The 72,089-nt window shown below is 37.7% G+C and overlaps 2 protein-coding genes across 2 annotated transcripts; both read right to left on the bottom strand.

The window, feature by feature from the left end:
- Nucleotides 1-33,929: 33,929 nt before the first annotated feature.
- Nucleotides 33,930-48,085, bottom strand: LOC110737795. The gene is made up of 10 exons (XM_021918142.1): nt 47,520-48,085; nt 43,242-43,311; nt 40,056-40,180; nt 39,835-39,943; nt 39,662-39,725; nt 39,525-39,580; nt 37,187-37,294; nt 35,145-35,294; nt 34,523-34,693; nt 33,930-34,392 (listed from the first exon to the last, which is right to left on the bottom strand). Exons 1-10 carry the CDS (start codon nt 47,801-47,803, stop codon nt 34,162-34,164), a joined length of 1,368 nt encoding a protein of 455 aa, XP_021773834.1. The 5' UTR covers nt 47,804-48,085; the 3' UTR covers nt 33,930-34,161.
- Nucleotides 48,086-50,596: 2,511 nt separating this feature from the next.
- Nucleotides 50,597-56,335, bottom strand: LOC110737793. The gene is made up of 5 exons (XM_021918141.1): nt 55,273-56,335; nt 52,542-52,724; nt 51,953-52,135; nt 51,769-51,859; nt 50,597-50,998 (listed from the first exon to the last, which is right to left on the bottom strand). Exons 1-4 carry the CDS (start codon nt 56,170-56,172, stop codon nt 51,830-51,832), a joined length of 1,296 nt encoding a protein of 431 aa, XP_021773833.1. The 5' UTR covers nt 56,173-56,335; the 3' UTR covers nt 50,597-50,998; nt 51,769-51,829.
- Between the last annotated feature and the right edge of the window lie 15,754 nt (nt 56,336-72,089).

The raw sequence follows: 72,089 nt of genomic DNA, 5'->3' as shown, positions 1-72,089 counted from the left end.
TATTGGTGATCACTTGAATTAAAATCATATTAACCTAAAAACAAGTTATTAATTATCTTATTAGGCGTGATTTCAAGTATAATTTCCCTTTAAACCTGCAAAAAGTGGTGTGATCAAGCAATAACAATAAACCATGAATAATCAAGCAACATATGATTAATATAACAATCATCATCATAACAACATCATCAAAATATCGTTAATAGTAAGATCCTAGGCATGATACTAAACGGATTAGTAACAAATCTTAGCATGTCACTAATAACAAAATTAAAGTGTTATCCTAAACACATGATACTAGAAATCAAAATAAGCATCCTAAACATGATACTAGGAATTAAAATAACATTATAAATATGATACTAGAGATCAAAATAACATTGTAAACATGATTTCTACTCCAAAATCAAAAAAAAAGTACAAAGGGTATTTGAATTACTCACTTTGATGCTTTAACCTTCTTGCTATTAAAACAATACACACGTTATTAAACTTCAGGCAAATTAAATCAATAAAGTAAATAAATCAAATATGAATTGAAATAGAGATTTGAGACCAAACCCTCAGAACTATTAACCTTTCACGTCGAGGTCGAAGGCAACGTCGAGTTTGGCTTGGAGTATTCGAATCTCGTGAATGAGGTATTGTGAGAATTTTGATGGTTGTTGATGATAATTGTTGGAGCTAGGTGGTTATAGCTTATGATTGATGGTTCTAGCTGATTTGAAAACGGGGAATACGACCTCTATTTATAAGGAAAAAAAAGAGTCGAACCGATCAGAAAAAATATTAGAATTCAAAAAGAAATAAAATTCTATTTGTCGCGGGGCGACAGTTATATCACGGCGCGATGAAGCTAGCGTGTCGCGTTGCAAAGATAATAAAGCCGTAAGGAGTTTGACTTTTAATAGAATTAGATTTTTGAAATATATTCGGACGTCTATTAATTTGAACAGGAAAAGGATTATTAAAAAGAGAAGTTTTATTCGATCTCAAACTCTTTGATCTTATCTTTTCGAGAAGGATAAATTAGAACCTTCTAGAAACATCTAAAAGAATTCTAAGTAGCTTAATTAGGAATGAGATATTTGGACACTCATATAATCATTGGGTCGTAGGTAACGTGGACCTAGACTCGGTTTGGGCTCAGTTTTGTATTTTGGCCATAACTTATTCGTTTTAAGTCGGATTTGGGCTTATAATAAATTGCGGGAAAGCTCTTTTCAAGCCCCATCCAAATAAATAATAATTGGACTGAGATAATGGATCACAATAATCAGATTTGGACGTTTTTATGAGTTGGACACGAAATGAATGATTATGAGGACACAAAATGAATGATTTTGGGTTTGAGGACACGAAATGAATGATTTTGGATTGAAACATTTTAGGAAATGTTAGAAATATGGTCAAGTCTTAAGGAAACTTCAAGAGACTCTTTAACTCTTTACCGAACTCGTTAATCAAAGACATGAAAGGTACTCATCACTAGGTTTGGTTTTTATGGAGACACAATCTAGGTGTCTATAGCCGCATCCTCTGAAGTTTCATTCGTACACTAATGTTCGAGTGCTCAAATGCTTTTTGACTATCAGCTGGAAGGGGCGGACTTTAACGTCCGTTTGAAATCAAGAAGCGCTTTTTTAGGCTAGTCGCCTTTGGCTTTTCGACTGATCTCCACTTGAGCTCAAGCTTTGGAATTAGCCGGACAAGTGGTGTCGCCTGATATCATGTAAGACACTTGTCTTCCTTATTTTTCAGGCCAACGGTTTAAATGCGCTGACCTGGCCGTTTCTTTTACCTGACCGTTATATTAATCGTATGCCTTCTCCGTCTTTATTGACGGAACGGTTTAATACCCGTTTGGGCTTCTTAGGTTAATAACCATTTTGCCCCCATAAATTAGCCTATGTATAGGACTTGTTTGAATTCACAAAAATACTTTGGATTTTTGTGTTTTCTAGAGAGAAGTCAGAGCTTTTAGAGAGAGAAAGTGATTTTCTTCCCTAATCTTCGAGAGCTCCGCCATGTGATTTGAAGATTCTGTCCGTTTGCTCGAATTTTCCAGTCTAGTTCTTGGTGTTGACGATTTGACCTTTCAAGACCTTCAATCTTCAAATTTTTCTCCATTTTTTTTACTCGTACAAAGGTAACCGCATGTTTTTCTTTTACTTCTTTCCTTTTTCTTTTCATATACTTGATTTATTTTTTAAACACGAACTGGCACAACATTCAGATTTGTCAGGGATGAGTCTAGAGTGGACGGGGCCGACCTCTCTTCTCTTTGGAGTGGGTCCATTTCTAGTGCGTACCAACTCACCCCCACCTATTCTTCTCTATCCCCGCAGTTGCACATAGCACATACACGGGCTACGTACGACCGAAATACGGTGAGAAACCGGGATGGAAACCTAGTTGACCCCTTAGTTCCCTTGAATCTAAATGACACGGACATTGATGACACGGACGTGGACTTTAGTGGGAGCGGTTACTCGGTGGTGGAGGTAATTGCCTCCTCATCCGGGAAAAACATACAACAGAACCCCTCCCCTCAGTCTTCCACCAGAGAGACTAGGAAAAGAGAAGTTAGGACATTTTACCGAAATCCAAAACAACGCCCTCCGTGACATACCAACTCGGCCAGAACACCATCCGAGCTGCTATCTTAAGAGAGATCTAATTCCGCAATTCGGGCAGACTCTGGGTCTGGCCGGGGAAGGTCATCCGGCCAGTATCCAAGGCAACACTCAACCCAACACACCAGCTCGGTCAGGCCGTCCAGGCTGTGTATCTCTCACCAACTTTCTTTTGACAATCGAGCGGACGCTGCTGCTAATACGGCTGCCCAAAACATTAATGGAGGGTCCTCCCTTCATACCAGTTCGGCAGCTGCGGTCATCCTGCTTTCTCGTGATGGTTCTTCTTCGGGAATTCAGGCGGACCCAAAGACGAGAAGAAAAAAGAAGGGAAAGGGACTCTTGGTGCAAGAAGGCACCGTGCTTGCTGAGCCATGCAAAGGCTCAAAGAGAGGTAGTTCTGCCGAAGCTGCTGAGCTCGATACTATTCTTTCTTCCGAGTTTGGCTCGGCTAGGAACCTTGAGCCAAAAGATGTCGAGGAGGTGGCAGATGCTATGGATGTAATACTCCGTATTTTTTTTAATATTTTGTATACATAAATTAATTATTTTATTTATAAATTAAAATGATCTATTTCATTTTAGATGAATTAATTATTTAAACATAAAATAAGTGTGTATAAAATAAAATGAGCTAATAATTGGGGCAATAAAGTGTTTTAAATTGGGTCAACATCAATAAAAGTGTTGGACTAACTTGTTGGGAGTAAAAGATTTTTAAAGGGCCCAACAAGTTAGGCCCAAAGGAGAATTCAATGAGGAATAGGATTAGTAATGACAGTTTTGTAAATAAGTATTTTTGTTTTTAAAAGGGGGATATTAATATCCCAAAAACTCAAGAATTTCACACTTAGGAATAAAATTGTCGTATTTAAAAAAACCCCAAACTTTTCCTCTTATTTTTCTTTTTCCTTTTTCCTCTCTTTTTCTCCTCTCTTTCTCACGCCTCTCTCTCATTCTCCCATGCGCCACCGGCGATCACCGCCGGTAACCAGGTCACATCGACGACCAGCAGTAGCCACCGGCTACCGGCCACTGGCCGTCCTCCCTCCTCTCTCCTCTCTTTTTGGTTTTGGTATAAAAGAAAAAAAAAACTCTTTTATCCTAATTTAATTTCTAAGCTTGTTTCAATTCAAGGCAAGATTTTAATTATATTTTGATGTTGTTTTTGGATAGTTGATGTTGTGTATTTGTTCTTATAATTTTCAGATTTTCATTTGATTATGTTGAAGCTTAAGAGTTTTGATGATGATGAATAAAAGCAAACTTCAACTAATGTGATTTCTCTAAGTGTTTGATTAGAATAGGGGAATTTGACTTTGGAAGTGGAAGAGTAACTTATCTAGGAAGACTCAAGGAGATCTAAAGAAAAGTTAAAAAAAAGTGGAAGAAGAGTTCCTCATTGGAACTAGCTATGATCCCTAACAGGAACACGAAGAAAAGTTCCCTAACAGGATCTTGACAGCAAGCTGAGAAGATTAGGTTGGACTGCGTTGCAAACAGCAAGTTCCATAAGAACTTGACCGGCGAGTTCCAGCAAGGAGCTGGAGAATGGAAGGCAGCATGAACTTAGTCCTGGTCTGCATGAAGCCCAAGTATCCTTACGTTACAGCAATTGATGAAACAATACAGTTTTAGAATAAAAGTGTTTTGTTAAGTTTATTCTTCTAAGGATTGTTGTAAATATGTTAAGGTTAGTTTACGCATGGAATCTATTAGAGGCGTGGCAAAGCTTGGTAAGCAATTAGATATGGAAAGTTTATAAAAAAAATAATTTTAATTTTATGAAAAGATTTTCAAGAGATTTTATCTTATATAAATCCGATTTTATGAAATATTATTCTTTTCTAAAATTATATCTTTGTTAAGATTTCCAAAAGATTTTCTTCTAAAAGATTTACTTAAGTGTTGTGATTACGAAAATGGTAGTTTATTAATTTCTATCTTTTGAAAACCCTACTTTACATACAAGTAAAACTTGTATATAAAGGAGATTTCATAATTTGCACAACTTGTGAGTTTATGCGTAAAAAAACTAAAGAGTGCGAAAAGTGTAAGTTTTCCAAGTCTAAGCTTTGTCATATTAGTCTCGGATTTCATGTGTAGCTTTCCTATCACATATTAGAGTTAAAGGTTTGTATTGTTCTAGTATTGGGGTGAGTGTTTAGCATATTGCATACAGATTGTAAGCTTCGAGGTTGAAGCTGAGTGCGTGAGTACTCCGAAGTGCCCTATGAAGTGAATCTAAGTTATGGACTTAGGTTGGGTAGAATAGGGTTCTACTGTGTAGCAAGTTCAGTCTAGAACTTGTGAGTAAAGGTCTGTGTTTAATAGGTTGTAAGTATGTGTGTTGCCCTATTATAGTGGATTGATTTTGTGTGAAATCCCTTGGTGGGTCGAGGTTTTACTTCCAGTTGGGTCCTGGAAGGTTTCCTCGTAAAATTGTGTGTGCATTGCATGTTCCTTTATTATTCTGTTTTAATTCCGCAAAAGTAGTTACTAGAAACTCACTTACAATTCACTCCCCCCCCTCTTGTAGAGTTCGTCTCAACTAACAATTGGTATCAGAGCATAGGTTCTCGTGTATAAACAAATAACTTGTTTGAGTAAGTTCCTGATGAGAGATGAATTATCGAGAGAAGCTTGAAGAAGGGTACTTTACCCTACTTTACCCAACGTTCACCTATGTTCAACGGTAAGTTCTACACCTACTGGAAGATTAGGATGGAGATTTTCATCAAGGCTGAAAATTACCAGGTTTGGCATGTCATTGAGTCTGGTGATTTTGAGGTAATCAAAACTAATGAGAAAAACGAGGTAGTTCCTAACCCTTTATCTGATTTTGAAAAAGAAGATTTTCAAAAATATGAATTGAATGCTTTAGCTATTAAATTGTTGTACTGTGGACTTGGACCCTATGAGCATAACAGAATCATAGGATGCAAGTCTGCTAAGAAAATATGGGATCTACTTGAAGTTACTCATGAAGGTACAAACGAGGTAAAATGTTCCAAAATTTATTTTTTGATGTCTAAATATGAAAGATTTGAAATGCTACCTAAGGAAACCATAGAAGAAATGTTTACTAGATACAATGATATAATTAATGAATTGGGTTCTCTTGGCAGACATAATCCTATAGATGAACAGGCAAGAAAGGTACTAAGGAGTCTTCCTCAAGATGAATGCTGGAGATCCAAGGTGACTGCATTGTAGGAAACCAAGGACTTCACAAAGCTCAACATGGAACAACTGGCTAGATCTTTGATGACGCATGAACTTCACTTAGGAACTAATGCTAAAAGTTCCAAGAATAAGAGCCTGGCGTTGAAAGCTCAGGACACTGATGAATTAGAAGCTGATGTAGATGAGATGACCATGCTAGTGAGAAGATTCAAGAAGATGCTTAGTAACAGGAAGTATGATAGGAACAAGAAATTTTCAAGTTCCAAATAAACTATCTGTTTCAAGTGTGGTTCAAAAGATCACTTCATTAGAGACTGTCCTCAAAAGGAAAATGATAGAGCAAAGTTCAATGGAAAGGATCAAACTGAAGAGTCCAAAGCCTACATGTCCTCTTTCTCAAAGGTGGATGTAAGGAAGGCTATGATTGCTACCTAGGGAGACTTGGGGTCAGAAGAAGAAGAAGAAGAAGAAGAAGAAGAAGAAGAAGAAGAAGAAGAAGAAGAAGAAGAAGAAGAAGAAGAAGAAGAAGAAGAAGAAGAAGAAGAAGAAGAAGAAGAAGAAGAAGAAGAAGAAGAAGAAGAAGAAGAAGAAGAAGAAGAAGAAGAAGAAGAAGAAGAAGAAGAAGAAGAAGAAGAAGAAGAAGAAGAAGAAGGAGAACAGTCCTCAGAAGAATCAGCACACTTGTGTCTGATGGCCAAAACAGATGAAAAAGCTAAACTAGAGGCACTAGAGGCTGATGTATGGTTTCCTTCTGATGAATTAAACCATATCTCTAAAGAAAGTTTGATTGACGCTGTTTTGGAAGTTAAAGGTGATTTAATGGACTTACATGTAGGAATAGCACAAAGTGACAAGGATCTTAAAACTTACAAAGAATACAGTGAATGGATTGATAATATGAGACTTAAGATTCAATAGAGATTTTTTGATTTGTTTGATGATAATGTGAAGTTAAAAGAAACTGTTGAAAGGTTGAAACATGATAATGTACTTATGAATGTGGAACTTTCTTTGTTGAAACTTAGTGGTGCCACTCCTACCTCGGAAGTTCCTCTTCTTGATCAATATCCGAATTTCGAAAAATTGAAATCTGATTTAGAAGAGTTAAAATTGGATAAAGGAAAACTTGAGGGGGAACTTGAAAGAGCTAGGAAGGGCAAGCAACCTATAAAGTAAACTATACCAGAATGGATTACTAATGATCAAACCAAAAGAACTGAAGGTTTAGGATATATGAAGAAGTTCTAGAAAGAAAAGAAGTATGTTGATTTGCCTAGTAGTATTATCTGCTATTTCTGTGGTAAGACAGGACATAAGCAAAACAAATATCCTTAAGAAAGATAAGAGCACTCTCAAGAACAAGAATCATGTTATACAGATATGGGTCAAGAAATCTGAGTCTACATTTGTTACACAGGAACCCAAGGAGAGCTAGGATCCTAACACTAACGTTTGATTTTTTATGCAGGTTCCAGTGAGGAGGAACAATAACACGCGGTACCCCGACAACAGTTGTTCTAAGCATATGATTGGAGATAAATTCTCTCACTGGACTCTTAATATGGTGGGACTGTGACCTTTGGTGACAACATGAAAGGTAAAATCATTTCCATTGGAAAAGTAGAAAGGTCAAGTTCCCATGTTATTGATAATGTATTTTTGGTCGAGGGTTTAAAACACAACTTATTAAGTATTTTGCAATTCTGTGACAAAGGTAACTCTGTTAGCTTTACTTCTAATTCGTGCGGAATCATTAACAATGACACTGAGAACATTATACTGGAAGGAACTCATAAAGGGAACACTTATACATTGGATCTCAACAAGGTTCCAAATAGTAGTTTGACATGTATTAGTGTCATTGTGGATGAACCTCTGCTATGGCATAAGAGATTTGGCCATACTAGTTTTTCTTTACTTGATAAGCTTAGATCTAAGGAACTTGTGGAAGGTCTTCCATTTATCAAGTTCCTAAATGATAAAGTTTGTCATGCCTGTGTTAGAGGAAAATAGACTCGTGTTTCTTTTAAATCTAAAAATATGGTAAGCACCAAAAGACCTTTGGAACTCATTCATATGGATCTCTGTGGTCCAATAAAAATCCAAAACAAAAGTGGTAAGAGGTATGTTATGGTTATAGTTGATGATTTCTCAAGGTTGACATGGGTTTTCTTTCTTGTTAGCAAAGATGAAACGTTTGATGAATATGTTACCTTTGTGAAGAAAGTACAGAGAAGAACAGGTAACCAACTAGTGCATCTCAGATCAGATCATGGAACAGAATTTGAAAACTATAAGTTTGATGAATTCTGTAAAGAACATGGAATGGACCACAACTTCTCTGCTCCCAGGATTCCACATCAAAATGGAGTGGTTGAACATAAGAATAGAAGCCTTGAGGATATGGCCAGAACAATGCTAACTTCTAATGGTTTACCTAGAAACTTCTGGGCAGAAGCACTAAACACAGCATGCTACATACTAAATAGAGTCACTGTTAGAGCCATCACCAACAAGACACCATATGAGCTTATCAAAGGGAGAAAGCCTAATATTTCATACTTTAGATCTTTTGATTGTAGATGTTTTGTTCATAATAATGGTAAAAGAAACTTGGGAAAGTTTGATGAGCAAAGTGATGAGGCTAAATTCTTAGGATATGCCTTAAATAGTAAAGCTTACAGAGTCTATAATATAAGAACAATGTGTGTTGAAGAGTTTGTACATGTAATATTTGATGAAATTGAACAATCAATTGATGTACAGGAAGGTGATGATGATTTTGAAATTGGACTTGTACGAAAGTATGATTTAGATGAAGAATAAACATCATTGCAGAAGTAGCATTCTAAAAAGGAAGGTGAAATGAATGATGAAGAAAATAAGGAGCAAGCAATAATAGAAGCACAAGGAACTTCACATCAGAATCAAGAACAAGAACGAGTGGAAGTTCCTAGAGGAGTTCTAAATGAAGCTCAATAAGGAGTTCCAACAAAAGTACCGGTCAACAATGCAACTCAAGAAAGGTTGTATCCCATCAAAGACTTTCAACCTAAGTCTTGGAAGTATCAAAAATCACATCCATTGGATACAATAATAAGTGATATTGCTAAAGGAACTCAGACTAGAGCTCAGCTTAGAAACTTCTGTGCATTCTATGCGTCCCTATCCTCTATGGAACCCAAAAATCATTTAGAAGCTTTGACTAATGCTATGCAAGCTAAGTTGAACAAATTTGAAAGAAACAAAGGTTGGCTTCTAGAACCTAGACCTTGCCATCAAAAGATTATAGGTCTGAAATGGGTATACAGAAACAAACTTGATGAACATGGTATCATTGTCAGAAATAAAGATAGACTAGTGGTTCAAGGGTTAAATCAACAGGAAGGATTTGACTATGATGAAACATTTGCTCTAGTTGCAAAATTAGAAGCCATTCATTTGCTTATAGCTTTTGCTGCTTACATGGGATTTAGGTTGTACCAGATGGACGTCAAGTGTGCATTTCTAAATGGATTTCTTAAGGAAGACGTTTATGTGGAACAACCTCCTGGATTCGAAAATCAAGAGTTCCCAAACCATGTCTACAAGCTTGACAAAGCCCTTTATGGATTGAAGCAAGCTCCTAGAGCATGGTATGAAAAGATGTCTAAGTTCCTTTTGAAAAATGATTTTAAACGTGGTAAAATAGGTAAAACTTTGTTTTTAAGATCAAATGGAACTGACATCTTAGTTGTACATATTTATGTTGATGATATATTATTTGGTACAACTAACAAATCTTTATGTAAGTATTGTGCTGACCTCATGGGTGGAGAATTTGAAATGAACATGATTGGTGAGTTAAGTTTCTTTCTTGGTTTGCAAATTAAACAAACTGAAGAAGGAATTTTGATTCATCAACAGAAGTATATTAAGGAACTGATTAAGATATATAAGCTTGAGAATGTTAAAACCAATAGAACTCCTATGGGGGTTGCAACTAAACTTGATGAAGACCTATCTGGAACATGTGTAGATCAGACCATGTACCGAGGTATGATTGGCTCTCTACTTTACTTAACTGCTAGCAGACCTGACATATCTTTTAGTGTAGGTTTGTGTGCAAGGTTCCAAGCAAATTAAACCCAAAGGAGTCACACTTGATAGCAGTGAAAAGACTCCTTCATTACTTGAAAGGAACTGATGATTTGGGCCTTTTCTATCCTAGAAGTGACTCATTTGAGTTAAATGGTTTTACTGAAGCTAACTATGCAGGTGACTTGTTTAGTACAAAAAGAACTTCTGGTATGGCACAGTTTTTAGGACCGTATTTAGTATCTTAGGGTACCAAGAAACAAAACACAGTTCCATTATCTACAGCTGAAGCTGAATATGTAACTACAGCACCATGTTGTTCTTAAATTTTATGGATAAACCAACATATTAGAGATTTTGGTATTATTTTTTAATGTATTCCTATTTATTGTGATAATACAAGTGCTATATGTATTTTTAAAGATCCAGTTCAACACTCAAAGGTTAAGCACATCCACATTAGGCATCACTTCCTAAAGAATAATGTGGAACAAGGGAATATTAAGTTAGAATTTTGTCAAACTGACAATCAAATTGTAGATTTTCTAACCAAGCCCTTGAATAGAGAAAGATTTGAGAAATTGAGATTGGAACTTGGGATGATCAAGCTGACTTTATTGCTTCTAAAGTTCCAAGATATGGTAAAATCAGAAATAATGTAAAAAGAGGAAAAAGGACATCTAGCACAACCTTGGTGTGCTAAACATAGTTGAAGTGTCACCGTTGGTGAATTCCTAGAGGTTAGTTCACTAATACTTGAATGCATGTATAATTAGTATTGTACATTGTATGTGTGTAGAAAGCGTGTTCCAATTACATCTGATTTTTGGAAAAATCTTATTTTTGGAAATTAATTGAATTTGGAAAGAAAAGATTTTGTTACAAAATTCATCCTGATTAATTTTTGTAAACTAAATTAGAGTTGTTCAATTTAATGACTGAACAGTACCCCATTCATATCCCTTGCACCGCTTCATAAAATATAAAAGGAATCTTCCACCCACCTTATCTTGTCACTGTCAAATCACAAAAACTACTCTCAGTAAAACCATCAAACTCTCCTAAAACCCTTAAACCTTCAACCATGGCAATTGAAACCAGCAAGAATTCCAGTGAGAAAAAACCAACCCCAGAACATCCGAACCAGAAGAAACATCACCTTTTGCTATGGTGGTTTACGAATCACCTAAAAAGGACGAAGAAAATCCAGAAGAAGTTCCTACAGCAAACACCCCACAACTTCTACCACTAAGAAAAACCCAATGGAAAAAGAGAAGGCTTCAGCAAGTGTAGAGGCCTCGTCTTCAGATGTACTCAAAAGATTACAAGAGTGGAAAGAGAAGAAAGCAAAGGCAAAATCCCTAGAAGAGCACATCAAAGAAGTGGAGGATTTTGCTGAGGGGGAATTGGAATATGGAGATGAGAACGATCCAATTGAAGAAGATGATGATCAATCTGAGTTGGAAAATAGTGCTGGAATGTTGTTGGTCATAGACTCGATTTAACTTGGTGTAGAAAATCTAGGTTTTTGGAATTTCTTGATTTGTTGCGATTTCAAGGTTGGGAGCATATGTTATCTAAGTCCTCAAATAATTGCATGTATCCACTTGCAATGAATGAATTTTGTAAGATTTTTAAGGTGAAGCAGGGAGTTATATCTAGTGAAATTAGCAAAAATGCAATAGATTATGTTGAACAGTTGGTAACTATTCTGAAAGTTCCAATTGTGGGTTATGAGATTAAAGGAAAATCTGGTGTGAATGTGGGTAGTTTTCTAGGTGGTGATATTGTTGAGTATTTAGGAGGAAAAAGGAGAGTTAATATAATGAATCACAATGATTTGAGTCCCATGAACAAGTTGTTATTTAAGTTGGTGAAGAAAACAATCCTACCACGTATTCAAAAGAAAAATGAAGCATGTTTGTTTGATATGGCTGTAATTTTCTATTTGGCTAAAAAGATCAAAATCAATCTTCCTTCATTGATGTATCAACATCTATCCCACTGTGTTCCTAACAAGAACAAAGTAGGCTATGACACTACAAGAAAACAGCTTGATTCCGACGGAAAAAATCCGTCGGAAACATCTGTCGCAAACACCTTTGTAGGAAATGGGACCTGTTCCGATGGAATTTCCGACGGATTTATTTCTGTCGGCGGTGTTTTTGACTTTAAGTGAAATTTCGTCGCAATTTTCCGACGGAAAATTCCGTCGGAGTTAGAGAGGTTTCCGACGGAATTTTCAGTCGAAAGTGGAATATTCCGACGGAAAATTCCGTCGGAAGAGGTAGATTCCGACGGAATTTTCCGTTGAAAAAGTTAATAAAATAAATATAAAAAAAAGCAGCCCCACCCAACCCCACCCCCGCCACCAGCCCAGACCACCCACCACCACCACGTCCAACCCATTTTCCCACCCCACACCACCCATCCCACCTACCCGTCCCACCTACCCGGACCACCACCCAACCCCCCCCCCACACAAACCCCCCTATACACCCAAACCACCACCCACCCCACACCACCACCCACACAGACCTCACCCACCCACCCCACACCACCCACACCCTACAAAACAGCCCCACCTACCCCTATCCACTGCCCATAACCCACACCCATCTACCCCTAACCCCACCGCCACTCCGTAACCCGCCACCCCCACCCCACCACCACCCAAAAAAACGCAAAAAAAAAAAAATCGAATAACCTAAAAAAATCCAAACAAAAACAATTTCAACCAAATAAATGCAAAAAAACAAGCGAATTAATCGGAAAGTAAACAACGAAAATCAAAAATTAAACATCCGAAAAAAAACCCAAATAAACAAAATTATATCAACACAATTTAGAAATTCAAAACATCGAAAATTAAACAACGAAAATCAAAAAAATTATATAATTACACAATTACAATTACATACAAAATTAACTACATCTATACTCAAACCAAAATTAAAAGATCTACAAAAACCTAAGATCTACACTCAAACCTAAGTTGTTTTGGCTAGTACGTGCGGTTGCCGGCGATATTGATTGTCGGTGACGTGCGGCCGGCCGTTGATTGTTGTTGTTGTTGTAGAAGAGATCGATCTAGAAGTGGGGAAACGAAAACGAAAGAAAACGAAAAAGAAAAGAAAGAGGGGAAGAGGAAAGAAGAGAGGAGAGAGAAAGAGAAGGGAGGCGGGGAGAGAAGAGGAGAGGAGAGAGAATAGGGTTTTTTTAGGTTTTTTTTAGGTTTTAAAGGGTTTGTTTTTTTTTTATTATTTAATTATTTTCCGACGGAATATAGTTCTGTCGGAAATTTAATGTTTCGACAGAATATTCTGTCGGAAACTTCCGACGGATTTTATTCCATAGGAAATCCGTCGGAAATTTCCGACGGAATATAAATCCGCCAAAATATATAGGAATTCCAACGGAAGATGTCCGTCGGAATCTGGCCTTTTTCTTGTAGTGTGAGGCTTTGCGGTCTACTGTCTTTGAGAATCTTAGAGTGAAACTCAAAGGAGTTTTTGGTGGATTGAAGGAAAAGGCAGAAAATGTGATTAATGAGGAGACTCTGCTGGGGATAAGTTTGGCTGTTGTAGATGGGAAGATTTAGAAGGTTGAGGAAAAGAAATCTGCAGCCAGTGGGAAGAAAAGTGAAGGAGCAACATCTGGTGAGCCTGTGAGGAAGAGCAGCAAGTTTACAGTTGGTTCCCTTCCTCAAACCAGCATGGAGAATCCTCTAGAACTAGATGGGGATGACAAGGTTTTAGAAGGGAAGGTTGCTAAGCTTACTAAACAGGCTGAAATTGCAGAGAAGCAGCTAAAAGAAGCAAAAGGGAAGGTTCAGAAGCTAGAAAAGAGTGTGCAGGGTCTTGAGAAGAATCTTAAAGGAAAAAAGTTGGAGTTCCAGTAGATTATCAAGAAACTGGAAGAAAAGCTGGATGCTAGCATTGAAGCATACAAGGAGGACAACAAGAAGATTCTTGAAATCCTTGAAGCCTAAACCATCTTACTTCTTACAGCCTACCCTAGCCTAGCCTAATCTTAGCCCTTTTCATCTTTTCTATTTATGTCATGAACAATTTTAATTTCATTTTGGTATTTTGGAAAACTTTGGTCTGTAATCACTAAAACAGGATGATCTTTTGGTTTTAATGTTAATTTGGAACTTTACCTGTACATGTGTGCTTTGTATGTTATGAAAGTATGTGCTAGATTGTGTGAAGGGACTAGCTAAAGGGAGCTAGTCAGCATTGCCTTCAGTTTCCCACACTCGATGAATTGCTTGTGGGGTTGTGGCTAGATGTTTAATAACTTAGCTTGTAGGACCTTTTGATAATTCCAAAGGGGATAAGAAGAAGCAAACTTGAAAGTGGAAGTTGTTTTGGGTTCCAGTTGAAAAAGTATCAAAGATTTCTATGATATTGTGTATATAATAGCTTAGTTTTTGTTTTGTTTGTTTTTTTGTTTTATTTTTGCTAAGTTCTTTTTCTTGCTTTAGTTTCTTTGTGTGTTTATTTCTTGTTAAAAAAATCAAAAATACAAAAATACGTCCTTCTATTCTATTTAACTTTCCTGCTCAAAGTTTGCTAACTTTGTCATCATCAAAAAGGGGGAAATTGTTGAAGCTTAAGAGTTTTGATGATGATAAATAAAAGCAAACTTCAACTAATGCGATTTCTCTAAGTGTTTGATTAGAATAGGTGAAGTTGACTTTGGAAGTGTAAGAGTAATCTATCTAGGAAGACTCAAGGAGATCTAAAGGAAAGTTAAAGAAAGTGGAAGAAGAGTTCCTCATTGGAACTAGCTGTGATCTCTAACAGGAACACAAAGAGAAGCTCCCTAACAGGAGCTTGACAGCAAACTGAGAAGATTAGCTGGGACTGCGTTGAGGACAACAAGTTCCATAAGAACTTGGCCTGCGAGTTCCAGCATGGAGCTGGAGAATGAAAGACAGCTAGATCTGGTCTACATGAAGCCCAAGTATCCTTACGTTACAGCGATTGATGAAACAATCCAGCTTTAGAATAAAGTGTTTTGTTAAGTTTATTCTTCTAAGGATTATTGTAAATATGTTAAGGTTAGTTTATGCATGGAATCTATTAGAGGCGTAACAAAGTTTGGCAAGCTATTAAATATGGAAAGTTTATAAAAGATAAGTTTTAATTTTATGAAAAGATTTTCAAGAGACTTTATCGTATAAAATTCAGTTTTACAAAATATTATTCTTTTCTAAAATTATATCTTTGTTAAGTTTTCCAAAATATTTTCTTCTAATGATTTACTTAAGTGTTTTGATTATGAAAACGGTAGTTTATTAATTTCTATCTTCTGAAAACCCTACTTTACAAACGAGTACAACTTGTATATAAAGGAGATTTCATAATTTGCATAACTTGTGATTTTATGCGTGAAAAATCTGAAGAGTGTGAAAAGTGTAAGTTTTCCAAGTCTAAACTTTGTCATATTAGTCTAAAATTTCATGCGTAGCTTTCCTATCACATATTAGAGTCAAAAGTTTGTATTGTTTTGGTATTGGGGTGAGTGTTTAGCATATTGCATACAGATTGTAAGCTTCAAGGTTGAAGTTGAGTGTGTGAGTACTCTGAGAGTACTTAGTGAATCTAAGTCAAGGACATAGGTTGGGTAGAATAGGGTTCTAGTATGTAGCATGTTCAGTCTGGAACTTGTGAGTAAAGGTCTGTGTTTAATAGGTTGTAACTAGGTGCGTTACCCTATTATAGTGGATTGTTTTTGTGTGAAATCCCTTGGAGGGTCGAGGTTTTACTTCCAGTTGGGCCCTGGAAGATTTCCTCATAAAATCGTGTGTGCGTTGCAAGTTCCTTTATTATTATGTTTTAATTCCGCAAAAGTAGTCACTAGGAAATCACTTACAATTCACCCCCCTCCCCTTGTAGAGTTCGTCTCAACTAACAGATTAAAACCCCCAATTTACAAACCCTAGAATTTGAGAATTTAATGTTTATGATCAGGGTTTGATTCTAGGTTGTTGTGGTTGTTAAATTAATGATTAGAACATGTTTTTAATGAGTTTTAAGCTCTCAATTAAGGCTGGAATTTAATTATACACACTACTTTTTAATTATTATGTTAGGGTTTGATTACCCATAAAAGGAAAAAAAAAGTTCTTGATGATTTAAATATGATTTCCTAGTTTATTAGTGATGTTTTATATTAAATAAGTACGCTAGAATTTTATTTAACTCATGAAAACTAAGTCTTTTTGAAGGAGTTTTAAGTACCCACTTAAAGAAAAGGTTTTAAGGCTTTTTAACCATTAAATAGGGTTAATTAATGAGGTTTAAAGTATATTATAGTTGCTGGAAATTTGTGAGAATAGTGGATTAATTATGGTTATGTATTTTTATTTGTAGGAAGCTTTGAGTTAGGTGATTTCATGAACTATAAGGTAAGATTTATCGTCATCCTTATTACGTCCAGAAGTGTTTCACGAAATCTCGAGTTCGACTGTCAAGTATAGATGATTTCTATAATCTATCTGAGCATGGTCATGCATTTTTCACAGTCTTGCTCTTCGAGAGGCCTTGTAAACAACAAAGACATGTTTCCTATCGTTTATAGGAGGACATTCCCATTCTTTCATTGTCAAGCTTCCCTTACTAAGAAGCCTAGCCGCCTGAGTGGTACCTATATAATTCTCTTATACGGCAGACGTTTGACAACATCAAAATGGACTAGTACTCAAACAAAAGAACTTACAATACTCATGGTCGAGGAAAGACGTACTAATAGCCATAATGAGTAATATACTTATGACAATTGTTAAATCTCTTAAAGTATTCTCATAGGCCGATCCGGTATAGTTCTAAACTTATACTTGTGCAAATGATTTATGACATTCATCACGTCCTTGTAGCACAAGAAATGGTGCTATAAAACATACTACACACTAATCTCGCGCGGTCATTAGTTGTCCGACTTTCAAATGACCTTGATTAGGGATGATTTCGATATGATATTCAATGTTCATTTAATAGGTGTTTCTTTATCCAAGACATTGTCTTGTTACCCTATTTTAAATATCTTCAAATCGAATGGACTCATTATTTAGTTCTAAACCACAATTAAATAGAAATGGAATATGTGAGGAGGATAGCCCGTTGTTAGGGATCCTACTTCCTCTATACCCATGGCCCTTTAAAAGCCTAGGACTTTACACTTTTGAAGGTGTTTAGGATTTGAATTCCTGACTGTTTGGGAGACTTTGAATTAGAATTGATTCTATCTTTACGCTTTTTTGTAAGAAATTAATCGGGAGTCGCCAATGAGTTTTAGGAAAACTCATAAACCTTGTTCATGCCTTTCTCCCAAGTAGAGTTCAATGGATATTTAGCACGAATCATAAGTTTACCCATGCCCAAATTGGTCTACTTGTACCAGAAATGAATTCGGGAGCGAGGGTACTAAAATAACGTTTCCTTTAGGGGGGAATCGCTATCCTAGCCCAAGTGCGGCCAATACTAGCTCTTCCTTTTTCACAATTTCATCACCAATCAATATATGCAACGTGATACCTAATACTAAGTTAGTTAATTTTATTTACACGCGTCAATCACATAAAGATTACATTACAACGAATGTCGTTAGTCTTATTTATTCCAAATTCGTGAAAGAACAATAATAAACAAGATTCGCCTTGGCTTGAGTGAGAAAACAATCAATTAATTTGTCCATCTAGTCTTATTTAACGAAAGAATACTATGTCAAGTTAATTAATTAAATGTTTATTTTAGCGTGATCAAACAACACTAATTAATTAATTTAAGTGATTTAGTATAAGAAAAGTAATGTGATTTATCTAAGCGCTCGGGAATTACCACTTTTCCTTGCTAGATTTTCGTTTAGAATGCTTATGGACACCTTCTTGTTAGGGAACCTCCACCGTAAGAACAAAACAATTAATGGGTAAGTGTTTAGGATAAGAGGGTTGATTATTGCATAAGTTCACAAAGATGTTACTGCTAACTTTGAAGCTATTTTTCTATGTGTTTAAAGCTCTTATTGAACCTCTATTTATAGGGAATGGGTGAGATTAGGGTTTCGGAGATTCTGCCGCAATAGGTGACGCACGCAAACCTTCGTAGTTGCTTGCGGCTGCTCCACGCAAGTGATTTGGTTGCGCTGCTCAAGGCAGCGCGACTTCCAGTCTTACGCGGGGTTATATCGTAAGATTCGATTTAGTATAATTTTGAAATTTTGAATCATCTGCAAGCACATCTCTGAAGGTTGCGCTGGGCGCCGCTGATAAGTCTATTTTACATATATTTATTCCCCGTCCCAATGGTCATAATTGTGTTTATTTGATCTCTACGGAGCTAATTTTGTTACTAATATGCGTTTTCTAGTGTTTTCGTAGATTTGGTATTGTTTTATAGGAAATTACGGATTTGGATCATTTTCGTAGATTTATTGGAGCCACTGCGAGCATTGGAGTAAGGTCGCATTCATATGACCACATTCCGAAGCCCAAGACCGGTTGGAGTCATCAAATCGATGATTAAGGGCTCGGTGAAGAAGAAGAGTCCGGGGCAATGGACCATGTATTCAGAACCCAAAGAGGAAATGCAAATTGGGCTAAGAAACGGCCAATTGAAGAAGTCCAAGTTCGCAAGGGGGCTCTCCCGGCCAGGCAAGCCCTTGCCCGAAGGCGCGCCTGGCAGGGCGAGGAAGAAGGAAGAAAGTTGCTGCTCGCCCGAAGGCGCGCCCGGCAGGGCGAGATGGTGCCCGACCGGGCGCGTGTTTCTGAGATCTTTTAGCGACTTTTAATCTTCGTTTTAGCTTAGGTTTTCTTGTTAAGTATAAATACGCTTTTGTTAAGGAGGTTTAGACTCTCTTGGACGTTTTTCCCATCAGTTAATTTCTAGATTTTAGTTTTAGCTTTTAGACAATATTCTTGTTTTTCTCTTTACGCTTTTGATTTATACATCATTTCCGTTTATTTTGATAACGATTTCTTCCCCCTTTATTTTCAGTAATTTAATTGCTTTGATTTAATATGCTTTGTTTAATTGCTTTGCTTAGTTTAGATTTAATCATGCGTGAGTAGTTTCATACTAGGGTTTGTGGGGATCCATAAATAATATGAAAGGGTAATTTATTATTGTGATTGTTAATGCTTTGGTTAATTTCCTATTGATTGATTTAATGCTCTATATGCAATTAGATTAGCGCTGGTTTAATTGTATGAGTTATGCAATATTGATTCGAGATTCGAGAGACGAGAATTGATGTTTAGGCTTAGTTTTAATAGGCAGGTTAATTTATAAATGGTTAAGTCAAGATTCGAGAGATGCGATTTAATACCGGTAGATTAATTCTGTGATTGTAATACGTAGCGAAAGCCCTTTATGATCTGATTAATTCCTGCATTGATAATTGATTGTTATGTTTTACCCTGGAATATTATTTATTAGTGAACCTATACCTTAGGCCTTTTATTATTGTTTTCCTCCCTTAATCAATTTGCTTTAGCTTAATTATTAGTTTAATTCTCATTAAAAACAATTTGGTTACTTGATAATTTAGATTATTTTAATTAATAAGGAATAGAAAGACTTGTTTCCCTGTGGATTCGACCCTACTTCCCTATCTACTTTAGTTAGAGGACTTAGGTAATTTTTTTGATTAGGTGATACGACTTTAGCCTGTCAGCCGCACGCAACCTTATGAGTTGCGCGCGCCAGGCCAACGCGACTTCATGAGTTGCGCGCGTATTTTCCTGCGGCAGCCTTAGATTTTAACCTAGGCGCTCTAAATCAGTCCGAAATTAGGTTTAATCTCGTGATTAGGCCTAATTTCTGATCAGGCTTAGTGTTAATGAGATTTAATATATTCGTTTGGGTCAAGCTAGCTAGTTTTATATGTTTAGGCCTAAATCAGTAGTCCATAAGCATTCCTTACTCCAAACCAGCATAAAGATGGAATTAATTATCGTCATAGCACTTCCGGTCGGGACAGGTGACTAAAAGTAGATGTCTACAGAATAATAGTTTGCAAAAATTAAAATTACTCCATAAATGAATGGTTAACTTAGTGTTTTACATTAAGATCTCCAAAAACTCAATTAAAACACATGAATAGGGAAATTAGAGCCATTCTCCGACGTGTCTAATTCTCATTGCCTCAACGTGCTTGTTGTGCTTCACTTGAGGTAAAGGTTTAGTAAGTGGATCGGCTACATTGTCGTCCATTCCAACATTGCAAATCTTGATTTCACCTCCGGTAGTCCACTCCCTGATCATGTGAAATCGCCTCATGACATGTTTGACCTTCTGATGTTCCCTAAGCTCTCTGGCCTTAGCAATAGCCCCATTGTTGTCAAAATATAGGTTTATTGGTCCCTTGATTGAGGGCATAACACCAAGTTCATTGACGAACTTACGAATCCAAACTGCCTCTTTCGCTGCCTCTGAAGCTACTAAGTATTCGGCTTCAGTTGTAGAATCTGCAGTCATGCTTTTCTTAGCACTCTTCCAACTAAACGCTCCTCCATTTAGACAGAATATGTATCCTGATTGCGACTTGAAGTCGTCTCTGTCAGTCTGCAAGCTCGCGATGGTATAACCTTCAACAACCAAGTCCTTACTTCCACCATAGACCAGAAATTTATCCTTGTTCCTTTTTGGGTACTTCAGGATATTCTTGACCGCGGCCCAATGCGCCTCTCCTGGGTCTGATTGGTATCAGTTCGTAGCACTCAAGGCGTACGACATATCAGGCCTTGTACATATAATGGCGTACCTGATCGATGCAATAAGTGAAGCATATGGAATCTAATTCATTCTGCCTCGCTCATCAGGTGTCTTCGGACACCATTTCTTTAAGAGTTATGCCATGAGACATGGGTAGGTGTAGGGAATTTTTCAAACTCAACCTTTTGAGCCTCACTGTGTTCATGCTTTTAGGCATGGTGACGCTCCAAGGGAAGGAAGCTAGAGATAGAAGAGTCGCCAACAAGTTTTAGGAACTTGTAAACCGTTCAACGGTGCGAAGGTTACACCCCATTCACGATCACGGAGATCGCTAACTCCATATTGGTCCGGAACCATGACTGGATATTCGGGGATGATGGTACGAATCCAACCTAAAAGAGATTGAACCCACCCTAAATCAACCTCTACTTAATTCTTATGATATTCATGTGCGCTTTCCGATCAACATACATACATCAAGTTAATCCAGTTTAATCTACGTTGGTTGATTATTAATGCACAATCAAATCTAATATTGGTGATCACTTGAATTAAAATCATATTAAGCTAAATCAAATTATTAATTATCTTATTAGGCGTAATTCCAAGTACAAATTCCCTTTAAACCTGCAAAAAGGGGCGTGATCAAGCAATAACAATCAATCACGAATAATCAAGCAACATATAATTGACACAACAATCATCATCATAATCAAAATCATCAAAACATCATTAGTAAGATCCTAGGTATGATACTAATTGGATTAATAACAAACACTAGCATATCCCTAATAAAAATCATAATCAAAGCATTATCCTAAGCATGATACTAGAAATCATAATCAACATCCTAACATGATACTAGAAATCATAAAAACATCCTTACATGATACTAGGAATTAAAATAATATTCTAAACATGATTTCTACTCCAAAACCAAAGATTAAGTTATTGAATTACTTACGTTGATGTTCCTCCCTTCTTGCTATTAAAACAATAAACACGTTAGTATTCATGAAAGATTAAATCAACAAATTAAATAAATCAAATAATAATTGAAATATAGATTTGGGACCAAACCCTCAAAACTATCAACCTTTCCCGTCGAGGTCGAAGAAAACGTCGAGAAGGGCAAGGAGTATTCGAATCTCGTAAAGGAAGTATTGTGACTAATTGGGGAGAGTATCAAGGATGTGTTTAGGCTAGGCTAAGAATATGAGAAATCAAGAGAGAGAGAGAATATTAGAAAGGGTATTGATGATTGTTGGTGATCGTAAACGTGGTGATAAGACCTCTATTTATAAGGGAAAAAAGAGGGTCAAAGGATCGTAAAAACGTGGTGATAAGACCTCTATTTATACGGAGTTTGATTCCCAATCAGATTGGGTTAACCAAATATCCCTACTGATTTAATAAGGTTTCTTGCTACTAGATAAAAGATTCTTATCTATTGTGGCGACAGGTTTGTCGAGGCGCAATGGGACTATCCCGGCGCGATGGTTCTGTCGTTCGGCGATGGTTTTGGAAAGATAAGAATCCATACGGAGTTTGATTCCCAATCAGATTGGGTTAACCAAATATCCCTACTTATTCTATTTTGACCGGGATTAGGATCATCAAAAAAGAGATGTTTTATTCAATATCAAATTCTTAAACCTTTATCTTTCGAAAACAAGATAAATTAGAACCTTCTAGAGGATTCTAGAAGCTTGTAATAAATCCTTATTGGCTTAGGAATGGGATTAAGGTAAGTGGACCCTCCACATGGTCATTGGGTCGTAGGTAAGGTGGACATAAATCCGGTTTGAGCTCGGTTTAGTATTTTGGCCATAACTTATTCGTTATAAGTCGGATTTGGGCTTATAATATATCGTTAGAAAGCTCTTTTCAAGCCCCATCCAACTATACAATAATTGGACTGAGATCATGGACCAAAATGGACTAGTTTGGATGTTTTTATAAGTTGGACACGAAATAAATGATTTTGAATGACACGAAATGAATGTTTTTGGGTTAAAAGACACAAAATAAATTATTTTTTGTTAAAACATTTTAGAAAAGGTTAGAGACATAGTCAGGCTTAAGAAAACTGCACGAGACTCTTCAACTTTTCACCGAGCTCGATAATCAAAGACGTGAAAGGTACTCATCACTGGGTTTGGTTTTTGGGGAGACACAATCAGGTGTCTACACGTGTCCTCAAAATCATTAATTTCATGCCCAATTTATAAAAATGTCAAAACCTGATTATTTTGGTCCATGTTCCAGTTCAATTATTGTTTAGTTAAATTGGGCTTGAAAAGATCTTTCCAACGATATATTATAAGCCCGAATCCGACTTAAAACGAATAAGTTATGGCCAAAATACTAAATCAAGCCCAAACCGAGCCTAGGTCCACCTTAGCTACGACCCAATGATTATATGGAGTCCAAATACTTTATTTAGGCCCTATATAATCATACTCCTAATCCTAAATCAGTTAGGAACTTCTAGAATCCTCTAGAAGATTCTAATCTATCCTTTTCGAAAAGATAAAGATCGAAGAAGTTCGAGATTGATTAAAACTTCTCAAATCATAATCGTTGTTCTATTCGAATACAAAGACGCCCGGATATCTTCTACAAACATAATTCCATTAGAAATCAAAGTCTGTAAGGCTTTACTATCTTTTAGAACCAACGCGCAACGTCAGGACCATCGCACTGCGACAGTCCTGACGCGGCGCGATAATCCTATCGCATCGCATCAAAAGTTGTAATATTTTATTTAGAACTTTTGACCTTTTCTGATCGTCAGACTCTCTTTTTTTCCTTATAAATAGAGGTCGTTTTCCCCGTTTTTAAATCATCAACATCCATCATCAACAATCATCAAAAATCAGTCACAATTAGCCTCAAAAATCCCCCAATCCCAGAATTCTCTAGAATTCGTAAAACCAATGCTCTTTGCCTAAACACCCCAAAACAAACACAATACTTCTTTTGTGCGATTCGAATACTCCAAACCATACTCGACGTTGCCTTCGACCTCGACGTGAAAGGTTGATAGTTTAGAGGGTTTGGTCCCAAATCTATATTTCACTTCATATTTGATTTATTTACTTTGTTGATTTAACTTTCTTGAAGTTTACTAACGTGTGTATTGTTTTAATAGCAAGAAGGTTGACGCATCAAAGTGAGTAATTTAATCACCCTTCTTATTTTTCTTTTGATTTTGGAGTTGAAATCATGTTTAGGAGGTTATTTTGATTATTAGTATCATGTTTAGGATAAAGTATTGATCTTGTTATTAGTGACATGCTAGGAGCTGTTACATCTCTGTTTAGTATCATGCCTAGGATCTTACTACTAACGATGTTTTGATGATGATTGTAATCATATGTTGCTTGATTATTCATGATTTATTGCTATTGCTTGATCACACCCTTTCTTGCAGGTTTAAAGGGAATTTGTACTTAAAATCATGCCTAATAAGATAATTAATAATCCGATTTAGGTTTAATATGATTTTAATTGAAGTGATCACCAATATTAGATTTGATTGTGCATTAATAATCAACCAACATAGATTAAACATGTTTAGGGCTAATTTGATGTATGTATGTTGATCAAAAGCGCGCATGAATATCAATAAGAATCAAGTAGAGGCCTATTTAGGGCGGGTTTGGCTTCTCTTAGATCAAATTCGTACCATCATCCCCGAACATCCAGTCATGATTCTGGACCACTATGGAATTAGCAGTCTCTGTGATTATGAATGGGGTGTAACCTTCACAATCGTGAACGGTTTACAAATTCCTAAAACTTGTTGGCGACTCTTTTTCTCTAGCTTCTTTTCCTTGGAGCACCGCCCCGCTTAAAAAACATGACCCATACGTAGGGCGCAGAGGTGAAAAATTTCCTACAACACCATTGGATCATCATGGGGGGTTTTGATCTTGCCTCTGTCCACCTCGCAGACAATCACTTCAAGAAAGGGCTCAACCTTGATGTTTTCCGTGTGCATTACCTTTCCCAGCTGCCTAGCATCTTCCTTATTTCCTTTCATGGTTAGGCCGCCTGCAGCGAAGCCACCTAAAATAACGGCCACAAACCCTAAGTTTGTACTATTTCCATCCTCATCATCTTTATTCTTCTCCTTCTTCTTCTCGGATTTATTGTCCGTCCAAAAGTAAGTGAACTTAGACTTCAATACGTACGAGTTCAGCATGCCCTTCTCGGCCATCTTGTCCAACAATTGTTTCAGGTTATTGCAATCATTCGTATCATGCCCCACATCCTTATGGTAGTGGCAATACTTGTTCTTGTTTTTGTACTGGGCTGGCCCCCTTAAAGGTTGTGGCTTCTCAAACTCGAACTAGTCCTAATCTCCACCAAGATCGAGTAACAATCTCTGTTAAACTCATATCGTGGTTCGTACGTCTTAGTTTTCTTGCATTTGGTCTGCTAGCAGTCAGCCACCCAAACCTCTTTTAACTTGTTGTTTGATTCCTTCTTTTTGCCGGCCGAGTCTTGCTGAGAAGAGGGTTTCTTCTCGGCGCCCTTGGTCGGCTCTTCCGCTTTTGTTAGAGAATAGAAATTTGATGCCTCAATGTATGACTCAGCCTCTCGCAAAATGCATGCGTATGTACAAATCTTTCTTTTTATCAGATCAAACTTAAAGCCATTGTTCCTTAATCGTCGAAGGAACTCCGAGTAGACCATTTCATCCGGCAGATTTTGAATTTGTGCTTTCTCCATGTTAAATCTCTAGACGTACGAATGCAGCCCCTCTTTCTTTTCCTTGGAAAATAGTCGCCAAGTTAAGACTAGTCTTCCGGGGTGGTATATTGTAGGAGAAGTTTCTAACGAACATCAAGCTTAGAGTTGTGAAACAATTTATGACCCGGCCGGCAGACTGATGGACCAATCTTGGGCCACGCCCTTAAGAGAGACCAAGTGGCATCATCCACATTTTGCAAGTACATCAAGTTCCCGTACGAGGAGATATGCTCTTCAGGGTTGCCCGTACCATCATAGGCACCCACAAGTACACTTTTCACTTTCACCGGACACGGAGAATTGAGAATTTCTTGAAAAACGGAGGGGACTTGTCACCGAGATTCAACAAGCGCATTTTCCAATTAATAGGCGGGGATGAGCGGCCAGTCCGGCCAGGTAAGCTACCTGGTCGTACAATTGGCCATACTGCCCGTACTTTCCATACACTGGGGGAGTAGGCGGCAAAATTGCACCATACTTATGGAGCACTTCAACTGAGTTGGTTTAGATAAAGGAATTGGAGTTTGAGTGTAATGGGCTTGACTTTTGCCAGTCTTGACCGAGCTGGTATGCTTGGAGGGAATATGGTTTGACAATTCATCCGGCATAGAGGAGTGGAAGCCGTGTCCGAGTAGTAGGACTGGACGGCTCGCTCCTGCCGCTTCTGCTTGAGATATTCCCTAGCATACCTAAAGCACTGGGATGGCTTGTTCGACTGCCTGAGTGGCTGCCTGGTTTGCCCCCCAGCCGACTTCGATTTCTCAAGGAGTCTCGACCAGTTCGCCCGAGGCACCCTAAGGGACCTCTGTTGCCTCCTAAACGCGGTAGCTTCTACATCCTCAGTAATAGCTACCTTTCCATGGGGTTTCTTCTTGGTTCCCTCTCCTTTTTTTCTAGGCGGCTGCCTAGAAGTAGAGGGTAACCTACCCTCAAGTTCTTTTCGAACTTGGCTAGAGCAGCCTACAAGGATCCAGCCGTTACAAGGGAATCCTCGGCCTCATGGAGTAAAGCGGTCAGAGGATCGTTGTTGTTGATAGTAACCTCAATATTCTCTACATGTCCGTCCTGACCAAGACCGGGTGTCTGACCATCTTTAGCCATTTCAGACGTGTATCCCCACATACAGCGCCAAATGTTTTGAGGTTTTTGGAATCCCTCGGGATATAGGTCGTGAATATGTCCAGATGGCGCAGACACCTATAAAACAACGAATATTCGCCTCCGACGGTCAAGTTAGTAACCGAAAAACAAAGATGTTTAGAGAGAGAAGTTAGAGCACTTCGTATGCCTTTTTATGATATGTCTCAATAAACCCCTCCCGTCATTAATGATTGGCGTATTTATAAGGGTGGGAATATGTGCATTCTAAGGTTGGTGCCCTAAAAAGAGTGCACTGATTGGCGGCGCAATCATGTGAGGACACGTGTCCTTTGGGGGTGTTTTTTTGGCGCGTCTTTCGGGAATTGGGCTTCATGATGTAATGGAGACCTTTTCTCATTCAAGTGCTCTCATGTTTATCACGTGTCATCTTTCTATTAGGACATGTGTCGCCTTTTCATTGGGCCACGTGTCACCATAGGATTGGACTGCGTGGCGGGGTATTTTTACCCTAAAAAAACCCCTTTTTGTGTTTATTTTGAATGCACTATAGGCTCCAAATGTGATATATCAGGTTGATATGTTTTACAAGAGGGTAATCAAACCAGTAGATCGAACCAGGAAGGAGGAAGTAAAGTTGATGGGTTTTAGAGGGCTGTTGCAGCTGAAGTTAAATTATTTGCCAAGGAAATTATGTTATTGGATAATGTCAAGGATTCAAAGAGGCGGTTCGATTGAATTTGGTGATGAAAAGGTAATGTTTTTTGCCCCGACACAACTTTAATGTATTTTGGGGTTGCAAATGGAAGATAAAAGAAGTTCTTTGGGAGCTAGATAGGGATGATCCTGTGATGATGAAGAAGTTAGGTGATATTATAAAGGATTATAGGGCTGAAGGGAAAGACGGTGATTCACTATCTTTGGAGAAGGCAATAGGGGTTGTTTCTCAGGTGTTGGATGAGGATGGGAATGAACTGCCTCTTGTAAATGATGCACAGAAGATGCAGTTCAGGACTGCCTTTAATTTCTTGTTATTGTTTTGGGTGCCATATTATGTCCCACAACTAAATGGGGCCTCTTGGCAAATAATCTTTCACCAGCTATTACAGTTGCTCGACATGCTGCCAAGTATGATTGGTGCACCTTAGTATATAATTGGTTCATGGAGTGTGTTAAGGCGTTTGCCAATAAGTTTGATGAGAATGGCTTTGTTGCAGGTTGTGGAGGCTACTCGCTGTTTTTATTGGTTAGTAAATTTTGTTAATTTACTACCTAATGATGTTTAATTTTTAATCATATGGTTTATACTTTTGATGTTTATGTTTATTTTAGGTCTTCTACCTTGACCATCTACACCAACCTCCTGTCAGGTGGGTGTTTTACCAAGAATAAAGGTGTGGACGCCGGCTGAAATGTCCAAGGCTATGAAAGAAGACAAATAGAGGACGTCTGATGACTACAGAAAGCTGAAGGTTTATATTTTTGCATTTTAGGTTTTTTTTTTATTACATTTGGGTTTAGTTTTATTTTAGAACTTAAAAATGAATTGTTGCTTCAGTTTGTCCTAGTTGCATATGGAGAGAAGGATCATCCATGTGCAGTCCGAGACTCGTCTAGGACATTAGTGCAGAAGGTGGCTGCTGAGGTAACACAGCAATATATGTGCTGTTTCATTGTTTGTTTAGTTTATAGGTTATATTGCAAGTAGTTATTATATTTTTTCTGATTCATTTCTCTTATTTTTGTAATTGTAATTGCAGGTAGTGAAGCCGTGAACACCGCAACTGGAGAGGATGGTCACTGTTGCAGTGAGGAATCAGGTCGAATCTTCAAGGTATGAGTCTAGACGAAGCAAGTCAAGACTGCTTATTCGACTTTATATCTAATGATGAAGAGGTTCAATTCTAGTCACTTAGTCAAGGGGAGGTGTTTCAATTCTAGAACCTACTTGGACCTCTTGAGGAGGAGGACCACCCTAAGTACCATCCGGAGAAGGAGAAATCTCAAGAGTAGGAGAAATCTAAGGAGAAATCTCAGGATAAATCCCAAGAGCTTGTTCGTGAAGAAACGTCGCCTCAAGTGGATAATGTACCGAGTGAGGGGTCGTCTATTCATGCACCTCTTGCAAACCGTAAAACGAGGGAGAAGAGACCTTTGAAGCCCAAAGAGGCCAGTTTGATTTCTGGAGTCCCACATAGGCATACATGAAAAAGTGTTTTACGCCAACTAAACCACGCATACTTGACCTATAACAAGGGTAGTAAACCTAGAGGTGACAAAGGAGCTAGAAGTTCACATCAACCTATGCCATATGCTACAACACAAGTTGCACAAGCACTGTAATACCTATATATTTTACGATTTGATAAAAGATAAAATTCGAGTTGTACTTTTTAATTATTTATTTTCTTATTTGATAAAATTTTATAAAACTATTAAATCCTATTTTTATTTGGTTAGAATTTTTGTGTGAGAAATTTGATTTTTATATATATCTTGAACTTTATAAAAAATAAAAAAATAAATAAAAAAAAGAGAGAGAGAGAGAGAGCTGTCGTTTGCTTTTGTTGTGCGTGAATTTCACAAATCAATCCCAAATTGATTCTCTTATTAAAAGTTTTATTTCTTTCCCCAATCTCCATCACTATAGAACCTCCACGATATGTTTGTATTATGAAAGCCGGCAAATTGCAAGGTGCTCGATCTGTTCCTTTTCTTGAGTATTGTGGCTTGATGTTGTGGTTTGATGGTAATTTATCATAAGGTTATCACACTATCGATCCTTTGGAGTTGTTTGATTATAATTTAATTGTATTATTATTATTTGTAAATTTCTTGGAGTTGTTTTATTACGTGTAAATTTTATAATTGTTATTCATGTGATCAAGATTATATGTATGATTAGTGTGTGGTATTACATGATTTAATTGTCGTATTGATTGATTATGTTAGTATCCTAGTGTTTTTAATGTTGTTACTATTTGGAGTATTATATTAAGGTTCTAGGATTACTAATATTATTATTTTTGGGTTGTGAGTTAATTATATTTGGGAATTACAACTGTTAAGATATTTTATGAATTAAGTACGTTATGTCATATTATATGGGATCATGTGTCATTATTGAGATGCTATTTACTAGCTTGTGAATGATTATTTGATCAAGTTTGAGATCAAAAGGTTGAGAGTTATTATTTTTGTTATTGGTTTTAGGCTCGACGTTATATACCAATGAGGTACAATCTTTATTTATATTTTTCTATGGTCCCCTATAGTGGGATTTGACCCATATATATGTTGGTCATGGTTCAAGTTGTTTTTCTGGTTATTGAGAGTATTCAAGTTTTTATACTTGTTGGTTTACTTATTCGAATTACCCATGTCCAAAGGTATGTATAAAACAAAGAGTGTGGCACACTTACTAGTTAGATGAGTTAATTGAGTAAAGGATTGTATTATTATTTGAGGTTGAGTATTACAAAGGTTATTTTCAGAGTACGGAGTTATTTTACCCTTGAGGTTTATATGTGTAATGTAGTTTCAGACTACATTGTTTAAGTGGTAAAGTAATATTGTAATTCTGTGCGAACTTTATATATTTGATAAGTTGTGATTACTGAGCTTTTTGTTGACGTGTGTGCGTTATTTTGTTGTGTTACTGGTGCTTGTGGCCGTCTTTTTCTTATGGTGGCCCTGAGACGATTTATTTTGGAATTTGTCCTTAATAGTGAGCAGTCAAGATTATTTAAACAGGTTGATCAAGTGATCGTAGTTAAAGGAGCTCAAGTGTTTCGATTAATTTGCTATAACGAGTTTGTAAAGTTGTATAAATAGCTCACTTAGATTTATTGTTTTATTGGAATTTTATAAGCCTTATCACTTGATATATTGTCAAGTGTAACAGTGATTGTTTTTCCTTTATTTATTATTTATTATTAGCTAGTAATCGGGGGTGTTACAAGCACATGCCCAAGCTGCATCATCACATGTCCAAGTTGCACCAACTACTGCATCTAAATTAAAATCTACAAATTAACCTGCTTCAACTTCAAAGAACAAGAAGAAAAAGACAATATGTGTTAATGTTTTCTAAGGATCACAACCGTCTCGACAAAGTTATTTTTATGATAATGCATCACGATACTAAAGAATGATTTATTTAAATTCCCTTTGCTAGTTTTGCTGAACAATGTTTGTAACATAAACAAGTCAATTTTTCAATTTGCTTCTTTTAGAATTGAATTATGAATGCCAATGTTGTTTGCCTTAAAGCCAAGAATTCTTAGTAATTTTGTACACAAATTATGAATATATAACCAATTGCAAAATTGATTTTACAAGTATTGAACAATAAATCACAAATGAATATGTTACAAACAGGTCTTTATTCTTTACACCAACCACATTGTTATTTATTACATTATTACTCACTCCGTTTTTTAATACTTGCTCCATTTCTACTTTTTGCACTATTCATTTGTCCTACTTTGACTAATGTTTGTGATTTATACATAAGAATAAATATAGTCTTGTGGGTACTTGTTGGAATCGTTTCAATAAATTGATTATTAATTTTCAATTGTTAGAATTTGTACTTATTGATAATTAAAGATATTATTGGTCAAAGATTAGCATCGGCACACGTGCCCAGGAGAAATGGAGCAAGTATTTAAAAATGGAGGGAGTATTACATAAGCTGGTACTTCACAATTAATTTCCCTAAAACTAGAGAAATACAATTGATCACCTACAATCAAATCAACAACAAACTTTCACCACAATGACACTGACCACAGTTCAAATTGTTAGGAAATAAACTAAACACACCAAATACCAACGAGATTTGCTTTGAGAAAAATATATTGTATCTTTTATTTATTTCTATCTTCTATGCTTTCTTAGTTAGATGAGGTTTGCAATTAAAAAAACTAGGTATATTTTAGGTATATAATCAATTTAGGATTATTTAGGCTTGGGGAGCGAGTAAAATATCCTAATTGATGTGCATTTCTAGCGGTTAGCCTATATAAGAGACTTTAGGCTTACTAGAAAATTCAATGATGGTTTATCGATGGTTTATTGAGGAGGAAAATCATCAATGACGATTTATTGAGGAGGAAAATCATCACTTGATTGAGGTGGAAAATCATCAAGAGGGTTATTGTCTTATTTAATAGAAACTTAATAAAATAATATTTTTTAACATTGTCTCTTTTATTATCGTGTTTTGATATTTATTTTATTTTGTGTTTGAGGGTGAGTTCCCAAATCGTTTCATTGCAAACATCCGTTATAACATATTCAATTGTACAAAATACAAATACAATCACCAGGTAGTCATTTTCAATCTCATTATGTTGTCCACCACAATTAACCAACTTTCTCCTCATCCTCTTATGCTCCTCATTTAGCCTCTTCTTCTTATGTTTTATACAAGCGATCCTAACCCTCATAAGATTCATATCGGTAACCTCAGACACCAAACCGTTTGTCACATCCTTTTGCCATTCCAAAATATCATCGTCAATAATGCATTCAAAGAAATCACAAATAAACCCTTTGCCCTAGTTCATAATTGTAGAATTTACATGCTCTAACCCTGGGTTTTCATGGGTTTATGATATCCTTTACACCACAGAATTCCCACAATTGCACTTTGTCTTCTTTCAATGAAGGAAATATATGCTAGAAAAGTAGCAATTCATAACAAAATCAAGGAAAAAAATTGCTTACAACTTCAGATTTTTTAGAAAATAACACCACAAATATCACACAAATTTGATTATAACACCACAAATTTTGAAACTTTTATTATAACACCACCAAAAAACCCAAAAATATGATTTCACCACCACTTCACTTTTTCATCTAAAAAACCGTTAGCGGGTCCCGCAATGTACATGTGTCAATTATTTGTTGGATTAAAAAAAATGAAAAACAAAAAAAAAATTAAAAAAAAAAGGGAAAAACCCTAAAATCTTAACCCAGCCTCCATCGGCGCCGGTTCCTACCGCCGTTACCCCAACCCAGCCCCTACCACCATCACCCAATCCCAACCGACCAACCTCGACCCACAAACCAGCTCAGCCGACCACCCTCGACCGTCGAAAGCAGCCCAACCGTACCCCAACCTCAGGCACAATTTGGTTTCAAGGTACGAGTTTGGTTTCAAGTGAGGATGAGGGTGAGGGTGAGAGGAGTAAGGCGGTTTGTGGGTTTGGGTATGGGTGTGGGTGTGGGTTGGGGTTTCGACGGTTCGGCGACGGTTTTGAGTAGGGAAGAGGAGTTCAGCGACGGTGGTAGGTTGATGTGCTGCTGTCGGCTACTCGAGGAGACGACGATGGGGGTTGGGCTGGTTTGGGTTGGGCTTGGGTAGTTCGGCAATGGTTTTGGGTCGGGGAAACAGCGATGGGGGCTGGTTGGGGTGAAGGCCATGGTAGGATAGGGGTGACAGTGGTGGGAACCGGCGCCGGTGGTGGGGGTGGTGGCTAGGTTAGGATTTTAGGTTTTTTTATTTCTTTTTATTTTTCTTTTTTTTTAATCCAATAGTTGATTAACATGTGTCCAGTGTGGGGCCCACTTAACGGTTTTTTTGGATGGCAAAGTTAAGTGGTGGTGAAACCAATTTTTGTGTTTTCCTGTGGTGTTATAATAAAAGTTTTTTTTGTGGTGTTATAATCAAAATCGTGACAATTTTGTGGTAATATTTTCTAAAAAAAATCCTAAAACTTCTTGCAAATTTGAACAGGTAGGACTAAGATAGAGAGTCAATAGGCTATGTTACCTTGTGCAACTTAAACTTTAATTGAAATGGGGAAACCTTATTTGATTTTTGAATCCACTAGCTATGTCATTTTTTGGGGTTAAAAGAAATTTCAAGGTTTGTTGAAAGAGGAGAAAGAGAAAAGAAGGGAAAGTTTTAAAGAGGAAAGTTAGAATTGGAGGGAAACATGGAACAAATCGGAAGAGGGTGGGTGTTTTTTTTAAATATGGATTACCGTCTAAAGATTGAAGCCAACTCGCGAAATCCAATATAAGGTCCCACTTCACAATCAAAAACACATAACATGTTTGTCTTTGCCAACATTTTTAAAAATGTCATTTCTTACAAAATGGGCCACATAAAAGGTCCCGTTATTTTAACAATTTTTCCTTGTATATATTACTCCCTCAGTCCCATTACCTCATACTCATATTCCTTATTTTGTGACCCAAAAAATTGTGCTTCGTTTGGACAATTATATACCCTTCTTTTTTGTTGAAAAATAACCAACATTGAGCAAAAGATGATAATGACATTCTATTGAAATATTTACTTCCGATTTTTTTTTATTTCACTAAATAACGTAATAGAATACACCCACACATGCGCTTTTGTACTTTTAATTATTGGAATTAAGGAACCACCTAATTTCTTAACTGCGGTGAAAAATTAGATTCAAGCACGAGATAAAGGGACGGAGGCAACATTATTTTTTAGTATTTTTTAGAGCTTAAAGTAGTATTTGAATTAATTTACATAGATAATTAACATACCAATAAATCAGATAAAAAGATACTCAAACCTTGCACCAGTTTTATGCTGTGCACTAGAAGATTTTATCTTTACAATAATTACATCTTAACCGCGGTCCTTCGTATAATATCTAATGCCCATTACTCGCTAGCATCCTATACTGCCGTCACCTCAAAAGCTTTGGGCCAATATTGGAAGACATCCAAAAATTGAGCACATCAATAAGGTGCTCCAGGTCCTTGGAGGTTTCTGCGCGAAGGATCTGAGATTCCACTCCTAGTGAAGTGCTGACATCCTTAGCCACCGTCTCCCACGGAGTCCCTGCAATCAAATTCGACAATAGCTCACTTCCACGATTAACTGCATCAGCCATTGCAGGAGGAACATCAGGTAGAGCCTGCCCAACAAAAGGTAAATGGATCAGTCATATTTCGGCGCTGAAAAGTACACTGACACAGTAGGAAGACCAGTCTTAAGCAATCATAGTACATGAGAAATTTTAGGCCTAATGCTTAGACAAAATTCACCTGCTGCAAAGGTGTACCATGGTTGCCCGGCACTGCACGAATGGACATATCCAGCTCAGAACTAATAGCAGAATCAACACTCAACACTTGTGCCAGTGTTGACGTCTCGTCTATAATATCATCTTTGAACTTTATCAGAAGATTCCTGCTTATGCCATAGTATGTTTTAATCTGGAACACTCAATAGAAGGACAAATCAGGTAAATTTGTATAAATATAGACATATAGTACACAAAAAAATTTAGTACACAAGTGAACTGTCAGCACTTTCAGCAACGACAGCAAGTTATCATGTTTCAAGGCACAAGTCAAAAAGGGCATACTTTAGGTTAATTACATCACGTAGAAGTGAAACAAAACCTATTACTTCCATTATATCTCCAAAAGGTTAGTAGTTACACCCAATACTAGATAACTAATGTCAGAATGGAGGTTATCTGTTCAAGAACTGCTCAAAGATTTAAAATTACTTTGACATCGCATCTGAATTAAAGCAGAAAATGGATCATAATTATCCCCATGCTGAAGGTGAGGGAGGAGGGCAAAAGGAAAGAGAGTACTTTAGAAACACAAATCAGATGAAGGCAGAAATAGATTAATTAAAAGAGGAGGTTCCACATACAAGGCGTCGAGTTTCTTCAGGTTTTGGACTGAAGTTTTCTCTTCCTTTAGCCAAGTCCATGTACAAGGGTGGAAGTTGCTCAAACAAGGGAAGAACCTGCTTCATGATAGGAGGGCTAAGGTTCTCCAACTGCTTCAAAGTTGTCTCTGCCTATATAAAAACACCTGTTATTCAGCAGTCAATCTTGAAAATATTCAATTATAGCAAGAAGAGTAAATTTGCCATAGAAGAAAAGCACACACATAAACCACCTGATCCCTTTCTCAAAAAAGAATAAAAAAAAATTAAAAAAAGGGATGAGAAAAGACATTGAGCTGGCAAATGTTGTGTATTCCTAAAATTGGCTAAGTGAATACAGTTGATTTACTAACCATAGTCACTTGTGTTACAAGGAAAAAAGTCCACACTTTAATCAGACTTTCTCAAGTGATGGTGGCTTAGTTATCCCATCTGAGCGCCTGAGTTCATCACTAGTCAAATTATTGTTGACACTGGACAATATCATTCTTAGCCATGAACTTATTAACAAGTTCACCCTTTATTCAAACATCCAAAAAGCTCATGGTTCCATCTCTACCACCTTCATTTGCTAAATTATGACTTGCATGAGTTGCATCCCTATGGTTATCTGCTTTATTCTCAGAACAACAGGAGTAAAACAAAGCTTAGAGAAAGGGATACTGCATCCCTTCATTAAGTTCACGAAACCAAATGCCTAATTAGATGTTTAGATGTGCTTAAAGCAACCTCTAATTCTTTTTTCGAATGTTCAATGGACCAGGTACAAGGGCAGCTGGCAGATTGGAGACCAAGCCCATTAGGGTTCCATCCTAAAACGTGAAGTATTCCACTAGGATTATATATGAAGTATTAAACATCCACTATCTTTTTCTTCAATGTTAAACAATAGTTCTAACTCAAATGTGGGTTGTATCTTTACAATTTTTCAACCTTAATTTAATAGGTAGGGAATAATGCCTCTTTCTTTTGTGGATAAATTTTTCACAATAATTATTTCCTAAGTACTTTCAGTCTCCTGTTATTGCTAAATGTTTTTTATTTTGGATAAATTCTAGTTAATTCTTTGCGATAAAAGAATGATTTTTTATGTGGATCTTTTGAAAACATCTCTGAACCAACAATCACACCATCTGACCTGTACCTGAACAAACTAGTGACCCATTCCTGAACAAAACCCAACCCATTATTAACCGACAACCGAATTGACCTGATAATCTGTCCTGAACCCAAACCCACACTCGACTCAATATTGACAAACAACTGATTTTTTAATCCAACAATACTAGCAGCCGATACGATTAAAACCTGAAACTGATTAAACTAGACACAAACCTATTATTGAACAACTCATGGTAACATGTAAACCAATTTTTAGCCAACCTATGATTTATCCAACAAGCCATTGACCCAACCCAAAATGAACATGAAATTGATAGTCAACCTAAATTGTTTTTTTCCAGCCTAAAACAAGTGAAACAAATTCAACTATACTTAACCTTGAGCTTGATTTGTTTACAATACCTAGCCATGATAGTTATCTGATGCAATCCAAACTTGAATGACCTAACATGATTGTGATGTGATTCGATTCAAACTCTAGCATACCCAATATTGATCTGACCTGAACTTAAACTGAGCTTAAGAGCTTAAGAAATTGATCTGATTCGATAATTATTCAACCCAAACCAAACCCAGCCTTAAATTTACCTGCCATTAACCCGCCGTAAACCCAACACGACACACCCATATCCTGAAAATGAACTCGACCTGAATCTGACTCGAATCAAACTCGATTTGTTACCACAATTCTGTTTCTAAAAGGAGTATAAAATGTTTTGAAATCCAATCTTCTTTGATGAAGATGGGTTGTTAACCAAGCTAGCCTGCTAATATGGTACAGTGATGCTCCATCAACATAAATATTTATTTGATGAATGTAGCAGAGGAGTAACAGACCTCAAGTATACAGAAAATATTCATTTATGTGTGCATTGCTACAAAAGCTCTGAAGTACTACTTACTCCAAGCCGCATTGTCTCTGATGATGCTATCTGTGATAAAAGTGGCCCCATACTTTGAGTCATTGGGAGAAAAACAGGTGAAAACAGTGGAATAGCTTGGCTTGGATCCTGTCAGCTCAGAAACAAGCAATAAAATTTCTCAGTGATAAGAAGCAGAGGGAGGATAGAAATAGCACATCTTTTCAATTCTGTCTCTAGTGTAAAGTTGGTTTGGTCAGACACAACCAACAGGATAATAAAATGAATGACTGACATAATTTAAATTCAACCCCAAAATAATAATAAATAATAGGTAGATGTAGCCAATGTAAAAAGCAGACAACAAAAAATTCATGAGTACATACATAACAACAAAAACATAAACCTCACTAGTATAATATTGAAGTGGAAAACAATTTTTTTCAACCAAGTGGGGAGGGAAGGAAGAGACCTACAATGAACAAGACTATGGAAAGGACCTCAAGCTAAGAATAGAATTCAGTTTCAACGAGTAGTCTAAAACTCACTTTTTCTATGAGCCAAAATTCCTATGGCATATCAAAATCAGCATCTTTTAAATTGATACATTTAATTAGGCTTACCAACCAAATGACAGATGTGGAATAAAATTGAAACTTTCAAGTACAACATCATGTCCATTTCCCGGAGACAAGCATTTAGAAGTGAAGTAGGGTCCCTAAGGAGTGACGCTAGATGATTTGAGAATCTAAGCCTTCAGTGCTATTACATTTGCAGGTAAATTATGTTAGATTTGGGACTTTGGGCTTGGGAGACACTAGGGGTGGATGGCTTTAATTGGGCATGATTTGGGTTCTGTGGTTAGAGAGAAGTAACATGGAATTGTCAATGTCCAAAGCACGACTACTGAGGTACAACACAATGATAAGAAGACAAGCAAAGTCATTCAACAACGCACATCGTGTTATGTAACATATTACTATCAACATTTTGGCAAAAATATTTAACAAGCAAATTAGCAGATTCTATTCCAACATAACTGCATGGTGACAATGGGAAAATCTATCTCCAGCTTGATCCAAAAAGATCCTTGTTGCAAAATTCTTTTGGCATATATAACCCACCTACTTAGTCCCATTAACATATGCCAACAAAATGAAACCATAAAACGAGTATATGATACTTTGAACTCAAAAGATGTAACATGGTTTTCTGATAGAATTTCCACAAATTAATACAGAAGGAACCCCCAGTGGATATGTCAGTCAGTGGTTGGAACCTTTTGTCAACTAAGAGCTTAGTGATGTTGTTATAGACTAAGTTTGCTGCTGTAAATATTGTAATTTGATTGTAAGATTAATAAGAAAGCTAGAGTCTTTTTGATTGAAACTAGCAAAAGGTTACAAAGATAAATATAGCTTTAGGCTATAACTCTCAATGGTAGCTTGAGGCTACTAATCTCACATTCAAAATATCACTCAATTTCTGCCTAACTTCCTACAGCTATCCTACTTCTCTTTATACTCAAGCACTACCATAACCCTAACATTAATGTATTTTGGCCCCATTCTATTGGAGTATCTCAGGTCTGCTATTTCATGTTGCCTCCTCTCCTAGTGGAATGTTAATTGCATATGTCTCCTAGTGCATAGCTGTCCCCTCCTTTTTCTGAGTCTGTAAATTATCTCTCATTGTTGGTTCATCACAGATGTATCCTGAGGTCTTGTTAGACTTTTGGCTTTCTATCAAATTAAAACAAGTTGCGCGAGAATTTTCAATTAATGCTAATGGACTTATTACATAATACAAAATTGTGAACACTTACTATATTATATAATTAGTTAGATTCTATAAAAATGGAACCCCCACATACTACTAATACATAAGGAATCAAACGAAGATAAGTAAGATATTAGCTGCTGCATACATAGGTTATGTATAAATGTCCAAGAAACTTATTGATGCTACCGGCATCGTATGAATCCTATCAGATTTGTAGAATATTTCCAATTTCAAAGTAGTTGCATCTGCTTTTGTATTACTTGTTCAAAAAAGTAGTCAAATTTGAAACCAGTTACTAAGCCAGTTTAAACTGATTGATGGTTAAGGGGAAGGACATGCACTAATATACTTCCTCCTGAAACCCAAAGCACATATTATTGACAATCACCCATTTGCAGTACCGCCACCCCCCCCCCCCCCCACCCAACACACACACACCCCTGCGGGAAGTTTTAAAGAAAGATAGTCTAAACCTAAAAGAATTTGAGCTACATAAAATTGACTATCAACAATGGATGCATACAAGCATTTCATCTGTGTACCGATGAAATATATAGACATTAAATAACAACTTCAAAAAGCCTAAGGAGAAAGGCACCTTGTTATTGAATGCCATCAATACATTCCCATTTCGTTGCACAGCATACCTTGACCCTGAGAACCACATCAATCTAATAAAACAGTTGGACAAGGAAATTAATCAGAGATAGTGGTTAGGTATACATAGTGAAATACCAATTAATAGATGGAGGACAGAGCCCAGTGAATGCCCAATGCCAAAAGTAGGAAGTTCATCAACCTACACAAAAAAATATGTATATATATATATATATATATATATAAATGTACGGGCAAAATTACATAGCAACAAGAGAAAGAGAAACACAATAATATTGGAAACTCCTCACTGTTTCTTGTAGAGATCGACGACAACGGTCGAACTTAAATTGCACCTCATCTGCAATGGAAAAATGATCAAATCCACTAGCATATGGTGTTGCAATCACCAATATACCCCTGTGACATTGAAAATGTTCTGTCATGCCCTAAGTGTTATATACATATAACAGAATTAATATTTTTACAAGATGATAAATATTATCAGTCTTACAATAAAAAGTACCCTTACTTTTCACAGAGGCGCTCAAGAAAATAACGATAGGCAAGCTGTGGAGCAGCTCCAACAAATATACCACCAATAAAATGTACAACTGACCATGGTCTTGAGTGTTTTGGTCCCAGCACCCAAGCACCCTGAAAAACTAAAGATTAACCAAACTTGCAAGAGTATTTGTATCAAATAAATAAAACATATGTTAAACCAGCAGCAAATCATGGATGGCATATATACTACATAAGAAAACACCGTAGATATATGTTGATAATGATAAACAAAAACTAATATCTGCATCAAATTCTATGAGCACACAGCAATCCAAACCAAAATGTTCTATACACAATTTCAAGAGTAGATTAACTGCTAATCAGCCATGTAATTCAAAGACTATCTGCCATTAACGAAAAAACTTCTTAGCGAGAGCTTCTGCAAGCCAATGAAAGTATCAATGAGTTCAGCAAGGTGTCTAAGAGTCTTAAATAGCATTAGAAGAGACAATGATTCCTCTTCCATAAAAGAAAAACAGCACAAGCTCAGAGATTTCTCGCTATGTAACTGAACCAATCAGTCATCACCATTAGATCAACCTCAATTTGAAACTAGTTACATAAATACTTTAAAAAAAAAAATAAAAAAAAATAAAAAAATAACGAAGAAAAATATGAATCAAATTAATTTCTTACTCATTAGAGTACTATGGAAAGGTAAAACCCCATTGATTTCCATTCTGGATCAAACACAGCAGTTCTTGGACTGAGCAACTTTAACAAAAGGGTGATTTTCAAGGCTTAGGAAATTGGACTACAAAAGTTGATATTTTTACATAGATATCAAGCCAGAATCACAGCATAGATCCACTCTTCACGATAAAACACTCCAAAAGTCCATATACTTGACAACGTTTTAAGATCACTTATAGACTTAGAATTCCAATTACACAAGGAAACCTCCTTACATTTTTACTTCAATTTTTAATCACAATATCTCATCTTTATTGGTTTGGCCACCTTTTCATTTAGCTTTTGTCCTTTAGCTTATTGATGTGCTCAACGTCTCAAACAACAGATAAAATGATTGATAAATGACTTTCCAAATCAACTGAATATTGACTTGAGCATTAAAAAAGAGGGGGGGGGGCTTTTCCAGCCAAAAATTTGGAAATGTTGATCGCTTTTCAAAAACACTAACAGACAACAACTAATTAAACGAAACATTATCATATAACTAACCGCTATAATTGAATAGAATTACTAGCTGGAAAATCAAGCCAAGTGAACCAAGCGAACAAAGCAATGACACAGAAGGCAGCATCTTATTAACCATGATACTAACAAGGAGGAAGAAAAGCCACAAAGGGGTTAAGGATAAAAGGGGAAAGGAAGACACATGAGCCATACCCTAAGAATTTCACGATTTTAACCATGCATTCAATAAATTCATTAAAATAGAATACTTTTAGGTATTTCATACAATTAAGTTAGACCATTGAAGTTCCGACCAAAAATATTCAATAAGACATCTAGATGATAAAGCTAAAGAAAGATTGTTGTGATAATTTTACAAAGCTTATAGCATTAAGAACTTAATTATATCATTATTTGAGCTATAGGCCTTGTTTGGTAAAGAGCTTTTTAGAGAGCTTTTAGCTCATTTTGCTCTATTAGAGGTTTGACCATTTAAAATAGCTGATTTGGATGTTAGGTAAATAGCTTATTAAAAGTGCTTTTTGGCCTCAAAAAGCTCTATTAGAAAAAGCTCATTATAAGAGCTTTTTAAAATTAGCTTATTGAACAATTAGCTTTTTGGTTATTAAATGCACTTGAACAGCTAACAATTAATAGATATTTACCAAACACTTTTACACAATCAGCTATTATAACCAGTTAGTCAAACCAGCTAATATAATCAACTAGTCAAATCAGCTATATCAACAAGCTACCAGCTAATTACCAACAGGGCCTTAAAGTAATAACGTTGTAAGAATTAATACAATTCACATCTTCCCACGTAAATCAACCCATGTCATGTTAATATTACTTCCTCCATCCCTTATTAATTCCCCACCTCCCCCCAAATTTCCTTCATTTGATGTCCCAATCACAATAGTAAAAGCAGTTCAACACTTTAATCAACCCATGTCATGTCAATATTACTTCCTCCATCCCACATTACTCTTCTCCCCCACCCCCCACCCCCCCCCCCCCCCCCACCCCCAAATTTCCTTCATTTGATGTCTCAATCACAAAAGTAAAACTCGGCAGTTCCAGAATGGACAGCTTGTAATGGATTTTGGAATTGCTGTTTGCAAAACCCAGTCGTTTTGTCTGTAACAGATTTTGGATTTTCAGTTCTGCAAAATCCCATTATATAACGCAGCAACAGAAAGCGCATCTTTCTCCCTGCATTGTCTGTTACAAAACTGTGACTCACCGCATTAGAACATTTTTTTTTTTTACCAGTTACATCCGTTCTCTTATTTTAGGTTGACCAATATATTTTTATAAATAAATTTTGTAATCTATAAAGCATGATATTATAAGCAGTTTTTTGTTCATTAAATATGTTACCCACCCATTTAATGATAGATTTGGTTATGTTGTGGTGAAAGAATACATTATAAACTTATTAAAAAAAATGTAAACAAGGCCTAAACCCATCAATATGAATTTTTCCGAAAAACATTCACACCGCTTTAGCCACAATCCACTCTTTTCGTCCGTCAAAAGTCCTTTCTGCCACAATGGGACTGTTACCGCAATCGTGACTGCATCAGCAAATTTTTTCTACTCCTCTAGTCCTCTACTTTTTCTTCTGAGCCAGATCCCACATTCATATACCCTTTTTTTTTTTTCTGTACTAGCATAAATGCATAATATCTTTAACAAAAGGTTTTAGGGCAAATAAAAGGAACAGAGGGAGTGCTTGGTCAATTAAAGTGTATGAATTACGTTACACTGCCTCTTTTTTTTGTAAGACCCATATTTCATTCGAATTCCATCTTGACTTTCACAAAGAGCCTCGTTGTTACTTCACCATCCTCTGATTGAAAAAGATAAATAACCTCTAATTTTTGGTAATACTAAAATTCTAAAACTTGTGAAAATCTCATAAAGAAAGATGCAACTCAAATCTCAATTGTCAAACATATAATCTATGACCATTTACTATCACAAATTGCACAAAATAATGTGACAGCACCTCAACTTCACTCCAGTTGCTAGCTCCACCCCAGGCATCTTGTGATTGTTTTACTGTTTCTGTAATTAATCTGCAAGGGGGAAAAAGATCTGTTGGTCTATTTATTTCAAGATTTCACTATGACGAGTGGCATTGACATATCATGTTATATGCTAAGTTTCTGATAAAATAATAACAATCATAGTAAAAGTAGCATGTAGACACGTGAAATCGCTACCCTTATAATTGATTCCTACAACAGAGGTTTTTTCTTTAACAAAAACGATAACCTTATAAAAGAAACTACAGATTTCGATGCCTCACTTCTCTTTCAACCAACAAATAAAGCCATGTGCAAGTAAATTAGCCAACTTAAAAACTTGAGGACATTAAGAATTGTGGACATCAGGTTGGGGCATTAGAATGCAAGAGAAATGACTTGTAGGGTGCCTCGAGGTGAAGGTGATTTAGCACAAAAGGTCAATCTCCTCCTCTCGTAAGGTCTCGTTTTTGTAAAAGGTAAAAATTAAATCATATGGCTGTTTGTTTTTATAATTATAATATATGACATTACAATACATATTATTGTATTCTCAAGAAATTACAGTTTATTTTATACTCCCTCCATTCCATTAGGTACACATTATTTGTTGCCCCAATTTCTAACATTATCTCTCTGAATCCATACTTAATCTCCATGTAGAAGTCACAGAGTGCAAAATGTTGAGGAATACATGTTATTATAGTAGACTTTTTAGCTGAAAAGAGAAAATAATTAAATAGTTCCTCACTCTGTCAAGGTGTGCTCCTCTCCATTTTGCCTCATAAGGAATGACAAGGCTCTAGGATTCTTCTAAAGTACTACACTAATCGCAGGATAAAATAAGCAAAATTATCTTTTATGCAAAAATAAATAAGTGAAATTAGCAAAAAACTAACACGACAAAAAAGAACCAAACAAATTTCACTAAATAAAAGAAAAAAACCCACAATAACTTCCATTCATTATAATAGGAAGAAAATATACATCATATATACAAGCAAGTCAAAATATACATCAAGATTGAACACATTATGCCTCAAGCAGACAGCCTACCGCACAAATATAGTTCATCACTCCCCTAAGTTATATTCTCCACCATCTAAACGCAAAGCAACATGTAACATAAGCACCAACTTTCCCTATCAAAGCAACGTGTGCTTTTCCATAAGTGATGGTTTAAGATATATCTTGATATCTTATTTATTCCCAAAGTGCTTATTAAATACTCCCTTTGTCCCTGTTAGATTGCCCAGAATGCTTTTTTTTAATAACTATTTTAAGAGTTGGGAAAAATAGATGCAAGTGGGTTCGAAGTATTGTCGTTTTCCTACTATGGTTAGAGAATAGTGGAGACCGGAGAGATACGTGGAGACAACATACCAAAAATGTTATGAGACAAACTCAAAGGGACAACCAAAAAGAAAAATGGGGCAATATTTAAGCAACGAAGGGTATAATAGTTTTAATACCTCAACAAGAACAACAACAACAACAAAAGGGTTTGCTACCAAATAATACAAAAAAGCTAGAGAAATAATTTTCTTGTCAATAAAGATGAGAATAATCTGAAAGGAAGAACGAACAATGATCCAAAAACTATTCTTTCTATATTGATAATTTATGTCAAACAGGATATACTTGACACTTCGATTTTGAAATCAACACCTCAATATCTTGAGTCGCATATTCACAGCAAAAAAAAAACGTCGAAAAGAGAAGGAAGTGCAGAGAAACACATGTGATACTTGCTCAAAATTGTGCTACGGATAAGAAATTTTAAGAATAACTTGCAAACAAGTTGACCTAACATGTGCTGATGGGTGTATTATATATTAGTAATGTGAAAAGACATGCAAAAAATCTTTCAGAATCAGGAATGCATTTCATGAATGCCGTGTTTAGTCAGGGTATGTACGTCACCATGAGTGGCTAGTCAAAATGTTTAACTAAAAGTAAATGAAGAACTAACTTTGATAAAGAAACCTAGCTGCCTAGTAGCTCTCAATCAAATAACGCTAAAAAGCTCAATCTACAATTTTTGTCAGTCAAATGCCAAAGTAGCTCTCTAGGAGATTCTTCCCTAACCTTTTTGGCAAACCACTCAAAAAAAAAAAATGCGGGAGTCATAATAAATACAGTGATATATCTCCAAAGAAATCCATATAATATGAATCAGTCACAAAACACAAGAGCATTAACAGCCCCAAATTTATTAAAACCTCAACCAATATCTTAGTATATACAATTTTACAATCCAAAAAACTGCAATTGACCCTCAGCCTTATCAGGATTTCTATATTTGTGATCCTCCGATCCTAGCAGAACAACGAAAGCGAACAATCTTAATACAATCCAACATTCTACTATCCAATGAAGATCAAATTCAACTCGAATTCAAAAACTTTGTATTACAAGTTTACAACTAATCTGATCATCCTGGAAAATGTAACAAAATTTTTATTTCACATATCAAGAAACCATTTCATATAAACTATTAACGCACTTAACCAAATGATTTGGCATTCCACATGATTGTTGATAGGATCATTTGCACATGATTGTTGATAGGATCATTCGATATCATAGGAATTATGCTCTGGACCAACCTTACTTTGTTGTATGGGATCATCAAGTATGAACATTTGTATGGACTAATTGATCACAACGTTACCAAATAAAATTTTAGATACCACCTCTTAAATAAAATATCACTACTTTCTGAAAATTTTAGCATATCCAAGGAATAAGTAAATAAATAGTTTCATTAAAAGCTAAAGACTTACCAATACTTAAATATCAAAACCCAGATTCACAATTTGGCAGTACAATTATCTTTTAACACGTACAGAAACTAGAATTGCAATGTTAATACCATGAATGAAATCTTGGTTAAGATGTAACTTTGCTTGATTTTGTATATACTTTCCATCCCAAACACAACGAGGTAGGAAAAAGCAATGATCTCTGTAATATAATTCTTCCTTTCTTTATTGGGAAAGTAAAGGTCTAAGAGCTATTCACAACCAAGACAGAAATGCTACCCATCACAAGCAATACAAGGTACAATCATACTTCTTCCATCTCCAAGATTAGACCTATAATCTCCAATCTCCCCTACATCCCAAGTGGCCAACAAACAAGAACCACATTACCACAATGCCCAACTACATCCTTACACTTTATTCCCCTCCTTCCATATTCTCCCCTTTTCAAATCACAAAGTGATTGGCCCCCCCTTTAGAGGGCCAACTCCCCCACTAATGAATTACCAATATACCCTGGATGCAAACTCTTGAATGGGCTCAGAAGGGATTCACAGGGCCAATATTCCTAAAAAACCGGGTGCCCAAAAGCTGTTCATACTGCCCACCACCACGGATACCTATAAGAGATGCCCTCGTGCATCCCTAAATACTGAACAGTGACATCATTTACAAGGTAATTAACTTCCCACTAGAAAACTAGACATTCTCTCTCTAGATTTCGCTAAATCCAATTCACTTTCTTGACCATCAAAGGGGTTTTCTCTAAGGCAGATGACCTTGTTCGTCATGTTGATAGACGAGGGGATCATCCCCTCCTACCATATTTCTGATGTAGAAACAGAAAGGATATTACATTGTTATTCTTTTGATGAATCATCATGGGGATTGATACTTATTTCAGTGCTTGTTTGGTTGAAAGTAGGAAGTGCAAATTCCTTGGAAATTTATATTCCCGTATAATTGTGTTTCTTAGAGAATGCTAAATATTGTCTGGTTAACATTGGAAGTGAGAATTTCCATGAGAAGTTCTACTTACCTAGTACCTCTAGGTAATTAAGTTCCTCCATTTTGTTGGAAGTGAAATTTCATAGGAATTTCTACTTCACCTTTCTACTTCACCAAACACCACCAAAAAAAATTCCAATTCCTAGGATTTTAACTTTCTATGTTTTTTTTTTATGTCAACCAAAATCTCTACTACTTCTGAAATTGACCATCCAAACAAAACATACACAAAGACAGACAAACAATGAAATCGAAAACAGCAAATTTAGACAAACCCTTGCAATAAAAATTTAACTTCCAAATTCAGAACATAAAACCTTCACATAAACCAACACAAACATACAGAATTGAAAAAAAATTGAACCAAAGTGAAACCTCAATCAAATTAAATTGAAAACAATGATAATAATTATTATAGCAATTATGAAGTAAAACTAATATCTTTCAAAGAAAAAAAAAAAAAAAAAAGTAAAAGTAATAGTATACCTCTCAAAATCGCGGTAAACTTGGATAGAAGTAGAATCAGAGGTTCCACTAAGATTGGTAGGAGTTTCAGGATTGCAGCGAGCACGAAGGTCACGGCTATGGCGGCGAAATTGTTGCTTACAACAAACATGATTGCTACGATGAAATGATTCAGCGACGAAACTGATAGAATTGATACGACTATGATGATGAGTTTGAAGAGATGGAGTTTGAGTTTGGAATGAAGATGAAAATGGCGGAAATTTTTGGAGAGGTGATGACGTGAACCAGTAGGATACCGCCATTTTTGTACTATTGAAGTTGTTCAGTTAAATTTTGGGAAACGGAAAGTTTTTTTTTTTTTTTTTTTTTTTTTTTGGTATGGTTGGAATTGTTTAATACACTACGACTTTCTCTCCACTTTCTAGACTTCCTTGCTTATTCGGTTGGCACTTGGCAGCCGGAAGAAGTTTTGCTTAGTGATGTTAGTGGGGCGGTCAAGACTCGAACTTTTAGGAATGGAGGGACTCTCAATCTTTTTGTTCAAAACCCTTAGTTTGAGAGTTTAGAGAGGTGGCTAAAAGTTTAGTTTTATATATTAGTTATATGATAGGATTGTTGTTGTATTTAGGAGGCGTGGATTAGGTGGGTCATGGATGAGGAATTGTTGATTAAGTAGGTGTGGATATCCAAATGGGGGGTGGACGTGATGGTTTTGGAATTGTTCCTATCAGGGTGGGGATGGGGATGAATTTTGTACCCGTTGCGGAGATGGGAATGAGAATGTTACGCGGGGATGGGGATGGGAATGCCAACATCTGCCCCGCCTCGCCCTATGACATCTCTAGTTTTACTGGTATACTCGGGCATAGAAAATCCCCATTTATTGAATGATAAATAAGTCAACAAAAGTTACCTAGATCCCTACAGTTCAATCCCCATTTTTTCCAAAGGGCTCATTCATATCACAAAAATCTTTCAAAAAAAAAATCAATAAAAAAAATCAATTTTTTTTTAACGTAAACTACGGGGAGGGCCCCCCACCCTATCACAAGAATGGTGGGATATGAGGAATCAAACCCCAATCACATGCAGTGGGGGAGGATGGAGGGACTAAACAGTCCATCCATCTCCTCATTCCTCAAAAAAATTTAACGTAAACTACGGGGAGGGCCCCCCCACCCTATCACAAGAATGGTGGGACATGAAGAATCAAACCCCAATCACATGCGGTGAGGGAGGATGGAGGGACTAAACAGTCCATCCATCTCCTCATTCCTCAAAAAAAAAAAAAAAGTATGGTCTTTTGTAATTATAGAAACAAAATAACAATTATAGGACCTATTTTAATAACATATTGATTAATTATTTACACTTTTGCCACTAGATAAAAACGTTTTATTTATCACAAGGTGATAAACTTGTATTTTCTCCTTTGGACATCAGGCATTCTCTTAAAAATTTGTCTCACTTTCTTTTAGACAGTCTCATCAATTTTTCATGTCATAATTTTTTTTTTGTCCTATTTGATTATTTGGGTCTTCAAAAATACGTTTTAAACACACTATATCTTCTAATAACGTACTTTGTACTCTTATTTTGTTTTTGAGTAAACTTCGTACTAGATAATATAACAAAATAACAAGATTTTCACATGATTATATTATTTACGTACTGTTAAAATTATACAATAGTACGAATATGTGTTTAATGTTTTTAAAGTTTAACCCCAAAAAATATTACGGGAGAAACAAATAGAAATAAAAGAAGTATCTTATTATTTTCCTCCATCCAATCCAAAATGTAAAAACAATACACTAAGTGGCAAACAAAAGGGATTCAAAAGAGTATTACTGAAGTATACTAACACCCTCTAGTTTAAAATCTCTTAGTTGACACTAACATTTGTAAGTAGTTTTTTTTTTTTTTTTTTTTTTTTTTTTGGGATGAATAGAAATACCCTATTGAATCACAGCTCTACCAAACTTGTAGATTGTAGAATACATTTTTCTATTATTCTAATAAGACTCATAAAAGCATAATTATTAAAGAGAATGATTGAATCCTCTAATGTATTCCTTCTTTTCTCAGCCTCCGTCACCCTTTTCCTTTAATTTTTTAAACGTCTAAGACCCTATTCAATTCACCTTAAAAAAAAATATTCAATAAAATTAATTTTATTTTAGTAAAATTAATTGATAATAATAAATCAGTAAAAATAATTTCAATTCAGTAAAATTAATTTATAATAGAGAATTAGTAAAAATAATTTTAGTTCAGCAAAATTAAATTCAGTTTAGTAAAATTACTTTCACTTAAGTGAAAATAGCATAAGTTTAGCAATAATAATTTCAGTTTAGTAAAAATAAGATGAAGTGAATAGGGCCAAAGCCTCTAAATCTTCTCACTACTCTTTTAGCAATATATACCCCCACCTACATTAATTTCAAATAGCAACAACCGATTAAATTCATAATAATGATATATTTATGGACCTCAGCCACAAGTTCTGACTTCAGAAACAATTTCTGGACCTCAGATCAACAATGTCAGTGTATGTGTGCATGTTACATTGTTACCTACGATGCTAAACATAATTGATTAGACAATTGTTATTAAAGAGGTGCTGAAGCTGGCGATGCAGGTTCTGGTTGACTGGTTTACAGCTTTCACCTTAAACCATGCACAAAGGCATTAGCTCCGACAGGTTCCATTACTGAAAACTGAAGTTAAGCTATCTCACTATATCAAATAAATTTTCACCTGAACTAGTCACGCACCCAAAAAAAAAAAAAAAACTGATTCAGAAGCTTTGTAAACAAATGGAAGACGTTAACAATTGGTTTATGCAGCTCGTTTTCATGATTCTCTCTTCTCCACAGAAAAAGAAACTGAATGCATACACAGTCAATACAGAACATCAGAAGCAGGATCCTGAAACTCACCAATATTATGATCCATCACAGAACTTCACCACTGGTTAAACAGAAATGTTACGGGTTAAAAAACTTGGATTGAGAAAACTACAGAAGTATATATAAGAAATTCTACATTGCTGTATTGGTTCGACAAGTTACCATTAAGCTGGAAAGATGATGTACTCAGATTGACGACTTTTGATTGCATTGCTAGCAGATAGCTTAATAAGCCAGTGGCTGTAGTCACAATGTAATATGCAAGCATAGCTGAGGCTATTAGCATACAAGAGAAAAGCTGATTTTCCCCCAACGATCAGACTGCTTGGACTCCGTTTCAATAGTACACCCACAAATCACATACAATGAATTTGTGATAATGTACAAGATAATAACTAACTAGTGTCTATAAGCATATTACAGTAGGAATAACCTACATCAAACACAAACTCTTCAGTTTTCCTATGTCTTTCTTTTATAACAACTCAATTAGAAAGGAGCATCTAAACATAGTTCTTTTCTTCTGTTCAGAGGCTTGCTCAAACACAAGGCAACCTTCATCCAATATTTACAAGTCCCCCAGGCCTACAAACATACAGAAATGTGACAGTGGTCACCGCATTAGATATGAGAGTGAAAATTATAGGTATGCAGGCAGACATACAGACAATCAAAACAAGGTCCAATGCCAACTACCGCTCAAATGCACTATAATCTATCGCCCCGTAGTGTCTCACAAGGACCATGACGATGTGCAGCCATATAATGTGAGAATAAATAATGACATTTGCCAAAGTTTTAACAGCAGAGTCCCTATCTAGACTTCTAAGTAACTTCACAATATGCTGAAGAAGCACTACAAAGATTTTTGGAGTTGGGAAGGAGTGCCATAGGTAATATGCATTTGCAGGGTACATAAAACTCTGTTGTTACCACAATCTAAGGTAAACGAAGAAGAGGCTAGGCACACAAACAAAGATGCAATTACATGTAACTGACATAATCCTATCAAGTTTGAAGGCCAGAGTGCCAGATGATTCACACTTAAACATAGCCCACCCAATGTAAACTATTTCAAGAGATCCAGAACAAAAGTCTGTTCTACGAATTTAAAAAATTCCAATCTACTTAAAGGCTAAGCCGATGCCAATTTTGCTAATAGTTACACAGCAGTATGCAAAAGAGAAATTAATCAAACAGCAGTTGACATTTCCTCATCCTAGAGAGGAATCAGAGGATACCGAATACTAAAAACATCTTCATTTAAGAATGAACTCCAAGAACAAATATACGTAGTAGTACTAGTAGAATGACAAGATAAGATGTTATGAGTATTGAGCAAGTGAGAAGCTTACGTTACGATTGGCTACACAGATGATCCTGAATCAGAAACCCTCTAGGCAAACCATCCAATCACTACTTCACAGCATCTCCCGTTAATGATAACTTCAATTTACAAGAGTAGAAAGGAAATGAACAGTCAGTTTCTATTTGCAACTCATACAGTCATACGACGTAAAAGCCAAGTATTCAACTCACCTCACAATTAACTGATTCCCCGCCAAAAGCAGAGCCTTCTTCTCTCATTATATTTCCAACCTTCTGAGCTGAATCAGGAGTATTAGTTTGCTCCAATTGAACATTATCAGAATTACAATCTTCCTTTTTCAAACTTCCATGCACATCTGCCTCGCATCCATCAGCATTGACCCTACTCTCACTCTGTTATATGCATAAAAACAAGTCAATTTAATTGCAATAGAAAAAAAGTACATGATGCGAAATTAATAGCCCCCTCCAGGCAGCCACGGATAAGGAAAACAAGAGAAAAATGATCAACAACATTAATTCAAATGTGAAAGGTCAATTAATCGGTCAACTCAAGCATATATAATTTGCAAAACTCTTAAGAAATTTGTAAAGCACAACAATGTTGATGATTAAAGATATTAATGATTGAAATTATGCACTGGCAAGTGTAAAAAATTGACATGTTGCAAGTCTTGCAAGTTGCAACTAATAAAACAAAGAAAGGCCAAAAAATTATGCTTATAATTTATACTGTTTTAAGATATGCTTTAGGATACATGCTACAAGCCTATATATTGACTGCAAGACTGTAACTTACCACACTTTGAACCGATTCACTAGCTACACATCCTGCATCTGTAATGCTATCATTTTCCATCTCAACAGCATCAGGTTTATCTCCTGGGCCTGCATCACTATTACTGACATATCCAAAGTCTCCTTCCCTTTCAACAACAGCAGGACTTTCCTTCGAACCATCAGCATGGTTGTCGACCACACCCTACAATATACATTCAACCAAATTTATCATACTGCAAATACTTTTTTATAACATCTCACATCATCTCACATTAATTAATCAACCTTCACAGGCTGGTTGCAACCTGTATAAAATATCGAGTAGTGAAAGAGCTTCAACCCAGATTAGTCTGTCTATACAGATTCCAATGCCCTATCTCATGATGTACGCGATGTTGTAGAAGACTTGAGCAGTAAACAGGTAGCTAGATATGAGGCCTAGAGTTCTATTGGAAAAATATATTGCATTGATAACACTGAATAAATAGTATTGCATTCAAGGTATAAAACACTAACAAGGAGTGATCACAAATCACAATGCTGTTATTAGCCTCATAAAAACATCTTGATCCAGGAATAAGACAGCTCTAGGTTTCTGACTTTCTGTAGAATCTTTCCAGCTTTTTAGTTTTTGCATATTAGTCTCTCTCCCCCACCCAAGATAAAATTCTTGTTCGAGCAACTTAAATTATTTCTAGGGTTGATATGAAACTACAAGATACCCAGCCCGGGTTAGAATTGATCTCACAATCTCTTGGTTGTGAGATGACAATCCTTACCTCTGTACTACTTGATAGGGTATATATGATCAGAGCCCGGCCCAGCCCAAAGCCTTGGTCCCAGAATGGGCCACTTTTTTGAACCAAAGCCCGGCCCAGTCCGTGATCACCTTTAGTTCATATGGAATTACAAGATGCTAGTCATACAAATTTCTGATTGCACATGGTGATTTGAAATCTTTAACTTATATTTTTACATCCCTTCTTGCTACTTTTGACTCAATATCTCAATACACTAAGTTCGAAGAGCTTCTCCCAAATTTTTGGATTGTTCAATGATAAATAAGGCTATTTTTCAAATTACTTTTTTGCTAAAGTGGTAATTATTACTACCGCCATTTCAAAATACTAAGATCCAATGCACATGCTGAATAAAGGGAACAAAATGGGTAAATAGATAAATTAATCAGGGTAACTTTCACACTAGTAAGAGAAATGGGTTGTGTTATTAGGGTAATAAATTGTTTTGATTACTTTACCCATTTACCCTCTCTGCTCTCTTTCTTAAATTATATTCCAATTTCCAATTGCAAGAAGCTTGGTTGCAAATATTTTTAGAGGATAAATTATTTACGTAAGTGAAGCTATTTATTCGGAACAAAACTAAACTAAATTTAAAAGATAATTTATTCCAGTAGTAAATGACACACTTGGTAATACCCTTTAGGAAATAGCCAATTCAGCTCATACACCCACGGTTGAATACATCGAAGGATACCGGTAATTCACACACTATTTTTTAAGCTTGATGATATTAGACCAGATTTTGGAGCAAGAAGTCACACTTAAATTTCTTAAAGTCATTGTAGCCTCTTTGTAATGCAAAGAGGTCACTGTTTGATATTTAGGTAAAGTGAAAAGAAAAGAAAGAAGGAATCAATTGAAAATTACAGAGTCTGGAATCAAGTTGTATATTCCTTTTTTTCTGGGCATAGATAATAACTCAAAATTAAATTCTTCCTTTCACAGCTATTATGCCTGCTACTACTAATGACTAGAAGATAACTTTTGTAGCTTCTAGTTTATCAATAAATATACCTCAGTTGTACTTCTCAGTTACACTTGTCACCAGTCACCAGTCACCATAGACAGTTATATACGACGTAGCACTAGCAGCCAAGCACTGGATCATTGATACAGTGTCTCATGAATTCCCTCTTATATGTTCATCAGTTAGAAAGGTATCTGTCCAGTATTTAGATGTAATCACAAATTCTCAGTGAATATGTGTGGCTTAGCTATGACAGAAATATATAGGCCAATAATTCCATTTCTCATAGTCATGAATTCCTGAAAGTTTACAGCATATGAACCTAGGATGTTATATAGCTACCAAACTTATCTATGGATATTATGGTAACTGACAATAAGATATCGTCATGGATAGGATCAAGTCAGTACATATTAGCCAAATTCTTATAAGATCATTAATCACCCGCAACAACAACCTAACAAACTAATCAATAATTAAAACACTAAACAAAGGCTAAGTACTGTGACTGTTGAACTTCAATAAAGCACCAAACACCCATGACTAAGGGAATAGAAGCACGGAAAACACACACACACAAAATCTCTTTGCAGAACTCACAACACACTTAAGTACTTCCTTTCTACAATGTGTAACTGTAGACGCATCACTCAGAATGTTTTCAAAAAAATAAAAAAAATACTCTACTAGATGATCATAGAGGTTTGAGTTTACTAATAAATCATTTATGCTACACTAAACTTCTTTTTTTTTTTTACGAAATGCTACACTAACCTATGTCTATCAAATTCAGTTCCTTCCCACATCCTTCAACACTCGAAGGACAGCAACATATGTTAAAGCAGAAGAATATAATTTTCCATCATACAATAATCCTACATTTTAATTATGCTCTAAACAAAGTACCATACTTATTTCAATATATACAAATAACCAAAACTTAAAAAAAAATAATAAAAAAAAAAAAAAAAAAAGCTCACCGGAAATACACAGGATTTCTCCAAGGACTGACTACTAGCATCCCCATCCTTAGACGGTAACGACGGAAGCCGATGAACATCCCATCCAAGAATCTTACAAATGACATGCCCATAAGCTCTATGAGCTTTCCTCTTCTTGGTATTAGAAATAGTTACAGAATGCTGAACAACAGCAACACAATTCTTATACTTCCTCAAAAGTTTACCAGCTAAAGCCCCACAAACCAAACAATAAAACACCCCATTCTCACAATTCTTCTTGTAATAACCCCTCAATTCCTCTTGTTCTTCAAAAACTTTCATAAAAAACTCGAATTCCTCAACATCATCACCATCATCTTCCTCATCATCATCACTATCACTACCTACTTCTTTATGAAACAACCCAGAACAACAATCCAAACCCTTAAGATGAATCTTCACACCTAACACCCTCTCCTTCTCCTCGGCCGTCACGGGCCGAGAAGCCGGAGCCGAATGGGGCTTAAACTCAGGCCAAATCGACCCAGAAGAAGATGGGCATTTGGGTATTGATTCAACAGGCCACTCCTTATCAGAAATGAGATGGGGTTCGAGGGATTTTGAAATTTTCTGGGTTTTCTTGAAAATTGATGGGATTGAGGGTTTAAGATAATGGGGTGTTTGAGAATTAGGGTTTAAGGTTGAAGAAGGTGGACCTCTATGCCATAAAGAATGAAGGTAAATAACTTCATCCCTTAAAATTCTTTCATATTCTGGTGAAAAGGGGTATTGAGGAGGAGGAAGATGGTGAATTGGGTGGTTTAATGGGGGATTATAGGGGTTGTTAATTGGTGGATTGCGAGGAATTTGAGGGGGAATTTGATGAATTTGGTGGGTTTGGAAGGGATTTATGTGAGGATTATAGTTTCCCCTTTGCATTTTTCAGTGAGAAATTTTGAAGTTATTCTTTGATGGTGTTGAGCAAATGAATTGTTTTTGCTACAAGAAATTCAAAAAGTGTATCACTGTATCAAGCAGTTAGGCCACACGGCGTGTGATCAGCTGAGATGTGTTCATGTTTGCTTTCAATAATTAACCCAAAGTACTGTAATAAGGGCACGAGAAAAACTATGTTTATCACCGTGATAAATGAAACTTATTTCATCACGAAAATTGACTAGGGCATACGTATTATATGCGTAATATAAAAGGATTAGAAAGACAATCAAACCTTATCGCCAAACTTTAGGTGCATGATTAATTTTTGGTATTGATAATTTGCATGGTGATGATAATGTGCATGGAATTACAAGTGTCAAATGATGGAACTACTCATTCTTATAGTTCTTGCACACATCTTTTCTTTTTGAGTAGTTCTTGGTATTGATAATATGCATGAAATTACAAGTGTCAAAAGAAAACACAAAAGATGTGAGTAGCGATCTACCGATATAACAAAGTCTGAAAAGAAAACTTTTCAAACATATCAAGCATTTCAAGTCATTTCCTCTCTCTACCTCCTTGTTTAAAAGAACCCAAAAATGGAGTTCAAGAAACAAAAATGAGTATTACAAGATTATTTATTTCAACAATAAATTGTACCCAAAGACTAAAAAACTCAAAAATTAAAAAGCTAAGGCCACCCACCACCACAACCACAAGCAGGCCGTTGACAGCAAGCAACCGGCCAGCAACCGCCGGCAGCAAAGGGGTTGGTGCGTGTAGTGAAGGGAAGCACACCCCTTTTTCCCTTTTCATGTTATTTCGAAATCAATATCAATCAATCAATATGTATTATTAAACTCAATGGCAAGACATGTAATTCTGCCATGTGTCGCCATTAGTTGGCATATGATATGGTGCCATTAAATAAGATTAATGGTCAGTATTATTTCCTTAAATAAAAAATTTTGCTAGCAGCAGAGGAGGGACTTCGTTTTTGTTGGTGGTATCGAGGGATTGTCATTGAGATTGGGGACAACTTGTGGAATATTGCCGGCTTCGGTGGAGTTAGTGTTTCGGCCTTGATTTACGCTCTATTATGTAATATATATTTCAAAAGGATACATTATGTAAAAATGTATTGATACCATTAGATAGGAGTTCCATATTTTAGTAAAGAATAATTTAAGAGTTGAAGCTAAGAGCGTATAAAATTGAAATCTGAAAAAGCAAACTACCTTTTGAGTAATTTGAGCAAAGTGGTGCAAATAATGTGTTTTAGAACAAAGGATTTCAAAGAGATCAAAACAAAGCTTTAGATTTATTGTTGTGTATATTTTTCTCAAATTATGCCAGGATTTATATTACCCCTGCATGAACAATGTTTGCTCAATATGTTAAATCATGCAGTGTAACATCTAATCAAGCATGAGGTTTTGAGCGACAATGTTTTCTCTTACATGGAAAAGTTTGACAGCAAGATTTGGTAGTATTTCTAATCCGTTTATATTACGCTTATATGATGCGTAAACATTCACAAAGATAAATTCCCTCCATTTTGTACTAATCGCAACACCAACTATTGCAAATAGTTTTAGGAAAATTATAGGGTGGAGACCAAAAAGAGAATTTGAAAGTATAGTTGCTAAGAGTATATTGTTAGTAGGAGAGATAAATGATAAAAAAGAAAGGACAGTGTAAGTGAGGTTGGTAGGAGAAAGAAATATTGTACTCCACATTAAAATAAAAGTAAGTCGTTATCAAATAAGGAAGTGTTATAAATATTATAAAACTAGGAAGGCTAACGCGCGCGTTATAGTTAGCCATGTTCAGAAAGTTCTTTCGAGTTAGCGTAGTGTTATAACTGTAATTGTTAGTAGCCTTAATTATAGAAAATATGTAAAGAAATATCTTTAGGGTATAAATATCCACACACTTTTCTTAAAAGTTAAAAAAAATACGAAGTAATTAACATTAATGGGGGCAAATATGTAATTAAATATTTTAGGGACATAGTCGTCTTAACACTATTCATAAAATGTGGACATGTGGTCATACTTTTAAAAAAGGTAAATACGTAAATAAACATTTTTAGGGACATAATCGTCACAATACTATTTAAAGCATTAACACTAGTGGACGATTTTTTAGTTGCCCAATCTCTCTCTAACCACTTTCTCACTTCTTCTCCCCATGGGCATTTTGTTGGGCATAATTTTTTCCCACCAATGGTAAAAAAATAAAATCCCCACCATCCTTACTCCTACTTTTTACCCCTATACCCCACTAACATTTCTCTTTCGTAAACATCACTATATTTATGTTTTTATAATGTTTAATTGTGTTATACAATTGTTTAATTTTTATAGTTAATTAAATTTTGTAATGATAAAATATTTACGAGTAAAATATTAATTCGTAATTTAATTATATAACGAGAAAGTAATTATTTTTTACTTTTGATTATAATAATAGGATGACAATAACAATAACAACAATGACAATAATACCAACTTGCACGAAAAAAACAATAATAACAACAACAATGATAATAACAACAATGACAATAATAAAGTAAGAAATTGAGAGAAGAGCTGCAATTACAAGTAATTTTTTTTTTGTTTTGAGCGTCAATTCACAACGCTACATTTTTAGGATTGGCTTAGCTTTAGCTTCCTCAAAACGCATCATTTTGAGTGATGCTCAACAAAAAAAAAATTAAAAGCAGATGGTTTTAGTGGGACCCAAGTTTTCATTTGTCAGAACTTTATTTTCCTCAAAGTTTGAGGAGAAAAATAATATCCAAGGGCAGGAAAAGGCTACACATACAACTATTGTATGTGTATGTGGTCTCCACATACAATGTGACATGACAACCTTTAATTGGTTGGTGAAATGGGCCCCAAAATCCGCTAAATTTGAATTTCCATTTGAATTTCAAATACATTTCAGATTTAACCTAATGCTACTTTTATTTAAAAAAAAAAAAGAAAAAAAAACCTATTCATTTCTTCTACCATGGACGACAGCCATGGAAGATTGAAAAAAAAAAACCTGAATTTTTTTGCTAAATTATATTTGTCATCCTCTTCCCGGTTGTTTTTTTGGCCATTTCGCCATGAAATTACTTTACGTGGTTTACGTCTTTAAAACTTGAATTTACGTCGTATATAGAGCTTTGATTTTTCGATTTTTTTTCCTGTTCAAATAGAGTATATTCCAATTAAATACATAATCGTTGTGTAATTATTTGCAGAAGATAATGTGTAATATAGTTTGTGGTTTAATTGAGTTAATCTTCGTCATTTAGTCGTCTACAACAATTGAAATTGGCGTTCTTCCCCTTTTCTATTGAACTATTAAAATTGGTCATCTTCTTCTTCATCTTCCCATTTTTCTATTGAATTTGGAATTTTTGTAGAAATACAATAATTATTTAAGTCACAAAAGTAGTGATAGTCGTATTCGTTAGTAAAAAAAAAAATGGAGAGTCGAAGGACCTTACTAATTTATTTAGTAACACAGACATATTATTTAGTAACACAAACAAATTATTTATTAACACAATTAGTTATCTTTAGTAACCAAATATCTTAAACCGACATAGAAGTACTAATAATAAAAAGAATTTTCTGCAAATGTTGACATGGTGTTTAATCTTGGTTACTAATGCTGAATTTGCAATGATGAAACATTGTCTCCGAGTTGAATCCCTTGCAAGAACATATAAGTTGCTTTTTTTAAAAAAAATAAAATAAAAAAAATAAAATGAAATAAAAAAATAAAAAATTCCTTACCCTCAAATTGATATTTGCAATAACAAATATATTATCCTAAAACTTGTGATGAGTAAGTTATAAATTTTAAATACACTTTTGTAGTAACAAGAAAACCCAAAAAATAAAAAAAATAATAAAAAAAAATAAAAAAGAAATTGTAAACATGTAATTATTACTTTAAAACACATTGATTGGTAGGAAATAAAGCAATATTGATCATTTGTAATAATTTTTGTTTGAATTTGTTTCATATACGAGAAAAAGAGACGGGAAGTACAATGATTAGAGTTGTTATAGATGATGTGAAATAGACACAATCATTGGATAGTCATAAGAAATAAAGTTAAATAAGTAAATAGTAAATAGTAATCAAGTTTCACATCAATAATAACCATTGAATAAGACCATATATTTCATTTAAATTTCGATTTTTTTTTATTTTGCACAATAATAGCTTGACAAAACAATTTTGCTTATTGCAAAATGAAATATCATGATTTAAGTTAATAAACTAAGGTTATATTTCACTTATGAATAATGGAACGATGTTTATAATTTGAACAAATCGTGTAATTGAATTAGGTAAACTATTTCATCTTGAAAATAATTGGATGGATATAGGCGCAATTCCTCAAAACGATTGGATGGATATAGGCGCAATTCCTCAAAACAATATCAAAGGTATTACGAAATTATTATTATTATTATTATTATTATTATTATTATTATTATTATTATTATTATTATTATTATTATTATTATTACTACTACTACTACTGTTTCGGGGTTTTCTGATGTCCTGCGGGAGAGTTACAATTCCGAGACTGGAACCGGACGCCTGTACCTGCAAAACAAACGGATGCTCCGGATGATTGGAGATCCGCCTCCGACGGTCAAGTTAGTACTTGATTAAGGAGTAATTAATGCGGAAATTAAAGTGATTGGGTCTCTCTAGGTGAGAGAGTTTAATGTGTGTAATCTGCATAATCTCCCTTAATGAGGATTAAGGGAGGTATTTATAACCTCGGGAAACGTGCCAATCTAGGTTTAGGTTAACCTTGGGCTGATTGGGCTTCCCACGGAAGTTGGGCCTAGGTGACCGGTTATCCCAGGTGTCATGGGAAGGACACGTGTCGTGTCATAATTGGTCCATAGTGGACGGATCATTACTTGACACGTGGCAGGCTCCTATTGGCCCATGTGACGGACACATGGCGGAACCTGATTGGTCCACTTGTCAGATGGTGATTGGTGGGGAAAAATCCCCTAATCATTTGCCCCTCACAGGTGGCACGTGACTGGTCACGTGTTACCTGTGACAGGTATCGCCCTGTAACAGGCGACGGCCTGCTACAGGTGTCACTCGGCGAGAGGCCGAGAGATTCTCCCGCCAAAATTTTGAATTCTGGAAGTGACCCTTCGCCTTCTCACTTCGCCTATATAAAGGAGTGTTGATTTCGGTCATTTTCACACTTGAAAACTTTGTGAGAGAACATTCGGACCCCTGAACTTGCTCTGACATTTTGGACCCTTTCTGCCTACCGCCTGCTCTGACAAGCCGACTACAAAGGATTTTCAGAACTTCATCAATCGTCACTCGTTCAGGTAACCGTCGGTTCTCTTACTCTTAATTTTCTCTTTACTTTATTCTTTTTTGAAATGGCACCACGGAAGCACACGACACGACCTAGGTTAGTGATCAGCCGGTCACCGGGGACGGCTGAATCTAGGACTAGGAGTGCCGCCTGCCCTTTTCTGGACCCATCTTTGCCCTTTATACAAAGTCCGACTGTATCTGTGTCTATGCAGAGCATGATGGCCAGAACAAAAAAGACTGCCAGGATCTCAAACTCAGACGGCTCCTCCCACAGGGTGCCGAATAGTGAAACATCTGACCAGGCGCCAGATGTGGAAGTGAAACAAAGCGGCTTGAAAGCCGGCAGTTCTGAGGGAGGAGTCAAAGTGACCCCTTCCCATTTTACAGTTGACAATTCTACATTCTCTCCTGCTCCTTTTAAAGGAGAGGAGGCGGGCCCCTCCGGGAGAGGGGAGGAGTCGTCCTCTTCGGACTCGTCAGAGGACGATTCCGAGTCTAGCTCTTCTGGTCATGCTTCTCTGGACACAGAAGAGAAAAACAGTCGCCTACAAGAGGCGAGGCTTTCTCACGCAGTTGAGAAGGGGGACGATTGGGCGGAGCCATCCGCCTCTCACCGAGAACAAAATACCCCCTACTACTGCACGGTACCTTGGGGCCGGATCACAGCCATGCAAGAGAAAGTGGAGAGCTTTATCGCAAACCACACAATGGGCCCCGGCTTTTTAGTGTTCGTGCCGGATCCAGAAGACACAGTCGTCTGGCCGGCTGGTACCCGTTATGATGGCGCCTGCTTTGGCTGCTACGAGGCGGCCATCAAGGCTGGGCTGCGCTTCCCACTACATCCGGCTGTTCAGCGGATCTTGGATGGGTATGAGTTGGGGTTATGGCAGTTAGCCCCGAACTCCTGGGTCAACGTACTCGGCTATGTGGCCGGGTGCGAACTACACGGGGTGGAGCCGAACTTCGAGGCTTTCGCCCACATGAACTACCTCAGCTGGACCCCTAAGGCAGGCGGTACCGGCTGGTATCAATTGACGAGCCACAGGGGCTACCTCATGACGAGAGGTAAAGCAAACAAATGGAAGGACTGGCGGAGCACCTTCCTTATCATTGAGAGTTCAGACACAGAGCTGAACAAGCGCTTCAACAGGTGGAACAGGAATCCGCCCCTTCTTGCAGGCGGCCGCAGCATGCCGCCTGTTCCCCCCAAGGCTAAGAAAGAGATCCTAGATAAAGGACTCTTCAAAGTAGAGTCGAAGGTGAACTCTACTTCAGGGGTACGAGAGCAAGTACCCCTGCACTGCGTCCCGAGCTTCAAATGGCTCTACGACGAGTACTTTTTGGCCGCCTGTGGCCTCAGCAGTCGGTGCTCAAGAGGTAGCCGGCCTGTCGAATACTCTGTTGTTCCATGCATTTCTTGTTATGACTTTTATTAACTTTTCTATTTGTTTTTGCAGCGGACGCCATGAGCAAAATTACCGCCTCCAAGACTGCGGCGGCCATGTTGCGGGCCTCCATCATGCAACAGTCTTCAACCGACTCCCCCAACAAGGGGGCACCCTTGGTGGGCTTCGAACCTTTCACCCTCTTTTTGGAGTTGTTTTTATGCATATACTGACTCTTTTCTTCTTTTTTAGACGGGCGCTCCAAGAGCTTCTTCTTCCCAACAGCCGGACCCCAAGGCCCGGAGGACGACTGTTGCGAGCTCTCCTGGTTCTGCCAGGAAACATGTGGCGGCTGAGAAACAGCCGGCCACTTCTTCTAAAACTCCAGCTGGGCCACCTAGAAGTATGAAATTATCCTTGTAAATTTTAGTCTTGCTCCCTTCTTTACTAGGTCTAATCCGTTTGTTTATGCTTGATGCAGCCGGCCCTCAGGAGCCTGACTTGGTCGAGGTGGCCAAGTCTATGATCAAGGCCGTTCCTCCAGCTGAAAGGGAGGCGGTCAGGGGTGTCGGCACCCTTGACCTAGACGGGATTGCAGGGGTCCTTGCTGAGGTATACTTAGCATATTTTTGAGTATTTGAATTCCAGGACGCCTGTTTTCTTTTTTGTTTGGAAACTGACGCCTGTTCCCCTTTTTACTTAGGCCCTGCTCCGAGTGAATGGCCTTCGCAAGCCGTTTGACCGGAAGAACAAAGAGGTAAAGGCTGCAAAAGCTATGACCGCCTTTGACTGTGATAAGGCAATGTTTCAAATTGCCCAAAATGAAGTTATGACCATTGATATTCTTTATTATCAGGCGCAGGCTACCGCCGCTATCCGGGCTCAGTTAGAGGCGGCCCATAAGAGGAATAGCGAGCTGGAGGCGACCATCAACAACCTCAAGGCCGAGCTGAGACCTCTTCGCCAAAAGATGTCCTCATACGAAACCTTGGAGAAATCCTTGGCGAGCGTAAAGGTACGCCTGGTGACCCAGGAGAAGAGTCTTACTCAGGAGCTCTCGGAAAAGGCCGAGCAAGAAAAGAAAGAGCTGGTCCGGGAGATGATGGAAGACTCTGCTCAAATCCAGCGCATGACTTGGGGCCGCCTCTTCCCCAATGCCGACTTTGCCTCATGGGAAAAAACGTACCGCCAGTGTTCTGATAGATATAATCAAGAGATCCTGGCGGCTGCTGAGGAAGAGGCGTTGGAGGAGGAGGAGCAGCTGGTAGTGGCGCTTGTGCCGCTTGGGGGTAATGCATCAAAGAAGGATGCAGCTGAAGCCGAATCCAGCAAGAAGAGTGCTGACCAGGCGGCAGCTGCTAATATTGAAGATCTTCCCCCTTCTTAAGCTTTATGTCTTCTTTCCACGGCCTGCGTGCCGTTTGTTTGTATTTACCCGGCCAGGGGGCCGGGGCTCTGAATATTTTGTCGGTCTTTAATGACCGGCTTCTTTTTAATGAATATTTTTGTTTTGCTTCAAATTTGTTTAAGTATTGAATATTCTGATATCCAATTGTACACTATACCGACTGTTTTACATGGCCGATAGTTGCAGACAGGTACGGATAGTTAGTCACGCCGCCTATGCCCCTGGACGACTGGTTGTCTGTTTCCAGGCTAGACGATCAGTCGGCCATTTATCCAATCGGTATTCGAACCATTTTAAAGACTGGATCCCCTTTAGGCAGGCGGTCCTGTCATTTGTAAAATTAACCAAGTAGGAAAGTTGTTTCCTACTTGTCATGTTTTTAGGCTAGAGACTTTAGGCCGTCTAGGCCAACTGTTTTCCGCCATATTTAATCTAGTGTCAACAGGTGCTGTATGAACACCTTTTTAGTTTCATACTAAAATTTTTAAGGAGTGACCAAGTAAACATGATTGTTACCTAGTCGCCAAGTAACTGAGTAGTAGAGGTATCAAGCGGTGGGTACCGGTTGTTCCCCTTTATTCGCCAATGTTTGTTGGCTTTTAACTCATAGGTTGTTAACCTAGCAGGAGTAGTGGTTGAGAGCCCCTGTTTGCTAAAAATAGGCGGACGACTCATACCTTTTAGGCTCCATACTAAGTTTGAGAGAGTGACTATGAGTTAACTTTGGTGTTACTCAGTCGCCGTCACTCCTGCTTGAGTAGTAAAGGTACCAGGCGGCGGAGGCCGGCTGAACCTTTTAATTCGCCAATGTTTGTTGGTTATTAACTCAAGAGGTACCCCCTGCATTTATCCCAAGTAATACAGGCGGTCATCTGACTCAGATGCCAACTGCTACCACTGGTTTGGTTAGTGATAGAGTTATCCTTGTCTCAAAAACGGCTACGTGGTTGCCCTTGGGGACAGTCGTATAGGTGTCGTGTAATTAGTTTATAGAGCAATGTTCCACCCAAAAGGGAGCTGCTCTCTGCGACGAATTTCATCCGGAGGGATGCCGCCGGACGCCTGCTATGATGTTGGGACAGGTCGTATTAGTTTAAAGATTGGATCAGTTGGCTTGGCGCCTGGACTGATCATTCGGCTTGTGGAATTGGTTAGTTCTTGGTGAACGTAGGTGCTAAGTAAGAGGAGGGTAGCCGATAAGAATAAAAATTAAACATGGAGAGTAGCCGACTGTTTGTTAGTAGGCATGCCCCTCTTAAGTAAAAATGAAAACTGAGTATGGAGAGTAGCCGACTGTTTGTTACTAGGCGTGCCCATCTTAGTACAAAATTGAATATTAAGTATGCAAACTTTTATTAAGTAGCCCTTGACTATTTATATCATTCAAAAGAAATATTTCTTAAGATTATTTGCATTCCAAGTTCGAGGCAACGGTTGGCCGTCTGGTGTTTCCATACGGTAGGTACCGTCCCTGACCTCTTCACAGATTCGGTAGGGTCCTTCCCAGTTGGGAGTTAGTTTGCCAGACTCATTAGCCCTTCCAACTGCTTCCATTTTTCTAAGTAAAAAGTCCCCCACTTTGAGTGGACGCCTGTGTACTTTTTTGTTGTATGATCTAGTCATTCTCAGGCGGTAAATTTCATGGCGCAAGACAGCATTGCCCCTCCTTTCAGGAAGTGAGTCTAATGCCAGGCGCATGGCTTCCCAGTTTGCCTCTTCGTCATATAGCATTACTCGAAGAGTCGGCTCGTAGTGTTCTATTGGAAGAACAGCTTCCGCACCATAAGTTAGGAGGAATGGAGTTTCTCCAGTCGCCCCTTTTTCAGTCGTCCTAATGGCCCAGAGAACATGTGGTAATTCATCCGCCCATAGGCCGCCTGCTCGTTCAATCTTTTTCTTGAGACCGTCTGAGATGATTTTATTAAAGGCTTCTACCTGGCCGTTTGCTTGTGGACGGCCGACAGATGCAAAGTAGTGTGCAATTCCTTGGTCACCCAACCAGCTTTTGAGAATAGGCATCTCAAATTGGGGACCATTATCAAAAACCATAGACATGGGAACCCCGAACCGAGTGATGACATTTTTCCAAATGAATGAAATTACATCCTTCGTCTTGATTCCCTTTACAGCCTCCGCCTCTACCCATTTAGTGAAGTAGTCGACGGCAACAAGTATGTACCTCCTTCCGCCTGTAGCAGGCGTATATGGACCTAGAATATCCATGCCCCACTTAGCAAAAGGTAGTGGGCTATGAATGGTAGTGAGGTCAGTAGCCGGACGGTGAATTAGCTTGCCAAACCTTTTGCACTTGTCACATTTTTTCACCATCTCCATTGCATCTGCTTCTAAAGTAGGCCAAAAGTAGCCCTGCCGCCTTGCCCGTTGAGCAAGCGTCCTACCGCCTATATGGGAAGCACAGTAACCAGAGTGAAGATCGTCTAGTATCTCTCGTCCCTTTTCTGGAGTAACACACTTTAAGAAGGGTTGAAGGTACCCCCTTTTGTGAAGTTCTCCCTTTATTATTTCAAAACTGGTTGCTCGTTTTTTCAGTGCTGCCGCCTGTTGATGATCATCCGGCAGGGTACCATTTGTCAGATATGCCCTGATTGGATCCATCCAGGTTGAGCTTCTGTCTAGGATTCCAATAGGGTCTTCCTCGATGCTTCTCTTCTCCATTACTTCCCAAAAAACAGTTCGAGGAGTATCACAAGAGGCGAATGATGCTAATTTTGATAGTGCATCCGCCTGGTTGTTTTCTGACCTCGGCACTTGGGTCAGATGGAAATCCTCAAGGGAGCCGACTGCTTGTCGGACCGCCTGTAAATACTTGATCATGGCCGGATGGGTTGCTTCATATTTGCCATTGTACTGACTCACTATCAATTGTGAATCGGAACAGGCGTCTATTTTTCTTGCCCCTGCCGCCTTGCACATGCGGATTCCGGCTAGTAAAGCTTCATATTCTGCCTCATTGTTTGAGGCCTGAAAACTGAAGCGTAGAGCATACTCGTACCTGTCGCCCTCTGGCGACTGACATATGATGCCTGCTCCACAACCATTTCAAGTAGAGCTTCCGTCCACATATACCTTCCAGACTTGGTCTGTAACTTGAGAGTCAGGAGGACGAGTCATCTCAACAATAAAGTCAGCAAAGGCTTGCCCCTTCACTGCTTTTCTAGGCTCGAAAGTAACTTCGAGGCTCTGTATTTCTATGGCCCATTTGATCATTCGGCCTGACGACTCCATGATGGTCAGTGGCCGCTTGATAGGTTGGTCTGTATACACGACGAGTGCATGTGCCAAAAAGTAGGGCTTCAATTTTTTAACAGCCATGAAGAGTGCAAGACCAAATTTCTCCACTAAGGGATACCTCAACTCGGCATTTTTCAGTACATGACTGACAAAGTAGACCGGGAGCTGACAGCCGTCTCTTTCAACAAGGAGAACAGCGCTTAACGCATGATCAGAGACGGCCAGGTACATGTAGAGTACTTCTTTGGGCAAAGGGCTGACCAGCCTCGGCAAGGAATGCAAGTGAACTTTCAATTTCTGGAAGGCCGCCTCAGCATCCGGCCCCCATTCAAACCTTGCCTTTTTCTTAATTGCCTGGAAAAAGTATAGGCATTTGTCGCCTGATCGGCTTAGAAATCTTCCCAAGGCCGCCAGACAACCTGTTAACTTCTGAACCTCTCGGATGGTACGAGGCGACTGCATGTCGATGACCGCCTGCACCTTCTCAGGGTTCGCCTCTATTCCTCTCTGATTGATAAGGAATCCGAGAAATTTCCCAGACTCAACTCCAAAGACACATTTCTTGGGATTGAGCATGACATGGTGCCGCCTGAGTGTGGCGAAAGTTTCTCGGAGGTCCGACAGATGATCTTTCTGAAGTTTAGACTTGACAATCATATCATCAATATATGCCTCGACATTTCTCCCAATCTGATCCAAGAACACAGTGTTTATCATTCGCTGGAAAGTGGCCGGGGCATTCTTAAGACCAAACGGCATGACCGTGTAACAGTATAGCCCTTGATCAGTGACGAAGTTCGTCTTCTCCCGATCTTTCTCCCATAAAGGAATTTGATGGAAACCAGAGTAGGCGTCCATAAAGCTCATCAAAGCATGGCCGGCTGTTGAGTCGACCAGGTTATCAATTTTAGGCAGAGGGTAACTGTCTTTGGGGCACGCCTTGTTTAAGTCTGTGTAGTTTACACACATTCGCCAGGTGCCATTCGACTTTTTAACAAGCACCACATTTGCAACCCAGTCTGGGAAGTAACATTGCCGAATGAACCCTGCATCAAGTAATTTTTTAACTTCGGCGGCTGCCGCCTGACTTCTTTCTTCGCCATGGTTCCGGTTCTTCTGCCGTACCGGCTTCTTTTTCGGATCCACGGCCAGTTTATGCACCGCCAGATCAGGACTAATGTCTGGCATTTCATGGACTTCGAATGCAAAGATGTCCTTGTATTCTTTCAATAGTTTGTGAAAGTCGTCACCCAGGTCCCTTAGAGCAGTCGTCCCAACCTTGATTGTTCTGTCAGGACGCGAGTCATCTAACATCAGGTCCATATGCTCACCAGCTGGCTGAGGGCGGAATTCATCCGACCGCTCCTCTGCCAATGATTGCTATTTTCGGTCTTTTCTTGCGGCCCCTGTCTGGGATGCCTTTCTCTTCTTGCCGCCTGCTTCTTGAACAGGCGCACTCTCCTTGACATTGTCAAGGTCTATTTTTCCACCGCTCGACATAGTGGCCATAACAGTGGGCTTGACATCCGAGAGATAGCACTCTCGGGCCATCCTCTGATCTCCCCTTAGGGACCCGACTGTTCCATTATCCCTCTCAAACTTGAGCAACATAAGAGATGGGATTATAACAGCCTTGGAATTATTCAGGGTTGGTCGTCCCAGAATCATGTTGTAGGCCGAGAGTTCTTCTACTACCAGGAACCGGACTACCATGTGTCGTCCTTCCCCTTTTTCACCCAGGCGGATGGGTAAATCCACTCGTCCCACTGGGTGGACGACTCCTCCTCCAAACCCTACTAAAGGGTGGGAAGCCGGATGTATGCAATCACTCTGATATTTTAATTTTGACAGACATTTGCTACTGATAAGATCTGAGGAGCTTCCAGTATCTATAAGGATTCGGCCAACTCTTTGGTTGGCCACTTTACATTCAATAACGATAGGGTCGTCATGCGGCCCTCTTACCCCTCCTAGATCTTCTTCAGTGATGACAATCTCAGGAAATGAATATTTGGAGGGCCGTTCTTGGTGAACGGAATTTACATCTAACCGTCTGATATTGTCTTTGTTGCCCCTAATAGTGGGGCCGCCTCCTGAGAAGCCGCCTGCAATGGTGTAGACGACTGCATCATCTGTATCGGAACTGTCGGCCTGTTGATTCTTTTTGGCCGACTGCTTTTTCGAGGAAGTGTTCCCCGTAGATTTCTTGACATAAGTGTCAAGATCACCTTACTCAGCCAGGCGGTCCAGATATCGCATGAGACTGATGCATTCATTGGTGTGATGACCAACATCTTCATGATAATCACAGAATTTTTCTTGGTTCTGGTTGTTTGCAGAACCCTTCATGGGGACCGGCTTCTCAATTGAGATCCGTCCCTTGATTTCCTTTAGGATAAATTGGATATCCTTGTTAAACGCATACTGTGGGGAGTATGGTTTGAATTCTTTTTTCTTTTTCTAGGCCGGCTGTTTAGAGGAATCAGCCGCCCAGACCTCTTTTCTCTTCTCGTCTTTGTTTGACGACTGTTTCTGTCGTCTTTCTCTTTTGTCGGACCTCCTCCCGTCTGACTTTTTTACCGTACTACAAAGATCAGTCGCCTGTATATAAGCTTCCGCTTCAATCAAGGCCTCTTGAAGAGTCGCCACCCTCTTTCGGACCAAATCAAATTTGAAGGTCGACCCGTCTTTGAGACCTCTGAAAAAGTCAGTATAGGCTACTTCATCCGGTAACCCTTGAATCTGTATTCTCATCAGGTTAAACCGCCTGATGTAAGAACGAAGCCCCTCCTTCTCGCCCTGCTGAATTGTTCCTAAATCAAGGGTCGTCTTCTTCGCAGGGATGTTCATGGCGAAGTTGGAGGTGAATAAGTAAGCAAGCGTCTTGAAGTTATTTACACAACCAGTCGGCAGGTTGCCGAACCATTGTTGTGCGATTCCTTTGAGAGTCGCTGGGAAACACTTGCACCAAGTGGAATCATCCAACCCTTGAAGGTACATCAGGTTGGTGAATGCCATCAGATGGTCTTCTGGGTTAGTAGTGCCGTCATAGGCGCCTACTAATACATTTTTCACTTTGGCCGGCTGAGCGGCTTCAGTAATTTCTTTGGAGAAGGCCGACGGCTGTTCACCAAGTCTAAGCAACCGTAGCTGTCAGTCCATAGGTTGGACATTTTTTGCTGCATGTCCACCAAACGGAGGTGGCTGTAAAAAATACTGTTGTTGCGGTACAAACGGTAAGTTTGGTACCGCCTGGTCGCTATGAAAGCCGGACTGACGGGAGGTGCCGCCTGACTGACTCTCATGATACGACTGAGTATGCCTCATCGAGGTATTTCGCAGACTGTCTTGGAAGTTTGAAGTAGAGGCCGACTCTGACAATCGGTCACTCTTCTTCTACTCTAGCAGTAGCCGAGCGTCTGTGTATGTTTTCCTCGACCCGTCCGCCTGAATATGACGAACAGGTTTCCTATTTCCTGGAGTAGGAAAACGATATTTTGTGAAATCAAGGGCAGGTGGCTCCCATTTCCTAGATTTAGGATGAGGGGTCGCCTCTCGCCCTTGAACTGGCTTCCTCTTCCGTGAAGTGGAGGGTTTCTTAGCCGACTTCTCCTTGTCCAGAGCAGGCGGCTTCTTGTTGATCAACTCTTGAATTTTTCCCTTGAAGTCCCTCATGAAGGTCATGAGTTCGTTCCTTGTGATGGGAGCAGACCCATCAGTCGGCTGCTGCCGAACAGGCGGTGCGCCTGCTGGCTCGCTTCCAGTTTGAAGATGTTCCCGTTCCCTCCTTTCGGTATGACGGGTACGTCGGGCCCTTAGGGTCCCGTCTGAAGCTGTGTGAGCTTCAACTTCAAATTCATTCTCAGTATCGTGGTCCGACTGAACTAGAGGGTCGTCCAGGGGACGTCTCTCTTCAGGAGCCGGTACAAACGTGGATGCCATCTCAGAAGTACTCTCCCCACAGACGGCTCCAAGATGTTTCGGGGTTTTCTGATGTCCTGCGGGAGAGTTACAATTCCGAGACTGGAACCGGACGCCTGTACCTGCAAAACAAACGGATGCTCCGGATGATTTGAGATCCGCCTCCGACGGTCAAGTTAGTACTTGATTAAGGAGTAATTAATGCGGAAATTAAAGTGATTGGGTCTCTCTAGGTGAGAGAGTTTAATGTGTGTAATCTGCATAATCTCCCTTAATGAGGATTAAGGGAGGTATTTATAACCTCGGGAAACGTGCCAATCTAGGTTTAGGTTAACCTTGGGCTGATTGGGCTTCCCACGGAAGTTGGGCCTAGGTGACCGGTTATCCCAGGTGTCATGGGAAGGACACGTGTCGTGTCGTAATTGGTCCATAGTGGACGGATCATTACTTGACACGTGGCAGGCTCCTATTGGCCCATATGACGGACACATGGCGGAACCTGATTGGTCCACTTGTCAGATGGTGATTGGTGGGGAAAAATCTAAAAACTACTACTACTACTACTACTACTA

Source organism: Chenopodium quinoa, unplaced genomic scaffold, assembly GCF_001683475.1.
Source record: "Chenopodium quinoa cultivar QQ74 unplaced genomic scaffold, ASM168347v1, whole genome shotgun sequence".
NCBI classification, from domain to species: domain Eukaryota; kingdom Viridiplantae; phylum Streptophyta; class Magnoliopsida; order Caryophyllales; family Amaranthaceae; genus Chenopodium; species Chenopodium quinoa.
Note: the sequence above shows the minus strand (reverse complement) of the source record. Positions and strands in the feature narration are given on the sequence as shown.

Excerpts from the sequence above, each read along its gene's own strand:
- LOC110737795 (XM_021918142.1), bottom strand. The coding sequence starts at position 47,803 with ATGGCGGTATCCTACTGGTTCACGTCATCACCTCTCCAAAAATTTCCG. Across the intron at positions 43,312-47,519 it reads GTTTACCGCGATTTTGAGAG|ATTAATTACAGAAACAGTAA; the intron begins GTATACTATTAC and ends TCCCCCTTGCAG. Across the intron at positions 39,581-39,661 it reads TGTCCTCCATCTATTAATTG|GGTCAAGGTATGCTGTGCAA; the intron begins GTATTTCACTAT and ends TGTGGTTCTCAG.
- LOC110737793 (XM_021918141.1), bottom strand. The coding sequence starts at position 56,172 with ATGCAAAGGGGAAACTATAATCCTCACATAAATCCCTTCCAAACCCAC. Across the intron at positions 52,725-55,272 it reads AGAAATCCTGTGTATTTCCG|GGTGTGGTCGACAACCATGC; the intron begins GTGAGCTTTTTT and ends TGTATATTGTAG. Across the intron at positions 52,136-52,541 it reads GTGAATCGGTTCAAAGTGTG|AGTGAGAGTAGGGTCAATGC; the intron begins GTAAGTTACAGT and ends TGCATATAACAG.